The following is a 72089-nucleotide window of genomic DNA, read 5'->3' on the forward strand; positions in this document are numbered from 1 at the left end:
TCGTATAAAACGGATTGCAAATGGATTACCGGCCGTGATACTGCATTCTACAACAAAATGTTAATAGAAATCTTGCTATCTATAGCTATGGGTGGTGCTATGTCACAATTCTGTTGCTAGGGAATTTCTGTTCAAATCCATACGAAATAAGTTTCTGGAATGCACATTTTTTTTTTACTGTACAGGGTGTTTCAGCTAACTTGCGCATAGCATTAAAAAACAAACAGATGCACTGCGCGTGTGGAATAGAATCAGTATTGTTCTGAGCCGTATCCAGCTTGTCGGGATATTTTTTTCAAATCCACCGACTGAGGAACTAATAAAAACTGCCTAATAACTTTTTTCATTTTTACCTTTAGTGAAAAATCTTGAACGGAAAAGTTGTTGCACTTGTTCTGAGATGTAGGAATATCTTGTCCATGCTAAGATAACTACCTGTCCGATAAGCAGGCTAATTATCAAAGATTGCTTAACTGACATTCAATATTGAATTCTAACGGAAAATATTCAATAGAAAAATTCTGCAGTTTGTTTAGCAACTTCGGATTATTTCATCTGTGCTATTATGGCCCTGTTTATTTCTTCCGGCTTTTTTTTAGAGCGCGCGAAATTTTAAAAAAAGCGTACTTGGCGCAAAAAGAGAGAGAGAAAGAGCAGAGGAAGGCAGGGAGGTTAACCAGAAATTTGAATCCGGTATGCTACCCTGCACGGGGGTTGGGGAATAGGGGGTTGAAAGCGAAAGAGAGAAAAAAAGAAATTGGCCGCGTATTTGCGTGCTTCGCTGCAAATCTCGTCTAAAGACGATAGAAGAGGCGCTGCGTGAGATATGGACGCCGTCTGGCAATACGTCGGGAAATATGAGTGCTGTGTTGCCTTTCCAAAAAGCTACTGCCTAAGTACGAAGGCCCCTACCGCGTCTTACGTCAAGCATCCCCAGTTAACTATATTAATGAGCTTGTTCAAGCATCTACGGACCGCCGTCGTTGCGGCCGCGAGACTGTTCATGTCGATCGACTGAAGCCGCATTATGACCCACCAGTTGTACATGTTCCTTTGGTCGCCAGGATGGCTCCTTTTCCGCGGGGGAGTGATTTGTAACATGGTAGGGCGCAGACAAGAACGCCTGCGAAAGAAGAAGACGAAGACGGTTGTGGTTGGCGCTCGCGCTTGCTCGGCTTGGACCGCTGATCGCTTCAGCTGTGGCAATCTTTTAATAAACGCGTTACTGTCTCAACATTAAACGCATACCATGAAGGTCTTTAAAATTGCGTATCTATGTATTTTCTATTAAAGGAACACACCACCTAATACTTACCTAATGATGTTACGCCTCAGATATGCGTAATATTTACTTTTTGATTGACAACGTTCAAAAGTATGAACAGCCGTACCAGTTCAAGATGGGTGGGCGGTAAGCAAGTGGTTCAACTTTGGCCGGTTGGCTGAATCGGGTGACGTGCCGACAAACAGAAAGACAGAAAGACAGACCAAAATTTCTGCGTTTAAGTTCCCCAAGAAAGACTATCGTCTTTAAAAACTCACAGCCACACACACACACACACACACACACACACACACACACACACACACACACACACACACACACACACACACACACACACACACACACACACACACACACACACACACACACACACACACACACACACACACACACACACACACACACACACACACACACACACACACACACACACACACACACACACACACACACACCAGAGCGTTCCATTCATAGGTTTTCTGACAGGCCAGTAGAGTGCAGGAAGGCTAGTAGTGCTTGTAAAGCCTTCTTCTGCAACGGCGCAAGTTAGCCGAAACAGCTTGCATGTATATATCATGCTTATTAGGTATTTTATTCTCTCCCTTTTTGCTGGCATTTCAATGTTTTAAACTTTTATTCATGATAACATTATTGAACTCTGCCCTATGCGACACACCTTTGTAGCATAACACGTAAGGTGTCACGCTGCTAAGCTCGAGGGCACGGGCTCGATTCCCGGCATATACGGCGGCCCTGTTTCGATTGGGGCGAAGTGCAATAAATGCCCGTGTGCTTAGATTTATGTGTAATTTAAAGAACCCCAGGTGATCGAAGTTAATCGAGTCCATCACTGCAGCATCCCTCATAATCACGTCTTGGCTTTGGCACGTAGAACACGAGCACTTGTAGAGCTGTGTAGTGTCCTTATATGCCTTCCCGTGTCAGTGCGTCTTTTCGCGCAACATCGCACCTGTGTTTCGCATGTCATTCCAATAACGCCATGTTTACAAGCAATACTCATGAAATATACGATCGATATATGGAAACATAAGAAATCTAAATATTTCTTGCAATAATTGCGAACGAAAATCGTATAACATTTTCGGAATGGCATCAAAAACGTTTCAAATGCTATATATGCTGTTTTCTGTGTATGCTAAGTACAAATTCATGTGTATATATTGCCATATGTAAGTACTTGCTCCTAGTCATCCTATGCGCTTGCTCCCATTCGCCTGGAGCGTCCGTCAACTATCATATGAGAACTAAACGTGTGATTGATTGATTGATTGATTGATTGATTGATTGATTGATTGATTGATTGATTGATTGATTGATTGATTGATTGATTGATTGATTGATTGATTCATTCATTCATTGACTGATTCAAGTGTAGTAGACGAGACGTATATTTATATGCTTTTGCTGCGTATAATGGCAATATATTAATTTTATTCCTCCCATGTAAGTGAGCGCCGTTTGTAACGAGGCAACAAAATGCAACAGGTAAAAAGAATAGGGTGTTTCAGATAAAAAGCACCAAGTAATAAAAAGCTAAGCATAGGCGCTACGCGTCTCCACTTAGCGCAGCATTGTTTCGACCATATAGAGCACGTCAGAATATTTTTTTCCAGTCTGCAAAGCTCGGCAATTAACAAAGATTGCTTAATGAACTTTTAAAATATTAACTCTAGAGATAAATCCCCAGTACAAAAGTTGTAGTGGTTGTTCTCAAACATCAAACTTTTAAATCTATGGGACGATAACTCCCCTGCTTAATTTTTTTCCGGCCTTTTTTTAAAGCACGCGAATTAAAAAAAAAAACAGAAACATGTTTGACCGCTCCGTCATAGGAGTCGGTATAACACAAAAGTAAAACGTGTCCTTACAGAAGTAGTTGAATGTTTCCTGTACATTGATATAAGAGAGATTGCACAATATCTATTGGTGTTTGGCAGCTATAGCGCCGTTTAACGTGGATGCACCCACATTGACGCTTGGGGGCACATCTCCATCCCAACGACTAACGTTCATGATCAGTGATTAAACAAACCATTGTGGTAGCTGTAGTAGTTAACGGGGAGAGCGTAATCACATAAAGCACTGTGACAGCCAGAAGAGCATCATTGATTGGAATCAGAACATCACGGCCGGACAATAGGGAAACACAACGTGCGTCGTGTCGCCTCTCTAGCCCGGCAGCGATTTTTCTCGGGGCGAGCATAAGCCGGGAACGCGGTGTTACAGCCATAAGAGGCAGGCGCGCGTTGCAGAGCTATCTTTAATATGGATGGATGCCAGGAGCGAGGCCGAGGCGTGATGGCTAGCATAGCCGAGGCTTGGGATAAGGTCGACACCTCGCGATGTGTTGAGGCATTGACCAAATTGCACTTCTATTGAAAACGCGCCGAATGGGACGGACACGTAGTAATGACGCAGTGCAGGAACTATTGGCGGAAGCCACAGTCATAATGCATTACTTCACTTTACCGCTCCCAGACGCCCATGCCACCCTGTCTACGAAGAGCGTTGCGAGTGGAAAGTGTGAGATATAAAAGGCGCGCTGTAAAGCCTGGATACCTTGCCCGGTATATGTGGTTGCGGACCGAGAGGTCGTGGGTTCGACTCCCGCTGCCGGAACTTTGTTACTTCCGCTCGTCCTCCCTGCGTGCAAGGAGCCTCATCGCATCTGCAGGTATTCTGATAAAGTTGTTCTCTCTGAAGTTTTCCTTTGCCATCTGATTGTGTGTATTCTTTCTACGTCAATTCCGTGACGGAAACACGTCACTGAGGTCTTGGTGGACCACAGTATAAAATACTTTCGTGTTAAAGGAAAAGTTCAAACTGCGCGAAGAAGACGGGACGGTAAGAGGAACACACACAGAGACACGGGGGCAGAACTTCCAGAGTTGGAAGTTCTGCGCCCATGTGTGTGTATATGTTCCTCTTACCGTCCCGTATTGTTAGCGCAGTTTGAACTTTTACGATACCATGAACCTACTAGCCCAACAACACGTATTGCTTTCGTGTTAAAATACGTCGTGGCTGCCCCCAACGCGTGGCCCTTTTAGTGCCCTCAAATGTAAGTTGAACGAATGATCAAAGGCTGCTCCGCGCACAAAGATCGATTGAGCAGGTGATCGGTGACTGCGATTGACGATAAATGATGGTAAGGGCATACCGTCTGAAAAACATCTACCAAAGAGCGGCCGCAACGTGTGAGTGAATCTTTTATCTCGATCCTTCATCACGCTGTCACACTCACCCCTTCCAATGTGTTTTTTTTTTCATTGATGCGAAAAGAAAAGAAAACGATGCCTATGCTGCATCAAATGCTGCCTACGGTCTCATGTGGCATTTGCCACATGAGACCGTAGGCAGCATTTTCGTTGAATATTTCATAAAAAGTTTCGTTGAATATATATATATATATAGATATATATTTGAAACGGTATGCTCCTTTTGTCGCTTAACCTCCATCGCAGTCAACGATAGCTTGTTCAATCGATGTCTGTGCGCGAAGCAGCTTTTGATAATCCGTTTACCTTCCATTTCAGGGCACTAGATGGTCAGCGCGTTAGACGGCAGTCAGGTGGTACTTTTTAAAAATTCACGCGATTTAAGGAAAGGTCGGAAAAAATTGAGCAGGGAAGTATTCTTACCATAGACTGAAAAATTCGATGTTTCTGAACAAGCGCTACAATTTTTTGTTGAAGATTTTGCTCTAGAGATGCTATTTAAAGAGTTCGTTATGCAAACTTTGTAAATTGCCGAGCTTTGCGTATTACAAAACAAAAAAAAATGTTATAATGTGCTCTATATGGCTCAGAACAATACTGCGCTAATTGGAGACGCTTACCACCTATGTATAATTTTTTTTAATATATGGTGCTTTTTATCTGAAACAGCCTGTATATTAAATGCATTTTCCCCCTTCATTTTGTTGACCCAGTATGTTGCGACAGATTGACGAGAGCCGGGCCAATCTAGCCATGCGCCTCTTCGTTTAAGTGGTCATATATATTTTTGGCGTTTCTTTCCTGTCATATTCATTTCGAGAATTTGCAACTTTGTTTCGAATCAGCGCTCTGTATTCTATGCTTTCTCCACGATGCAACGAACATTTCGCAATTATAATTGCTCCATTTTCGCAGTTTTTTATCCAGGTCACCTTGCACCCCTGAAAGGAATTTGTTCTCTTTTATTTTGCAGGTGTTGATGCATAATTTTGAAACGACCTTCTCGCGTTCTGCGCGAATTTGTTATGACACTTTTCTAATTAAGTGTTGCGCAAACGATTGCGCAAAAGTTTCCACTCATCGCGCTGTAAGCAAAACGAGAGTGCACTGAAGAGTGCCTTAATAAGTACTCGTTTACCTTTTCCCAATATCAAAATTAAAAGTGTTTACGTGTTCGAAAATAGCAATTAGTGTCCCGTTAATACCTCTGTTTTCTCTCAAAGCTCGCTGGAGCCCCGAAGTGCTAGCCGGCTGTCGCTGCTTCAATAGAGAAGGGCCCACAAGAGCGTCGGGAGCTTTAGCTAGCTTTCACTAATTGCGACATGCCAGTGACCCCAACTCGATCAAACCAAAGTATATAAAAAAAGATGGAAGCGTGCTCTAAATATAATGGCGTCCTATCGCGTTGCAAATTGAACCTCGCAGCGGAGCATTCTGGGAAGGTTGTCGGCATCTGCCCCTTCAGTGCTGATTGAAAATGTGGCCGGGAGGGGACGTCCTTGTTACATTCGTAGTTCTTTCGAAAGGACGAGATTACACCGTGCTACACAGGTGCGATCGCGAGCAGCGTTGTCGACGGCGTAAGAAAAGTGAGGATCCTATGTGGAGTGCGATCGAGGAAATGACAGGTTTATAGACGCTGCAGAAACCAATCTCGCTGCACAGTTTCGCCACGTGCAAGGTGGTGTTGAGTGTCCGACGCTTAATTAATCCTACGCTGTCGCGCTTCAGACAAGCGCGTAATTAACGTTGCCGAGCCTTGCCTGTACTGGCGAAAGCGTGCTGCTGTGTTCTACGCTTCACGCCCGGTTCGCACTTCGCCGTAGAATGTCGTGGATGTTGCTGATGAGATGTTGGAAAAAATGTACCTCAAGTCTCTGAGTCGGTGGGTTGGCTTTCCTGCACAGTGGCGTAAATAAAGGGCTCTTTGTTCTTCCACTGCCGCCGCGCTGGTGCAGTGCTTACGGGGGTCGGCTCCTTGCCCGAAGGTAACGGGTTCGATTCCGGCGGCGGCGGTCCGCATTTGCGATGGGGGCCGAAATGCTGGTGGCCCGTGTACTTAGATCTATAAGTGCACGTTAAAGAATGCCAGGTGGTCCAATGTTCAAGATTCTTCCACTATGACGTGCCTCATAATGATATTGCAGTTTTGGCACGTGAAAGCTTAGCAACTGATTTATTCCACTGTTTCTTAGCTGATAAGGCTGCTTACGCAAGGCTACAGCTAATAAAATGCAACTCGACTGCACGTGGTGAAGAACGGCCCAGTGACACGTGCGCCACGGGGCCCGTGTTTCTTTCCCAGCGCAAAGGGAGATAGGGATAAAGAGAGTATGGCTGTGTACCCTTTACTTAACAAAAGAGGATAGGGGTATGCAAAAGTGAAAAAAAAAACAGTGTCTAAAAATTCTGGAAGTTTGCACTAAGTCGCGCAAAGCTTGGAAAGCGAAGCACAGGCCCGTCGCCTCTCGCTCAACAACCTATCCCTATTGCAAAAACCGGCGCCCTTCCAGCACTCCCAGCGTGCAAACTAATTTTTTTTTTCACTTGATAACACTGGAAACACCGATACGCGCTGGGATTCACTGGCATTTCGGTATGCACGCTGGTAAAGAGCTGGTCCGCACTGGTAGGGGCGCTGGCTTCGCTGCTGTGATGCTAGCGCGCACTGGGAAGCGGTGGAAACGCTGGAATTTTCGGCTCCAGTGCGCTGACGCATACTGGAGCCTGCACTGTTTCTGCCAGTGGCGCGCGCTCGGTTCTGTATGTTACGCGGCAGAATGTTTCGGTATCATTGAATATCGAATGTTTCATTTGATGGTACCGATTGGTGCTATCCTAACAGGTCCCAAACATGTGTGACAATTTCTAGCTTCGCAGCGAAAGAGGATGAGAGGCGCACGATATTCATGATGTATGCGATGTCTCTCGTTTTTAATGTTTCCCTTTCAAGTGTGGAGAAAAATATGTTAATAACACAAAGTAGCCAGCGCTGATAATTTTTCTTTCCAGTACGCTTTTTATTTATTTACGCAGTGTCAATAACGGCGTTAATTGTTGTGGAGCACGTATCGGCAATGAACGCACGTTTTGTGTATGCCCCGCACATTTATCAGTTTTGGATCGGTGATGTGTTGCTGTAATCATTCCATGTCGCAGTGTTTATGAGCCGGGAGTCGTCGGTTCTAACAGAAACAGCAAATAGTTACATCGCCGCGCAGTTGGCGACAAGTAACTGCGCTCTGGCTTCGCAACCGCTCCCAACGGAGGCCAGAAAAGCAGCCGTCGTTCGATATCGCCACACCGGAAATGCACCTCTGGCAATTCTTGGATTTCCGCTTACTTCAGCTACACTTAAGGTAACAGTTATAAAGGTTCCGAAGCTAAAATGCAGAAACTTCAACCATCGCAACTCACCTAGGCCAAGATCGGTCCTACCCAGTGCGATTCCCAGCGAACGTTAAGCGTAGCGTGCCCGCCGAGTCCGTCTATATGTCACCGGCGCTTCTTGCTTTAAGTACACGCAATTTCAACGTGCACGAATGACTGTAATGTACAGTTCGGACATTGGTTAACCTAAATATACCATTTTTTCTTGTGTACGGTGTCTGCACAAGGAGCGATGATCATCGATGCGATGCGCTTTCTGCAACGCATGCAGGCCTTCACCGAAACCTACCGACCGCACTCGCCGGTACTTCTGTGGCTTATATGTAAGAACACATACTTGTCAACAGGTACACCTTAGTGAACTAACTCACTGGAATATTCTTTCAGCGCGCTCTATTAGTTTTTCGCTGAGCAGTCCCTTGGTTGTAGGTATCGATATAACTGCCAATCAGATTGTACACTAGCACGCCCACTGTACTGGCATATCGTCGCTTGCGCGAGAAAGCAACTCAATATTTTTTCATGTTCGCGCGTATTTATCGAACGACATAAAACGCCTGTGCATGTTGACCAGTAGCATGAGCGAGAAACGGCTATTAAAAATCGACAGTAACGATCGGCAAACTGTGCCTGCTACTAGGTCCATTTGATATTTTTTGGAGTTAGGAAGTGAATTCTTAAAGGGGCCCTGCCACACTTTTCGAACATGCTCAAAAAGCGCTGCCGATCGGTAGTCGAGGCTCCCGAGAACACGCGAGCGAAATATTACAGCGATGCGCACGGCCTGGAACTTACCATAAATTCTCAAAGTCCGCTGAAAATCGCTCCCTCTTCTCTCGACAAATGATGTATTAGTCCGCAAAATATGACGCGATTGTCGGCAGTTCCACCATTGGCTGATGTTATAATCACGATAACACCCTCATTATTACTTTCGTTGTTAATATTGAGTTCAATAAGTAGATAATATGTATGTTTATATTCTGTTATCGCGTTAAAAACACCGAACAAACATTAATATTAGCACTTCCGGTCTCACCGACAGCTCGTCTGCTCGTAGTTGCGTGGTTCCGTTTTCTTCGCCATGCGCAGTGCCGAAAACGTGGATATTTCTGTGCTTTTGACCATCGCCGGTTGCCGTTGAGAGTGGCAGCCGTTCGCGTGTTGCCTCGTCAGCTGAGAACTGCATCGTCGGCACGTTCTCACGACCGACCGAGGCACGGGCGCAGCGTGTCTCCGATAACAATGCTGGCGTCCGGTAATGGCGGCGCTTCGGGGTCGTCTGCCAGTGCCGTCTTACGAGGCGGTGTATCGGAGTATGGGCCGAAACCGATCTCAGCTGTCATTCGTTCCAAACGAGCGCGCAGGTTTGCTTCCATGGTTGGCAGAGCGATGAAAACACTACGGCGTTCGAGGTGCACACCCAACATTACCAAACCGACGCGCAGTTTTCAAGCACGCGCGATATCGGCTCCGCTCGACGAGAACGACGCAAGCCGACCGGAAGTGGCGGCACAGACCACGTGGTTGCGCCTGGACGCCAGAGAGAAAGAAATGAAGAAAAAAACACCGCCGGCGCTCTTGGGCGGAGCCTCGCTCCTCTGCGCTGCCTCGCTCGACTCGCTGCCTAGCTTTCCGCGCGCGCTCGCGGCGTTGAGTTGAGGGAGAAAGCTGCGGAACGTGATCTCTATAATTTGGTAACACCACTTAGACTTGACGGATTCGAAAAATTTTTGCGGCATATGACTCATGAAGAGTCATACGTCAATAATGAGACTATTCCAATATAACTAAGAAAGGTGTTGCAGGGCCCCTTTAAAGACATTTAGCGCTCATGCAATTATCGGCATAGGCATGCGCACCGGGAAAGGAGGAAGGGGCACGGGCCCGGCTCCCACACCTCGTCATCTAAGGGGAGGGGGCAAAATCTGCCCCATACAATGACTCAGTAGGGGGTGGGGGGACTGTTATGAACTCCCCCCCCCCCACCACCTTTTATGGGGAACCTCGCGCACATCTCTGATTATCGGCATGTCATTCGGTGCCAGCAGCCGGTTGTTTGTGGCTAATAAAGATGCAAGTGTTATTTGAAAAAACGCCAGGCCTGCGCTGAAACCGCAGCACAGTCACAGCGAAAGCTGGAAGAGCGACGTTTCTAGAGCCCGTTAAGCTCTCTTGGGGCTACAATACAAGTACACTAGAAAGGTACCCACTACGCCATAAATCGCAATTTTTGTGAAGTTGGGAAGCACCTAATAAGCCATTATTCGTCATTCTGCGGAGAAGCAGGCACCAGCTACACGTCGTTAAGGCATTACGTGCACTTTGTTGACGCGACGACTGATGACGATGAAGAATTATGGCTCAGCCCTCTGTAATGGGTTGGGATCTTTAAACGGCCCACCAGCTATGTAATTTGCATTGGGTGACGCGTGGTCGCTACTTACCTCTCCCGTCATGCTGTATAACATACCAACGTGGGAGAGAGGCGGGGGGGGGGCGAAGAACTTTACTGAGACACCGAGGAAATGGATCATGCGCTTATGGGCTTCCTTGGCAACAAATACAAGTGCACTTGCGAGGAACCCACTACGCTATAGATCAGTGTAATTTTACTGAGACCCCGAAGAAGTGGATCATGCGCTTATGGCTTCCTTGGCAACCAATACAAGTGCACTTGTGAGGAAACCACTACGCTATAAATCATTGTAATTTTTGTGAAGTAGGGCAGCAGGCACTGTGCCATTTTTCGTCATTCTACGGAGAGCGTTTGTACCTGCTATACGCATGTAAGGCATTATGCGCACTTTGTTGATGCTGTGCCTGATGACGATGAAGAATTATGGCAGAGGCCTTTGTAATGGGTTGGAAGCATTCAACAACCTACTCGTTGCGCAATTCGCATTGTGTGACGCCTGGTTACAGAATTCGCGTTGTGCGACGCTTGGTGTTTATTTTACTCTTCTACCACGCTATATTGCATATGCTAATGTGGTTCCTTTCCGACATGAAGCCTGTATAGGACCTTTTTGCGAAGCAGTTTCAAGCACCGGCATGGCTCAGAGGTTGAATACTGGGCTCCCACGCAGAGGTCCTAGGTTCGAACCTCGTTCCATCCTGGAATTTTTTCTTATTTCGTTTTTTTTTCTTATTTAGAGCGATACTGGTTACGGACACCGGCGGCGGCGGCGGCGGCGGACAACTACGGCGCCAAAAACGGCCGGTGAAATGATCTCATAACAGCTTTCGCTGTAAAAGAAGAACGCGTCTTCCTTGATTGAGTATGCGACATCTAAAGATGAAGCCGAACGGCGTTTTCGCTCCTCAAATAGACATTTTATGGAGGGTCAGGAATTTTTCGGTGCGGCGCAGTGGTAGAGTACTCGATATAAGATAAAAAGGTGGCGACTTTGAATCCTCCTGGCGGGGACTTTTTTTTCATATGGCTTTTTCATTACTTTTCTTATTGCAATAATGCATTTTATATCACTTTCTTTGCTAATTTATTTATGGCAGTTGGGCACCGCCGTTTTAACGCTGTAGAGCCGTTTTTCGCTATAGAGTATGCCCATCGCCAGCCAGTAAAACGGCGCTCCTGCGATCCAGTATTCAGTCCGACACTGGGCCCATAATCAAGCATGGTTCTGGAGGCTGGTACCCAGTCGCACTGGGTATTGCAATAGGGATTCTTCTGTTTCTCTATGTTTCTCTATACAGCTGAGCGGCCTTCTCTGTTTCTCTTCAATTTTATATTTCTTTCTCTCTCCCTCTCTCTTTTTCTTTCTATTTCTTCCTCATTCTTTCTTCTTTTTCTCTTTGTTTTCTATCTTTGTCTCACTGTCTCTCTATTTCTCGCTTGCTTCCTCTTTATTTCTATCTTTTTATCTTTCTGTCTTTTCTCTCTCTAGGTTTGTTTCTTTCTCTTTCAGCATTTATTTCTCCCTGTTTCTCTCTTTCTCATTTCTTTATGCTACACTTTACTCTCTCTTCTCCCCCTTTCCCTCCTCCTGACCCTCACATCTCTCCCCCTTACCATTTCCTACATTTTCTACCCCCTTGCTGTACGATAGTATACAAGGCCACGCTATGTTCTGTCAGCGTGGCTAGATAGCCGAGTGCTTAAGGTGCTCGCCTTCGGACAGTGGGCACGCGGGTTTGAATCGCGACGCCTCATGAGCAATTGCTTTTCACAAAGAATTTATCTTCTCTTTGTCTTTCTTTCTTCCTGTCTCTCTGTTTCTTTCTTTCTTTATTTATTTCTTCGCCCTCTTCCTTACCCTCACATCTCTCCTTCGCTTTGTGCTCCCCCTTTGCTATACACCGGACAAACCGACGCACGCGTTCTAGGAGTGAAGCAGAAGATGAGGACGAAGAGTAAGAAGAGGATGAAGACAGCGCGTCCCGGTTATGATGAGGTAATCTGGGTCGCAACATTTTACGCCCAGCCAGAACAGCTTCGCTGTTAAAAACTGATGCATTTGCACTCAACATGTGAGCTGTAGGAATTGCGGAGTAGTGATTCCCCTGCACTTCAGCGACGCTCACGTTCACAGGCAAGCGCGTGCTGGCGTTCCGAACGTGAGGCCTCCTCGGCGTCCTTAGCGAGACGAAAGCTTCCTTAGTCATGCAGTGGTGCCCTGTCCCCCCTCCTTTCCTTCCTCCGCACCCTCACGTCTTTGCTTCTCACCCTCAATATCCCCTTTGCTAACCCTGCTATGCTATAATATACACGACCGTCCTATAAATTACCCTCCCACTCCTCCTTTCCATCCTCTTCACCTCACTTCCCTTTCCCATCCCGTGCTATACTGTGCATACTGTACTGTACGCGTCTATGCTATGCTTTACCCTCCTCTGCTCCTTTCATTCCTCCTCACCCTCACTTCCCTTTCCCACGCGCCCTCCCTAACTTCTTTTGGCCCAGTAACTGTAGCGCAGTATTTTAATCATACCACCCGTTGCTATGCTGTAGATACACTAGGGTACACTACACTTTACCCTACCCTCCTCCTTTCCTCCTTCCTCCTCACCCACACTTCTCCTTCCCATCCCTTTGCTATATTGTACTATGCGCGGCTATGCTATGCTATACCCTCCCCCTCGTCCTTTCCCTTCTCATGCTCACTGCTCATAACCACCCCTTGCTATACTATACAACACAAGGCTACGCTACATTAAACTGGCTTTGCAGTCGGTTTCACGTCACCGGTTGCCTTAGACGCTTCTACTCTACTTCCCGGACTCCTTGAGTAACGTGATGTATTGAGGCGAAAGCCTTAGTACCTCAGGAAACGAGAAAATGTACCACCGTCGGCGTCAACATGAGTGAGGCAGAAAATCATCACGTGATATCGGCATCATGAACTGACACGTCATCACACTTTGGGATGTCATTATGACATCACTGTGATGTCACCACATGACACCGTCGCTTGGTAAACGGTGGGCAGGTAACGGAGGCAGTGCAAAACCATATTACGGACAGAAAGCTTTCGGATAGTGGGGGCGGGGGAGGGGGGGGGGGGTTGGTCAATACATCGCTTCAGAAGAAAAAAAAATGGAAGGTGGATTTCGCCTTCGAGTCTTCTTAGGCGAATGTAAGAGATGACTCGTTTGTTCTTCCTGTTGCCAACAAATGAAGCGATGACAGCGGTCTCCAGTACGGTTGTCGTTGCGTAATTCTGCCTCCTAACGAGAGACCGCATTAGCTGTCGTGCTGCATTTTATGCAGGCATTATGAAAGTACGGCTGATAATGATGTAAAATCGATGAGCGCTGGCAAAGGACGTTTCCGTCGACTTTCTATCTACAAAGCTGAAAGATAGCCGCTTTTCGTGTGATACCGCCTAATGTGGCAACTAGTGCGTCCCTAAATAATGCACTGCACCTGAATGCTGCTTTATGGCGAATGTCGCGTCTACGTAATCTCTTTCTGCGTTAAAACTGTGTAAGAGACCAGCCTTGTGAAATATTACGCTTTCTTTTTCCTTTGGAAGCCAATGGCGAAATAAGCCGAACTACTTACAGCCTGCGTGTTTCGTTTATTTCTGCACCGCTATCGTTAAGTTGTGTAGCGTATGCATCGTTCACCGAAACGCAATACGAAACACTAATGTACGAAGCTGGCTTTCCCATTTTATCAAGTTGCATTGGGCAACTTTGTTCAAGCATTCGCAGCCGCTTTTCATTAATGTTTGATGCAGCAACGTCCAAACAACCTTCACGTATTCCCTTTACATCCCTGAAGCACCTTTCGGCGGCCGAACTGCATGAATCTTAGATGAGTTATTACGAAATATCCCACCTGACTTTCGCTTCTATTTCTCTTGTTTAACATTTGTTGAGACACGTGACATTTTTTACAACTTTCGATTTTTTTTTCCCTCGAGAGCACGACGACAATTTATGGAACCGAGCTGTTCTCTCTCGTTTATTTTCTCGATATAATTTCTTTTTTCCTTTCGGCAGACAGTACAGAAGTCTTTCATCATGACTATAGCAAGCACATTTCTACAAAAGCAACAGGCGCATTGGAGCGCATGCATTCCCGTAGGCAGCATGGATTGCTTAACGCAGTCATAACTGTGGTCATAAGAGCGGTTGCAGCTTTCCTACAAGCCACTGGACTGGATGCGCGGCTATAGCACTGCACCACCTAGACGGGACTGTACATACTCACCTCTCTTACTTACCATCGTCATCCATCATTCTTTTTTCTCCCCTTTCCCCACCCCCGGTGTAGAGTAGCAGGCTAGAGCATAATATAGCTCAGGCCGACCTCTCTGCCTTTCTGTAAATAAACCTCTCTCTCTCTCTCTTTAACACAGTGTATCAATTGCTCTGTACTGTTCACAAGTGGTCGAATTTTTAGAGCAACGTTTCTTTAGCGGATACTGAAAATATCTGACAAAAACGTGCAGGCTCCTTTGATTTCATTGCGTGCACCTCTGCCATGCATGGTGCCACAACTGTACACAGCAGCTAAGTCATCCTGCTTTAGGCAAAGTAGGGCCAATTTTTTAAAGAGAAGGGCTATCACGTGAAGCGTCCGTGATACTAATGATGCCGTATTATTACTGTACGGGTGCTCTGCACAGCTATAGCCATTGTAGAATTGTCTGGCCCATTTTATCGTAAAATTACACACTCGTTCTGATTCTCATATGTTGTGGATTTCCACTGGTGGGGGTTTCAATGTGATTCTTTTCCAAAATCCAATCACATAGAGGACATCCAAGTGCCGACCTGAGCTGCGTCAATATACTGCACACTATCGCAAACGGGTGCTAGTGTTACCGATGAGCATTCATTTAGTGTAGCTAGTAGCAGTTATGCTGTTACGAAAATGAAAGGTTTTGTGCTGACCCTGCACCTAACTTTCACGTCATCGATGAAAAAGCTGGTCATTGCATGTTGACATAACGTTTCTGGATCTGCTTAGACACGGCGAACTCTTCGAAACACGTTGCAAGTCGAGCGAGATGTTGAAGTACTCGGCGCTCTTGAGCGAGTTCCGGTGTTACTAGGTGCTTGGAAGTGTCCTATATTCTACAAAAGACATTAACCAACCCTTCCTTCCCGTAAACTAGGCCTCAGAGGCAGATCTTGTTCATCTTGGACGTTGCGCGAACATTCACTACATATGACAAGCAAAAGAAGAGCAATGCGAACGCAGTTGTTCCGCTTTCGCGTTGTTTCCTCATGAATGGCGCCGTCAGCCTCTTCATAAGTGAAAGACGACAACTGGAAGTCATCTGTCCTTCATTCTTGTCGACATCGCACGGAGTGGACACGACGATATGATTCGCCTGGAATGACAGGCAAACGCAAGGTGCACTTACGCGGCACTCCATAGAATGGAAGGAGCCATTAGGCATTACACGGTCTTTCTGACGAAGATTCGACATAAGGTACTGGAGGCTATATTAATGCCTTGTACGCAAGCACCTTCCTTCAGCTTCCAAGCAGTCGCATTCGCCCGATAGATTTTCGTAGCTGTCCTTTCTACACATATTTTTCTGCTATGCAGACTTTTATTTTTTAACAGGAAATAGAAAAGCACTCTGCTTGTCTTGTCAATATTTCTTAGCACTGCTTTTATGATAAAATGAAATACGAGGTGGGAGGTCCTTAAAAGATTCCAATAGTTTCTATTATTCCTTGACATACAACTACGCTTGAGCATGGCAATGTCGACTGCAACAAACCTGAACACATTTGGTGCCACGGTTACCGATATAATTTTCTGTTTGCTTTTATTTACGCACACATAGAGCCCAGTCTGTAAAATTTTGTAAGGAGTCACACTTTGCCGTTGTGTTCTTTTTGTTGCGTCATCAAAACAAGACATGCAGTGATCACAAGCGCAAAGAACCACGTTGCGAAGCCTGAAGGGAAAAACATTGGGAGCAGCAGGAAACTAAGAAAGCGAGAAAATAAAGCGCGTATTTGTCTTTCCGGTATGGTTAACGTAGCGTAGATGGATCTATTTGCTGGGATTGATCGATTCCTTGCCCAAGGGTCCGTTGACCGATCAGACACCGGCTCTTGCATTTCGTAGGAGCTCACGTCCTGCCGCGCATGTCTTTCGGCTACCTCTTTCTCTCTTCATGCTTCACACTTTTGTCTTGAAATATATCTACATAAGAGCTCCATGTATTGCGTTGACCTTGTACACAAAATAATGGTAGCAATAGCTCAAGTAGGTCAGTGAATGAATTGAAATTTTGGAAAAAATACCGCTTCACAGGCGCCCTATATTCATGCATTCATGACTCAATGCGTTGGCTTTTCTTTTTGATTATGTGACTATTGTTTTACCTTTTTTTGTATTCTTTAAAGGGCCCTTAAACAATATGTGGAAGTACAGAAAACGAGCGTGTTATTCTCTCCCGGCGTTTCTCGTCTTTCTGGCGCACTTCGTGACGCAAGAACAGCGATTCCGTGACGACATTACGGTACATACTCTCGACTGGTCCATATACGAGAAATATCGGTTGTGAATTGTCTCCTACACTGCTTTGCCGTGCAGCCGCCCACCCGTTCTTCCTTGTGTCGTATGACTATTTTGTGAGATCAACAGATTTCACTTGATTTTGTGCGCTTTCGACGGCGCAAGCGGAGGTAACAGCGTGTAGTCGACAAGCGCGCAGTCCTGATAGGCTCCACTCTTAGTGCTGGCATTATAGACGTGCTTTTAAGAAGTAAGTGGCGAGGAGGAGATATCGCCTCTCGGAAGGGTAATGAAGGCGAAGAAGAAACAACTCCCTCGTCTCTGAACTCGGAGTGGTTAGGAGCTCTTTAAGAACACGTTGTATTGTAATCTGAGGGCAACAGCTGACGATGGACAGCGGCACCTTGAAAAAAAATGTACTCAAAACATCAATATTGCTTAATGCCATTTGTACTTATAGCAGATTGCTCGGCTAGATTGAATACTGAACTTTGGTTTATTTCCATCGCTTTGGCGAGATAGGAAAAATAAAAAAAAACATGCAAACACGGACAGAAAAAGGGACACCAAAAACGCTGGATCTAGAGAAAGTTACTGGAGAACGCTGGAAAAAGGAACTGGAGAACGCACTACCCAAGCGTTCTTACTGACCCCTTTTTCTGTCCTTGTTAGCATGTTTTTGTTCTTCTATTTCGGCAAATGCTTGCAAACGAATCAAGATGCCCTTTGTCCGCACGCTGTTTTTCTTCTTGTGCTTTATTCACTGCAAAACCACTGCTTTCAGACATTTTACGTGACCAAAATCTTTCAAATTACAGTGCCGTCTGTCTCAATACACCAGCAAGACATCTTACTGGTTTTATACTCAAGCGTGTGCACAGGGAGAAAAGGGAAGCAGCGCCCCACTCCCCCCACTCACCCCCCCCCCCCCTAGTACCTCCTGTTAGCAGCGCGTTCTTATCGTAAGGGCGGTGCGCTACGGTGATGCTTCGCCCCTCCTAATCGAGAGCCCTGAGCAAGGCTATGCTTATACTGACAGATCTGTTCAGCATTCCCCCCCCCCCCTTTCTTCTTTGCTTCTCAGCAACACAAGATTACTAACGGTAATTTTACAAAGCTTTTCTTCGTTCGGTTGACGTCGGATGCGTTTGCGTAACAAAGGCACGCTACAATTTTGTTTTGATTTCTTTATACATCCTTAATCGCTGCGGCGTGCAATGGAAACGTAGTGTTCCGGGATAACGCCAACCATTAGCCAGCTGCTCCGAACGAGCATAACCGGTGGCTACCTTCGAGTGAAGCGGCTGTTAACTTTCCCTTGGCGATCATTAGCGCTTCCTCACTACCTCCCGCTCAACTGTGCTTCCCCACGAGGCAGCAGTCTCGCACAGGCTTGTACAGGGCTTCTTTGAACTACGGCTTAACCTCCGAACGATACCTGCTACCGGCATAGATTCGCACTAGTCTGTACTTTCTTCTCTGGCCTTTCTTGTGGCAAGTGTATTCAGTATCGGGTTTGTGATGGTGCAAAGTTCTTATCATATACAGGCAAAGGAAATTCTTTCCTCCCAATGGCTCATATAGGCTTCGATGTTTGTTTTTGAGACAGGGAAGCGAGTTCCTTCGAACCACTGGCTGGCTGCCATGGTTGTGGTTCTAACGTGGATCATTGTTTGCAACTTACACCAGCAATTTGCGATAGGTTGGTTCACATCGCACCTCATTTCTGGGTTCGCGTCTAACAAAATGCTCGTGTTCTCTGTTGTACTTCAAACCAGGGTAGACCTAGCAGCATAGCCCGACGCGGTATCTTCTGTTAAGACGAGAAGCCTTGTTTTAGGAAATACCTTGCAGGACCATCGTATTGTGCACAGTCTGAAGCGTATAGATCGTGCAATGAAAGCGGTTTGTGTGTGAGATGGCAATTAGGAACCGAGGCCGGTATCTCTAATTTTGAAAGACAGCCTTTTCATACTTCACGTACCACCGACGCTCTAATGGAATGAGATGGCATTTCGATGTGTAAAAGTCTATCCTATATCTGCCATCATTATTATCTGTGTTTATGAGTAAAGGGAGACTATAAAGTGAAACACCGAGTACGTTTACGCTGACGAATCATTCTTTGAGACACTTATTCTCGTTTATTTCGTCGTCACATGTTCATTGTCAAGATAGAGCACGATCGTCGGTCAAAGTTTCATTTTTAGTGGAATGAGCAGCGCTTCCTTCCGGATTTTCGAACACTCAAAAAATGTGCTTTAAAGAAGAATAGTGGCATGAAGTCGACGGCTGTGGTTCAAAGTTATATTGGATACATATGGTATGGGAGCATCAGTTTACTTAAGGCAAGGGCCAATTAATTATCACGAACATTCATGAAAATTAATTGAATGAGTTCATTGATAGAGCAGACGCTTTTCTTGCGAGCATGGGAGCGTTGCGGAACTTCGCGGCGCAGATCTAAACTACGCGTTTCTTTCTGCGTAGCCTCCGAGATCCGCTGCGGCAGCGTGCGAGACACAACGTTAACCCAAGGAGTATCCCAGGGCATAGAGTTTCCTAAAATTAACTAGAAGGAACTCTGGCGCTGTGATCGTTCAGCCACCATGGGAATGATGGGTAGTACACGGATTTGCCTAGTCGTTGTACTTGCGGGCTTCGAACGCACTTGTGGCTTTGTTTATTGCTGTGTTTGGTTTTCTTTCGGATAAAAGAATGGATCATTGTGAACTTCGTGACCAGATTTGAATTGCTGAGCCTAAAAAAGTTAAGTGGTGAAGTGGAACTGTTGAACGTTTGCTGAACTTCATCTTGCGACAAAGCGGATGCAGACGACGCCCAGCCAAACGGAGCCGAAAGGACGAAGTTTAGACAAATCCGCGTAATGCCCATCATTCCCATGCTGGCTGAAGCGCCATGCGTTGCAGCTCCCATAGACACTAGCGCCGGAGTTCCCTCTAGTAAGTATTGTAGGAAACTCTATGTCCCAGGGCACACGAATGCAGACGTTCGAGTGTCATCACCAGACACCTAAGGAAAGGATTAGCGTCGCCTTCAGACTTTAGTTATCCAGATTTTACAGTGAAGCTGTTCTTAGTCGAGGCTTTCATGACCGGGGTTATGGTAGCGTTGATCACGTGGCCTCGCAGTGTGGTAATAGTGAGGCTCGGTAGGAAGGGGAGGGCTGCGTGTTCTGCGAGAGGCGAGGGTGAGGGCGGAGGATGTCGAGGGGGTGAACCTTCGAGAAACGCGCCAAGATGGGGTGACGGTCAGGCGCAGTGGTGCGTGAAATAGCGTGTCGGTCTCAGTGTTCAGGAGTTTGCGCTTTCAAGATGGCGAACATTGCTCGTTCTCCCGATGAAGAAGCCGCCCTACGTGAGCGTCAGCAAAGAGCTGACGCGAGAACGGGAGTGCCGTCGCCGAGCCAGCCGCGACGTTCTCGCAAGAGAGGCCGAAGCTAAGCGCCAACGAACGGAAGACTTGAAAAACATAAAGTACGATGCAGCCTGATGAAGGACGGGCATATGCTTCGCTGTTTCGACAGTGTACGCGAAGTTGAGGTGGCTGGATTTCTTTTTTTTTTCAATTTTTAGCTGAAAATTTTGCACCTGAGCATAGGTGTCACGTAAGAACTTCCAAAGTTGTGTGCATTTTTTTTTTCGAGATTTGCCATCTCATGTCCCTGGTTCCCTAAGAACAAAATGTAGTTAATTTATGCCGATAAGTAGTTACGTAAGTTCCATGTAACAGACATCACCAGTTTCTGTGACGTCACGCCGATTTTTTTAGGAAAGCTCAAGGAGGTGTGGCCGCCAGTATGTCTTGCTTCGCGTTTTTCCACTTACCGCGTGTTTTCTCTCTGAAAGAGTACTACGTTACGTATGGTGGACGAGTAATTTAATAATACGACACATGCTGTGTTTCCTCTTCCCTTTATCTTCACTAATCTAACCACTTTTGCGCCACTGCACATGTCAGAACGCACGTCGTTTGGTTGTCGATCTAATGAGTAGCATTGAGACTGTTAATATCTATAAACACAAAGAAAAGAGAGAAAGAAGTTAATACTAACTTCTGGGCTTTGCCGTGCCAAAATCACAATATGAAGCACGCCTTGGTGGAGGGCTCCGGCATTTCCTAACCACCTGGGGTTCTTTAATGTGTGCCGAAGTATTACATGGGCCCGAGCATTTAGCCTCCATGGAAACGGGACCGCTGCGGCCGGGATCGAACCCGCAACGCTCAGGTCAGCAGCCGAGCGCCGTAGGCAATGTACCACTGCTGCGGACAAGAGAAAAGAAGTTGAGCAATAAAGCAGATGGCTTGTCAAGACGATAATTAACTTCGGTACTCCTGCTTTTCTGTTATGGCCCTGTTTTCTGTATACATGCTTGTACGCAAAGCATGTATACATTCTGTATACATGATTTGTCCCGCCACGGTGGTGTTGTGGCTATAGTGCTCGGCAGCTGACCCGCAGGTCACGGGATCGAATTCCGGCCACGGCGGTCGCAGGCGAAAGTGCTTGAGGCCCGTGTGCTTAGATTTAGGCGCACGTTAAAGAACCCCGGATGGTCGAAATTTCCGGAGCCCTCCACTACGGCATCTCTCATAATAATATCTTGGTTTTGGGACGTTAAACCCTGACACTTATTAGTTAAGCTTTACTCATAAACTGCCACATTGGTGTAGTGGTTATGGTGCTCGAATGCTGACCCGAAGGTAGGGTGGATCGAATCCCAGCCGCGGCGGCCGCATTTTCCATAAAGGCGAAAATACTTGAGGCCCGTGGACTAGAAGCTGCTTTGGAAAAACACATTATGCAGGCGTAATGTCAGTGCCACGTCTATTGTGGTTGTAGTGCTGGCTGTCTATATTTATAACAAAGCAATAAACACTACATATGTACTACTACGATACAGGCATCATGTCAGGCTAACGTCAGTTGTGGTTCCAGTGTTGGCTCCGCTTTTATGGCAGTTTTATTGACATTACATTTGTATTCGCATGATTAAGCAAGCTATATTCAAGCGTTGCTCGACCCCGGAGGAATATGATAGGAAAAGTTATGTATGACATTCACATCATCACACCGTAAAACTCACTTCGTTTCGATAACACCGACGTATGTGCTCTAACGTGAGCGCTGGCGTTACGTCAGATCATGAGTTACCCTTTAAACGCCAGTGTTATCGACGTGCCTGGTAAGCCTACCACGTGCTCACAACTACTAAACTTACAAAAACACGTCGATCAACCTCGTTACGCTTGGCTCAAAGCCAAAAAAATTCGGCAGATCCTACGTACCGTGGGAATCGATGTCATGCGAAGCATGCGCGTGATGGTGACTGGCGTAATTTTTCACATTGAGCGAAACGTTACGGAATGACTCTAGACAAATGTGGAAGTGGTATACGCACACTCATGCGTTGAAGAGTATGTGTATTACATAACCAGTTATTCACTGTTGCGTGACGATGCCAACATGAGTGTTACCAACACCGGACGCGGTAAGTTGATATGTAGTGGTTATAATCTTCAATACTAGATAGCGCGAATCCCAACAGGACAAAGAAGGAACAGAGATGCACAAGACAGCCGTTACTCACAACTAAGCTTCATTCAGGAATGTTTCCCTAGATATACACACAGCCGAGTGGCACGCGCAGGCGCACTGCACGTACGTTACAGTCGCAGTTACAGTTATGCTTATACTTGTCCGTTATGACGGACACGCACGCACGTTTCACGAACCCGTGTGTATGTGTAGAAGGGATTCTTGACAGTTCTTGAAGAAGGTCATTATCACCGTGATCAGTGAGCACCAGTAGCTGGACCGGACTTGTTAATCGGACCCGCTTGTGATCGCGGCTGCGATGGGTCTAAGTGTAGTGAAGTGCGAGGTATAGCAAAGCTGGTGGAAATTCTGGGTGCGTCTTAGGATGAAATGATCTATGATGCCTCCTGTCCTCGGGCGTGGCAGCGAGGTTTCTCGATGCCCTGTTCACGTTCATGCCGCCTTTCACGCAGTATAAAGACCAGGCGTTGTTGGGTCTTGATAAATCAATGTCTAATTCACTGGTAATGATAGAGGCCTGGTTCTCTCAGCAGATTTATTGTAGGAAGCATTGACCCCGCTTTTTGCGTAATCAACGGGGTTCACGTTGCGGACCACATGAACGAGTGCATGGTAGTTGAGCGTCTTCCAGGGGTGTTATGTCGTCAGCTTCCTCACTTTGCTTGCGTCCGCCGCGGTGGTGTAGCGGTTACGGTGCTCGGCTGCTAACCCGAAGGTCGTGGGTTCGATCCCGGCCGCGGTGGTCGCATTTCGATGGAGGCAAAATGCTAGATGCCCGTGTACTGTGCGATCTCGGTGCACGTTAAAGAATACCAGATAGTCAAAATTTCCGGAGCTCTTTGCTACGGCGTCTCTCATAATCATATCGTGGTTTTGGGATCCCAACAATTATTAATTTTATCACTTTCCTTGCGTATCAATGTGTGTGTTCGCGGTTACTGTGTTGGTTGAGACTTTGTATCACCTGTGGCACACACCCGCATAACATGAACTCTGGTATGCGGGTATGTGCCACACGTGACTGAGAGAAAGGGTTTCATGACGTATGCGACAGGTATTTTGCGTTATTCATGTCATGACCAGTGAATGGTGTTCGTCATACACTGATCCCCTGCTGTGCCAATTTTGGTATATTACAAGTTATGGAGACGACCAGGAGAGCGCCCAGACGTAGGCGGCTAGATAGATAGATAGATAGATAGATAGATAGATACGTAGATAGAAACGCCCAAAGTGCCTGAGGTTCGCTAAGAAATGCTGCGCATTTAAAAATGCAACATAGACCTACTCGCTGACTGCGTCGCATGACACCGATTCCCACAAGGTGTGGGATGTGCCGACTTTTTTCTGTGAGATCATTTCGAACACAGCACTCCTTCGGCAACGCAGTGCGTAAATAAAGGCGATATTTTGTTTTCACTTTGTTACGCTTATAATTATCTCGAGAGTGGGATAAAGTGCCGATTCTTGTTTAGTAATGTTCCTTACTCTGCGAGCTGTTCTCATTGTGTTCTGCAAGATATTCCCGCAACTGGTGCTGTATAACTGCGAATGCATGCAATGTGTGAGTGAACACATTTGAAGTGCACTCCTCATTGAGTTCTGCTCTAAGAATGGTGGTACATATCGACATTATTTTGGACCGAATCTTGAACTGTGTTCGGTAATATTGTGCCTTCACGTTGAATAGTCGTGGGATACGCCATTTTCGAAGCAGCACTGGGCGGCAATTTTCACGAATGAAGACCTTTTTGTGTTGATTCTGCGAAAGATTGGCAGGTAATATTTTCTTATAAATGTTGTGAATGAGAACCAGTCTGAATGGCAGTAATATTTACTATAGTATCTGGAGTTTTAAGTGACTGAAACCACGATATGGTTATGAGGCATGCCGTAGTGCAGGGCTCCGGAAATTTTGGCCACCTGGGGTTCTTTAACGTGCACCTAAACCTAACTATACGGGTCTGTAACATTTCGCCTCCATCGAAATGCGACAGCCGCGGCCGGGATCGAAACCGCGACTTTCGAGTCAGCAGCCGAGCACTATAATCACTGTGCCACCGCAGCGGCTACCAGTCTGAAGAGTATGCAGCCGTGACCGCCAGTGCTACGGCCTCTGGGAAATCGTGCGAGGTAGACAAACTTTTCTTGAAGTGAAACCCATGTCAAATATTTTTTCGTCGTTTCTATGAGAACGTGGCTGGAAACCTCAAATGGAAAAGGGCGAAGCATAATATTACGCCGCGGGACTCTAACAATCTACACAGTCAGTGAGAAGCGGCGTGCCGACAGCCACTGTGCATGTCGAATTCTGCGAAACGGTTTCACCACGTTCGCGCCCGAGCGCATTCGTAAGTCGAGTCGATACTTAAGAGCGTCGGCTGGTTCGCTAACAAGGAGAGAAATCAAGATTTCTTTGCCCTGTTTGTGACACGTGTCTTTACGCCGCTGTATACGCGCAAAAAAGATTGAAGCGAAGTTGCTGTTTTCCAACTGCTGCGCCGTGAGCTTGCCCAATTAGAATGTGTGTAGAGGAGCCTGCAGCCGCAGTCCTAATTGTACTTCGTAGAAATATTGACAAAGAAAGCTTTGCAGCTTCTTTGTCATTATTGCGATGCGAAGAAATGTTTTTGTGCCCCGTACGAACACTCACTTCACTATCCTGTCGCGCCTTTTTTAGGGCTTTCTTAGTTTCGGTGTTTTTAGACATTCACAGTTTCTGATACACTCTGCTACGATGCAAAAGTAACGGTTCAGCTTGAAGAGTCATAATTATGGTACTTTCTCCCACCTGGTATACGGAGTAGAACCAACCTAAAACACTCTAGATACGCACTATGCTCAAAGTACATATGCGCCCATATGTACCGCCAAGCTTTGCAGGACGACCTCAAAAACACGTTTTAGATGCGAAGTATCTTAAGGCGGAGCTCAATCCGGTGGTGGTGGTGTGCGGCGTGACCACCCTTACTGCGCATGGGCATACCCTCTCCACACACCTCCTCTCCACTCCCCCTCACCATTCCCCATGTCCTCTACCCCTTTCCCCTTCCCCTCTCACATCCCCCTCTCCACTTTCCCTCTCCCCTCCCCCTCTCCACTCTCCCTCTGAAACGCGGGCTAGACATGCCGAAATTCTCTCCTGCGCAACGCCGCGATGAGCTCGAGCGCATGCGCGTCCCCTCCGCTTCCGTCTCCTCTCCTACGCTGCCCCCCTCTCGCCCGCCTGTCGACCGCGTTCTCCGCTCGCCCTGTGAGAATTAACGGCCAGGCTAGATGGAAGATACGACGCGCGTAGCGTCCCTCTTCGCGTTCCACGACGCGAGGTCGATATCATGCCCAACGAACGCCAACAGAACGCGATCGTGCAAGTGCTCGGGCTTCGCATCGCCTCATGATCCCCTTTAGCGGGAGATGGTGTAGTTTTTCAAGAGCATTCTACTGCAGTTGATCACGCCGCTTCCAGAAGGCAACTTCAGTAAACGTAACGCTAAGGAGTTATTCGTACGTTACAATCAATTGCTTGTTTTTTCTATCCGATGTGATAAATGAGAAGTGCTTGCGTTGTAAAAAGCACAAACAACTTTCGCTTTTCTTTCGCTTTTCTCCAGAAAGCTTCCAGGACTGGGATGACCTGTTTTCGCCACGTCTTGCCTTTCTGGTAAGCTCTTTTTGTTGGACAAGTTCTGGTTACCCCACTTCAGTTCTTAGAATAACAGAGAGCTGAGCTAGTTGGTAAGTATTCATTCTAAAAAGACAGGGCGTGCCTGACTTCTTTCTTGTGTTCGTGTTTGCACGCCCTGTCTTTTTAGAATGACCACTTGAGTTCGGTTTGCAGCTGCTCTCGGGTTAAGGCAGAACATGAAAACACGTCTCTGCCGGCGCGAAATGCATGGCGCATAGTTCAGCTGTTGCTACACCTCCCGGAAAAACGGTTGTCTACTTTATCATCACTTTTGAGCACAAGCAAGCTGCGCTGCAAATCGCATTCCTAAGAAACTTATCGCTCGAAGAATGCAAAGTCGGAGAAACCGACTAGAAATTTTCTCCTTGCTTTTACTACTGATTTTCAGTATCTCCATGAAGACATTTCATATTTCAACAATACTTTTGCTTATCCTACTTACTGGCTCACGGGAATAGTAGGCGCAACTTGAGGCTTCGCTTCACGAAGTCAGAAGACATAAAAGGCATTGCAAACAATGCAAACGAAATGAGCTGCATAATTTTATCCACTGCGCTCATCCATCACCTCCTCACTACACTTCAGCAGCAGCGTAAATTTTGTGTTTTTATTACGCTGTAACTACATTCATGCACGAAAAATGTCCATCAAGGAAAACGGGCTGCACACCAGCATCGTAATCTTTCCGTGCTCCTGTTGTCATGGTTTTTTAAGCGCTTTTTCGTAGTCATCATTCTAAATCTGCCCTTGCGATTGCATGAGAGCTTTTAGCAAAAGAATTAACGCAGCTTGCACCGAGTCGCGCAAGGCTGGGTCACGGCATAGCATGTGATCACCTTGCTGGTCTTGGCTTGTCTAGGCTTTTACCCTCTCACCTCTCTCTTTCCCATCCCTTGCTATAATATATATACAATAAATCTATGCTTGCTCTCGCCAAGAAATTTTCTCGCGAAAAAATTGTTTTTCTCTATCTTTGTTTTTCTTTCTTTCTCTCTTTCGTTCTCTCTCTCTCTGTGCTCGCTCACTCGCACATCGCAGTTATTGCATCACATGCCAGCGAAATTGGCGCATGCAATCTGGGAGCGAAGCGGAAGACTATGAAGATGACAGCTCGTGCCGGTTCATGATTATGCTAATTTTCCATCTACGAAACACGGCCAACGAAGAGCATAACAGCTTTGCTGTAGAAACATTGAATATCAAAGCAGAAGGATAAGGAACTTCGGTTTGCTCTTCCATCGCTCGACCAAGGTTATAATAAACTATAGTGCGTGACGTATACCGCCGTGTCCGTGCTATCCAAGTCGGTTTAAGTGCACCTAAAACCGATCACCCGCGTCCTTCAGCTTTAAGATGCGGTGGTTATTTATGTTCGTCTACGTTTGTGCTGTTACCATCAGTTATTGTTTATGCATTGCGAAATTTCATCATCTTAGAAAGTGTGCTGGCCGAAGTATTATTCCAACCCCATGGGGCGATGCACGAATGAGAGATCAGTCACGGCCGCCATACTTGCCGGCGGATTTACTTTCAGTGTACATTTACTACAGAGACACACCCAGAGCAGAAAATTACCAAGACCAACAGCACAACTAAAGCGCTTACAGCTCTTAGAGCCTCACGAATATGAACGAGAACCCCGAAATATTCACTACACATCAAGTCGTCATGTGCGTACTACAGAACAGTCATCATTCACTCGTCACTTGGCTCAGTGAACTGGACGACGGTGAGAAAGCCGGTCCTAGTGGATTATGTGTGTACACTAAAGCTATGCAAGTCGACGACTGAAAGCTTTACTAATGTCTGCGCAAGTGAACCAAAGATTCACCATATGCAAGGGGCTAGCGCCATTAAAGACATTTAAATGTAGCATTAAGGTCCCGTTTAGCTTTTTTTTATTCAGCGCGAATAGAGTGTCACAGAAAATGAAGTCCTTAGTATGTGTTGTTTCAACTGAAACGTTACTGAGAAGGTGACTGCTCTACTATATTCTATTTGTCAGCGTAGTTGTGCTGCTTCTCATAGGCGTGCGCAGGGTTCCCCATAAGGGGCGGCAAAGTGTAGTCGGGGCTTCTGGGGGCATAAGGGGGCAATGCAACAGGGAGGCAAAGCCTGCCGCCCCCATCCCTCCACCCTCGTGCGCGCGGCTATGCTGGTCGGCATACAACGGCAAAATCGGGCATATGCTTTTTACGTGTTTTGCGAGTCATTTACAAACGAAGTGGCATCGTCACGGAATCAGTCTACTGTGCTCATCAGGGTTCCAGATACTACCTAGCTAACAAGCAAATATTCATCCCAAAAGAAGCCCAAAAAAGCCGCGCGACTTTCGCGAAGAAGCCCAAAAAACGTGGAAATTTATTGAATATTGACATTCTTCAAAATATATTTAAATATTACAAAAACGTCACTTAAATACAAAGTGGAGCCGAAAAAATCACTTTAATTATTTAGTGCAGCAAAAATATGCGCCACTGTGGACGAAAGCACATATTCACTTTTAACATTGTTTCCAGGGTAGTCTCCACACGACTGAATGCACGCTTGCCAGTGCATGGTTGAGGTCACTTTTTGATTCTCCCAACGTATGTTTGACTTGAGCACTCAACTTTGAAAATTCATCGACAAAAGCGCTATTAGTGAGACACAGACGTGCTATTGTTGAACGTGAAGATTACTAAAATATCTATATTTGCTGGAAAAATGCAAATAAGCAAAAAAAACGCGATAAGCGACATGAAAATTCTACAAACGACTCGGTGAAAAAAGAGGCCCAAATGCACTTATTATAAGCGGAACTGGCAACACTGGTGTTCAATATGAAGACTATTGCAATATTATGAATAAACTAAAGTTTGGCAGGCTTTGCAGAACACGCAACTTCACACTTTTTCGCACTTATAACCGCGACACAGGCCGTGGGTGTAGCGCGGCAAACATAAAGGTTGTGTCGCCTCAGGCGCAGCATCTCATCGGCTGCGTTACAATCACATGGCTGAATAACAACCTCCTCCTTGTTACCTTCCCTGCCTGTTTTGGAATCTAAATTCTTCCTCACAAACTGTGTCTCATTATCAGACACTTATCCTTCAAAGCAGTTTTCCAATCCATGACCGCTTTCGCAGGTCGGTCGCTTTCTCTAAAACAGATGTGTCGCTGAATGTTTGCGTTGAATAGTTAAAACGACCCAAGGCTAGGAAACCTTGTCGCCCACAGGTGAGCGAAACTATACAATCTGCATTGTGCCCTGAGGCTCAATTGCCCTTTTTGTTCAGGCGAGGTAAACCGTTACGAGCTTCACTAAAACTAGTCTCGAAACTCTCTTAATCGGACCTTGCCTTTTCTACGGTAAAAAAACAGGCAACGGCCAAGCTCCATGAGTTGCAGATCATGTGCGCACCTTCTATTTTGAGAAGGTACGCATGGCAACACTGTTTGAGTGTCGATGCTATAGAGAAAGCGGCAGTCAACTTGTCCAGAGAAAGCCACTCGAGGCAGTTGCCACCTTTGGAGACGAAATGGGCTCAGATTCTTTACACCTGGCGGGCCTCTTTCTGACTCGCTTACTACTCTGTCATGCAGAGGATGCCAGAGAGCGGGAACAGAAGGAGTTTAGCAGCACGAACACCTTGTTGCTTTTGTCGTGACAGAAGTAACACTTTAGCGGCCTCAGGGTGTTTATTGTGTGCGACATCGTCGCACCTTCTCTGTTGGTGACAGTTGCCTTGAGGCGGAACGAGATCTGACAGTGCTAGTGTCATTTTCTGCTTTACGAAAGTGCCGCTTAATAAAGCCTCTCGGCAAGCTGGTGTGCTGTACTAAGGATGTTCGTTTTGGGGGCACTTCTGAGAGAGACAGACAGAAGTACACGCACTCAAAAAGACGCTGTGTGTGTGTGTGTGTGTGTGTGTGTGTGTGTGTGTGTGTGTGTGTGTGTGTGTGTGTGTGTGTGTGTGTGTGTGTGTGTGTGTGTGTGTGTGTGTGTGCGTGCGTGCGTGCGTGCGTGCGTGCGTGCGTGCGCGCGCGTGTGTGTTCGCTAATACAACTCGAAGACGAAAGCTGTTCCCATCCGATTGTATAACCACCTCCCCCCGAAAGCTTTCTGCACCCAACGTGGTTTTGCACTGCGTCCGGGATTGGAGGCTTTCTACCCTCACGTGGTATAGCAGTCCCCCCGGGATCGGGCTACCTTTGACTAAGCGGTGGTGTTATGTGATGATGAGGTCATGTGACGTCATATTGACATGAAAAAATTTGGTAACCTGAGGCGTCATGATGACGTAAATAAGATGACATGATGATATGACATTTTTGCATCGCTCCTATTGACGGCGATGGTCACTTTTCGCGTTTGACCACGCATCTAAGGCTTTCGCCTTTTCATGTGCACATGACTAGTGGTGCGAGGTGCGTATGTGAACGAGCGGTGACAACGGTGTCGCAATCCCGGACGACAATAGCTTAAGGAAACACAAGAACATTTACATCACCTGCAACTATAGTGTAATGTTTGTTGCACAGAGAAGATAAAAGGATACGGCAAACGTATTCAGAGAAACACATGGCTCTCCTGGTATTCTAATTCTCTATTCATAAACCGGAAGAAGAATCGTCCCAGTACAGAGCAGCACTTTCATTTGTCTTGCAAATGCGACCACAAAACTTCTTAGAGAAACCCCAAAAGTATCATCCTTTTGTTCTAACCATTGCAAGATCTGTCACTCGAGAAAAAAACTCTTTTTTTTTTTTGTTTTTGCTGTCTTGAAATTGTAAAGCGCTTCGTCTTCGCACATTTCAGAGCCGTGCTTCCGAAAAATACCCAGGGAACCAACTTGATAGAATACACGAACGGTCTTTCACGCCTGAAAGTACTGAGGTTTAAAATTGCGCATGTCTTCACAGCGGGATCAGACAATGGTTTCTTCAGATGTGGAGATCCCTATTCATATGCTAAGATATGCAAAACGCGAACGCAACAGCTACATAACTGCAGATCGCCAAGCTGCCCAACCAGTTTTCTTGCTTCTGAAAACGATGGAACAGCTGCATATACATTAATCACAGTGATCTTTCGTTTTTAATATCCTGTCAGATTTGTTTCTTAAAAGATTTTTATGCTGCTATTCAAGGAATATAGAGATAAATACATAATATAACATTTCACTTTAATATTGGATATTTCAGGAGTTTCTGCAGTCTAAAGCAAAAAGTGTGGTCACGAGCTCGTCATCAATCGAACATTGCAATTTTCATGATTGGTGAATACGTGAGATTGGCTCGGCTATTGTGACCGAAATAATGTCAGGGCTTCAAAATGTTCAGATTGCTTGATATATTTCGATGCACACCGTTCAGGCAACATGCGATGCTGAGACAGAACACAACAAATTAGAACACGTTTCTTGATAGGTGACTATCGTTAACTTGCTTCATCGTGGGGTCTATGTCACCTTCTTTTCTATCATTCTCGAGAGTGATATGTAGTCGTTCGTTTCTCTGACATGTGAAATACGTTAACGCGCTTTAGTGAGCATGACGACGCTGCTAATAGTATTCGGACGAGAACCAGCATATTCAGTATATGGTATGACTAATGGTACTCGAAAAGCATTCATTGCACTTACCAACGCTATATGTTATACTTTCAGTTAGCTAATAGTATTCGGACGAGAACCAGCATATTCAGTATATGGTATGACTAATGGTACTCGAAAAGCATTCATTGCACTTACCAACGCTATATGTTATACTTTCAGTTAGCGATTGCTATATAGCTGAACAAGTATATAACCAATGTTTGCAAACATGACATCAGAATATTATTGCAGGTACCTCATGAGAAGTTGGGCTATCGGTGACAGCATAAACGCACTTTCATATTACATAATTCGTGCAACGCGTAAGTCATCAAATAAGGCATAAATCACGTAAGGCGCAAGTCATGATGTAAACGTAAGCCTTAGAATACGAGATACGCAATTCAACACCGAATAAGAAAGTCATGTAATACCTAAGTTATCAATTAAACACTTCATTAATAAAAGAAACAAAAGCAGGAATGTTGAGTTCAACGAATTTTTTCTTTGCTTTTTTTTGCGCGGGAATGCGCAAATACATTAAGAAGCATTGATATTGAAGAGATGGCGACGTTTGCCCTGATAGCGTTCGCAACAAACGATGCTTCGTAGAAAGTAGTAAGAGTAATTGTTGGGGTTTAACGTCCTAAACCACGATATGATAATGAGGGACGACGTAGTGCAGGGCTCCGGAAATTTCGACCACCTAGGGTTATTTAACGCGCACCTGAATCTAAGTCACCGGGCCTCGAGCATTTCGCCTCCATGAAAATGCGGCCGCCGCGGTCGGGATTCGATCCCGCGACCTTCGGGTCAGCAGTCGAGAACCACAACCACTAGACCACCGTGGCGGGTTCTTCGTAGAAATTAAAAAAAAAACATGACAGCCTCCGAGTTTTCAAGAATATTGACTCATATCTTTTGTCCTACCTTTATTCTAGCCTTTGATTGGTAACTTCGGAAAACCAAACAATAGAGGTTTTATAGGAGTTTAAAGAAAAAGCAGAAAAAGGAAGAGGGGGAGAGATGGGGGTGTGGAGGCAAGGGAAACAAGTTTAACCGGGTTACGAAAAACTTCCATAAACTTGGAAATGAACTCGAAACAGTGGATATAATCACTGTTCTATCACGCATAGAAACAATGAGCAGAGAGAAAGAGAAAAAAAAAAAACATCTCCCACTTAAGGGAACCATGTGGAGATGCGAAGCAGCGCATGGGTCGACTTAACGTTCCGTTCATCACGGGCAGCTTGCCCGATGTTAACGCGTCCTTGCAAGTGGAGCACACCATGAATTAACTGTAGTTGCAGTTGCTGTTCGCCATCACGTGATTGCTGAGAGAGTGTAAGGGGGCGAAGCCTCGGCCTCTTACCCAGCCCCTTACAAAGGCCCGAACGCGCAAGCGCCTGCCAGCACACATGGTTCCCGAGAGTGTAAGGGGGAGAGGCCACAGTGTCTTACACAGCCCTTAAAACAGGCCCGAACACGCTAGCGCGTGCCAAGACACACGGTTCCCGAGCGGACGGTCGCCGATGGAAGGACGGACACAGCCCCGAGCAAAAGATGCTTCGCATCTAAAATTTTTCAAGATTCTATAACGCGTACGACAGGGCCTGAAACCCTCACCGATCGTTTTTCAGGCTCTCTCTTCATGGAATCGCTATAGATTTTGTATTGTTCGGGCTAGCTTGTTCTTTGTGATAAGATAAAGTACGTGTGCGTATTTGTGCTAAATAAAGACCGTACATCCAAGTGCCCTCAGACTGTCAGTTTTCGTTGCGCTGTGTACTGCATATTTTTAAAACGTTAATTTCATAATTCTCTGTTATCAGAGGGGCTAGGCTGTTTGTAGATAACTTATCAGCTGCAGAAGCGACAACGGGCTTTTTCGTGAATTTGTGAACGGCATTTTTGTCAACCATTCAAAAAATCAGAGACGCAAAATTAGAAAATTGTGAACGGCATTTTTGTCAACCATTCAAAAAATCAGAGACGCAAAATTAGAAAAAAAAGTGGCTTCAGGGAAACCGCTCTTTCATGACAATAGCTAATGCGCACGATAGCACTTTTCATTCAATATACATATTTGACGATGTGGAGAAATGTTGCGTGAGGATTAATTTTAATGTAATCGAACTATTGGTGAACTTCGGCCACTCTAATGGCATCCCGTTTCGGAACGCAGTGCGGCAAAAATTAGAACCTGGAAGCACAAGATTCGTTAGGGTTGCATAGAACATGTGCGCGCCATTTTTATAGTGCTTTCGAATGGCCATCTCGGAGTGCCCCGGCTGTGCTCCAAAGTTTAAGTGTAAGAGCGACGAAGAGCTACACCTGCGGTATCCACACGACAATAGGGAAAATGGATAAGACTGCTCTCGTAAAAGCACGTTTTTTACCAACTATTAAGTAAGAGAAGAGAAGCCGGAGCCATATTTATATAGGCACCAACATCTCTTTCTTTATTGAAGTAAAAAGTAAAGGTGTTGTCACCGTTCTTTGGGGACGGCCACCTTTTTGCACTTGGTTGTCGGCAGGGCTGGGCAGAGATACTCGGAAAAGTATTCCGGAATACAGATACTGAGATACATTTGCCTTTAGCGTAACGGGATATTTCGGAGATACTTTCGCAATAGGACGAAAAAAGTATTCCGGAATACAGATACAGCAATAGAGATACTGGAATACTTCTTTTTTATTTCAAGGATGCTCATACTCCTCAAAGATATCTATAAGTGCACCATAATATTGTTAGTAAAGTCGCAGCGCATTGATACTTTCAGTTTATTTATTTATTTATTTATTTATTTATTTATTTATTTATTTATTTATTTATTTATTTATTTATTACAGTACCTTGAGCGCCAATGAGACATTGCAGAGGGAGGGAGTTACAAAGTACATAATTAGTAATAATGACATAGTTACACGTATCAATTGCAATAAAAAAGTACGCTATTTCACAGCAAGAGTAACAAGCATTGGACACCGAAATCGACATACTTGGTGACAACAAAATGAGCTATGCTAGAAATAGCACAGTCTAAGCAAATCACTCACTTCGCTAATGAACACCAGTGAACTGAGAAAAAGTACACATTTATTTTGCACATAAGATCTGCTTTGCTGAGAAGGTTGTTGTGTGGGCTTCTCAAATAGGCTGTCTTCTAGACAGCGTCGGTTCGACTTCAGCACAAGACTCGGGAAAGAATAAAAGTCTCTCTGCCGCTGCAGACGAGCACAAATTCGTATTATGAAGAATAAATGCCGCCTTCATAGCCGGATAGCCCTGCAGCGTGGCGATATCTCTTCTCGGGTCATCTGGATACCGAAACACTTCCGCCCTCACGTGGGTTGTTCTGTCTGTTCAGAAGCTGAAGTCGGTCTCTATCCTCGGATCCTCAGCCGTCTGGTCCGGTCAGCGCCAGGTCAGACGGCTGAGGATTCCGCTGCCCATATAGGCTGGCCATAATTACCTACGCGCAATGGAACCCAGTACGTCAAAACTGCACAATTCATACGTTGGCTTCCTAAAATCACGTTGTTTGGGGGTGAGAGGGTTTAACCCTTTGCGGTCCGTTGTCGGGCAGCGCCCGACAACGCAACACGGCCGTAGCGGTCCGCTGTCGGGCCCCGCCCGACAAGGGTGTTCGTGGTTTAAATTTTGCTGTTTTCTCACCGCGAGTCGCGCGCATTTTTTGTATACATGAAGGGCCATCTCTTGAGGAATAAGTGAGCTTTGTTTGTTGAGGTTTTACTTTTTTGACACTAGGGTGCAACACTATGATCAGCACGGTGCCTAGAGCGTACCCACTCGCGCGCGCGGTTCGCTGAGAAGCATGGCCACGTTTTCACCGCGTGCGTTTTACGGCGGTGCTTTTAGCGAAAGCGAGGATGACTTTAGTGAGGAAGAGAATTACGTGCCTCCACCAGACAGTGATGACAGTGATTCGACAGAAGTGAGTGACGAAGACGACGACGGCGGCGGTGGAAACCTGCAGTAATAACCCTGGCCTGCACACAGGGGAATGCTTTGAGCGGTATCATACGTTGCCCAAATATCACTAAAAGAGTTGCCTGCAGAATGCAGGAGCAAAAATAAATATCCTGTGCGTTTCTCTTCCACAGCTTGTGTTTTTATTCGCGGCGCCAGAAACTGGCGAAATAGTTTCGGACCGCTAGAGCCGGAAAGTGGGTAAAGGATTTGGACCGCAAAGGGTTAAAGGCCAACTCCGGCGATTTTTTGGCCATGCCAAAGTAATGGTGCTTTTATGTTCCTGAGACGCTCCTGTTACGGGCCCGATAGCAGAAATACTCGGCAAATTGGAGAATAATTTTAAATAAGCAAAAAAGCGCAACACCGAAACCGAAACCCAACCGAGTGTACTGTCTACGTATGACGTACACGTTGTTACGAACGAACCGGAAGTCGGGCAAGGCATGCCGGTCACGCCGGCGCGGAGTATGAAAACTGTGACAGCCGGGACGACCAGCGAAGCGCCGGTCAAACCAACGCTGTCTGTCGCCTTGTGCACAGCAGACGCTCGCTGTAGCGGCCGAAGCGCTGAAGTTAGCGGTGCCCTCAGCTGCGTCACTTCCGCCGCCTTCCCAAGATTGACGTCACAGACGCAATGTTGCCAATAATTGTGGGAAGCCAGGAGGGCGTTTGCAGGCAATCTTTAAAATTCATTTGCAAACAATCTGTGCATGTCTCAATCCTGTAATTTGGCATAAATGACGGAAACGTGCAAAGAAACGTACCCAGCGAATTTCATTGAGATCCATCGACCTCGAAAAATCGCCGGAGTTGGCCTTTAAGCCCTCCCAAGTCGCTCCTGCCAGCTTTTTAAAAAGACGTGAAAACAGGGACTGCTGCTCAGAGCGCCCCATCAGAAACTACAGCAAGCACTCATCGCCTGGGCCGAAAGGGTCACTCTTCAAAAAAGCTATCACCACCACCGACGCTACCAGCACCCATTTCAGCAAGCCGCCATAGGCGAAGTCGGCTCCGACGGTGGGGGAGCCTGGTACCACAAAAGACAGTTTCACGCTTGTGATCAATTAGGAACGCACCCCGACACGCTGGAGAGGTGGCTGAAAGCGCGACAAAGATAGCCATCGTCTAGTCACTTCCGCCGCGACTACGGGAACGGCTTTTCGAAGTGCCGCCGCTTTGATAACTGAACGCACGCGAAGCATTGCAAAGCCTCGGTTGCAAGGCGGTATCCGCGCGGGAGGGTCACGAAGTAATGGCTTGCCACCCGAAAAAAATTAGGCGTGCTGCACTGGCCTTGAGAGACAGCGACTTTTGTCGGCAGAGGCCGACAACACTGCCTCCGCGATTCTGCCGTCTGTGGCGTCGCGCGCTTTACCACATGGGCCATTCTGCGCATGGGGGGAAACCATCGCCGCGCTTTCTGTCGGCGACCGCCAGCGGGCCTTTGCTTGTCTTGGCACAAAAAAACAAAACAAAAGAAACGTCATTCCCCCCTTGGAAATACCCCTCAACTCATTCCCGACAAAACAAAATGTAACAGAATAACCGTGTCCTGCGTTGTATCACGATACAAACGATGCATTGTAAATGTATTTCACTACTGAGATACAAATACATTTTTCAAATGTATCTCGATACAGAAATACAGATACTCAAATGTATCTCTGAAATACTATCGCAATACTCTTGTATCGCGATACTGCCCAGGCCTGGTTGTCGGGATATAAAACGAAATAAGACACAAAAATAACATATATAGCTACATCAACCTCTGCCTAAACGCAGTTAATAATAATAATAATAATAATAATAATAATAATAATAATAATAATAATAATAATAATAATAATATTATTATTATTATTATTATTATTATTATTATTATAAACAGCTTTGAAGACACATCGAATAGTTCTGGCGCCTCACTATCACTTGCAAAATTAAACCGCGGGCGTAAACGCACTGCTCGCTTCATTGATGTGGCGGCGCTTGGGGCCTTGTGAAACGCGAAACACAATAAAACGGCATTTATTAGCCTGTTGAGTGACGTTATGAAACGATGAGAGAACTGATGAGACCAGCTTGCCCAGTTTGCAGCACCCTTGACGAGTTACGGGTGAGTGACCGGGGCGTCGCTGGCAAACAGTGATGAAGCCTCGGCTGCGCATCTGCATGTGGATTCGAGTCCGTATTTGCGTTGGAATGGATCGTTTTCTCTGCAAAGTTCGAGCAAACAACTGCAAGGCTATGTTTACTTGACCGCCTGCGAAAGCACAGGAGGGAGAGCGTGCAGTGACGTCAAAAGAGTGGTTCGCTGGTGGTTTGCGGCACCCCTATATTTAGATAGGATGGCGTCAATTTTATAACAACATGATCGCTGATTTTGAGTGTTTGTCGAGGATGTTCGCAACACGCAAAAAATAAAAACAGCTGACAGAACCATTATGAAAAATGAAGGGGTCATCGAACGATATGCACGGCTTCAATTCGAAATCAGTCTTGGCGTCAGAGACGTCCACGTTGTGTCATTGCCGTTCAACAGCTATACTTTTGAAGGTAACCTTTAGATGAAAGAAAACTTTATTCACCGTTGTTGGAAAGGTTGCGGCTGCCCTTTTGCTTTTTTTTTTTGTAAAACAATGTTCGAAGAAGCGTAACTGGCTAATCATAGAGATACTGAAAAAAAAAGCGATTGCGAGGTGTATGAAAGTTTGCAAAAACCATCAATCATACAGTAAAAAAAAAAAACGCCGTATTTTCCGGAAACGTAGCGCGTGTATATGTGAGAGTACCTTGACAAATGTCTACTGGAATGACCGAGAACGCTCTTTCCGACGAATGTGGTAGCGATGAGACCTTACGTCGCATTTTCTGCGATGGTCCTCGCCACAATGAGCAGAGACGATCACTCGCAATTCGCTCTAGCTTTCTTTGATCGCCGATAGATGTCGGCAGGTACCAGTCAGGGATAGTGTACAAAACGCGCAACAAAACGCGCATCAAGGCACCCAAGTCAGGGATGTCGTCCTGAAAAGGCATCGCAAATGAAGGCGATGAAGACATTGTAAAAGTTTCTTTAAAGACAATAGATTTGTACAAGCTGTTGTAGGCTGATAGTGATATCGCATACCGCAGCGAATTGACTGTGACGTTGTGTGCGCATGTGTACGCCCGCGCTCTCTCCCTTTTGTTTTACGCCCTTAACTCTCTGACTCCTCCAAAGATCTTCATATTTTAAGGTAGCATATCGATTGGTCTGAGCTGGTTAACCTCCGCGCCTTTCCCCTCTCTCCTGTGTCCTTTCTTCAAGCAAAATTTACTGGACTGAAGAGTCAGGTGGAATTCGGAGCTACATATGCCACCACCACTCTTCTTGTTAGTGATGGTATGCAGGCTTGTTGCTATGATTTCATTGAAGAACCTTGTAGCGCGAGCGCGCGCACACACACACGCACACACACACACACACACGCACGCACACACACGCACACACACGCACACACACACACGCACACACACACGCGCGCGCACACACACACGCACATACGCACACGCACACACACACGCGCACACACACACACACGCACACACACGCACACACACACACACACGCACGCACGCACGCACACGCACACCACACACGCACATCCACGTACACACACACGCACATCCACGTACACACACACGCACATCCACGTACACACACACACGTGCACACACACACGCACGCACACGTACACACATACACACACACACCTAAACACAAACGCACACGCACACAAGCACGCACACACACACACACATGCACACACGCAAGCACACACACACACACGCACACACACACGCAGACGCACACACGCACACATATCCACGTACTGTCCACACACGCACACACGTACGTACACGTACACACACGTACACGCACACACACACACGTACACACACACGCACACACACGTACACACATACACACGCACACACATGCACATACACACACGCACGTACACACACGCACACACTCATACACACACACGCACGCACACGGACAGGCACACACACAAATGGCGGTATGCGAAAAGGGGCTTTTATGTCGCACCCCGAGTGTGCGTATGCTGCTTGTGTTCCTATTTGTATGCGCTACAATATTGCTCTTCACATTGTTTACCATGCCTTACGTACACGAAAACTTGTCTGCTGCATACTGTTCGCTTCTTCAACTTTCTGCATCATAATACCATAATATGCAAGCCCTCTGTATAAACACTCATTTTGTGCGCATCAAGCATCGACCAAAGCTAGTGAGTTTTCCTGTTTTCTTGGTGTTTGAGTCTGCCTCTAGCGCCCACGTATTGTGAGAGCATACATGCGTGTAAACTAGCAAGTCTGTTGTTCTGTAACGTGTGCTGCATAAGCAGCTGCTGTCGGAAACCATACGAAGCACACTGTCCGCATTCTAAATGAGCAACGCTGTATGGTTAGGAAAAGTTGTTCCCACAAGCATCAAATAAACAGAACACTACCAAAGAAAACTACGATAACTTTGAACAAGAGAGTTTGACTGTAGACTAGATGCTTCGTTTCTCGGCAGTCGAGTGCAACCAGTTTTTTCTATGGCGTACTGTTATTGCCTATAACACTTTCACGTACTTCAAGTTCGAGCGGCAATGTTCTTGCTTGTTCTAACCACTTGACGGCAGACCCAAACATTTCGATGGTCTAACGCATTCATCGTCCAGGAACACTAAACATGTGATGTTGGAGCCGTGCTGGGGCTCATTCTTCTCACAGCGCGTGCTCCATGCTGACAAAAAAAGAAAACGTCATTATCTTAAAGCCTTCAATGCCTGTACGTAAAACTTGTTCAGAGATCTCTAGCCAAATGCGGGTCGTCCAGCAGGTGCGCGAAGCGCCGACTAGGCAAGGCCTGAACATCTGGACGTGGGATACCTGAGCCAGGGTCATCAAACCGCAGGACACTCAATCGAAGTCGTTGAGATGCTTTTGCAATAAATAAAATAAAGACGAAGCGAAAAAAGGGTATCCATGTGCCGATAGAACGCAGATATCGAAATACATAGCAAAAATAAATGCACAAAGAAATGAACAAATGAATGCGAGGATAAGTTCATTGTCTATACGCAGCACTGGTAGCTATCAGAAGTAACTGAGAATTTCCGCACCCACGCGCAACTGTGGCACAGAGTGCGCTTCCTCATTGCTGTAATTCGTATTAACTTGCAGCATTCCTTAATGTGCGGTAAGGAAGACTAGACTGTCGAGTCAACTTTACTTTAGAACGAAATCTCTACTACGCCATATATCCCGAGATCAATCATCGCGCCGCAAGGACATTGAGCTGCCGGAGCGTACGTGATCTGCGGTGACACCACGTGACCAGGCGATGGTTTAAGAAAACACTTTGTGCATAGCCTTTGCGAAACCAAGCCAAACTTATATTTCGCTTGTGATAACTAGGTTTACTAGAGTTAAACCTGAGTCATTTTTTAAACAAAACGTGCCAAAATCACGGTATTATTACGTTGAACCGTTGCTGGGAGGCACCTGATTAATCATGACCGCCTGCGAGCTCATAGTGTGCACCTAAATTTAAGTACGTACACGGGTGTTCATGCATTTCGCCCAATTTCAAACGCAGCAGCTGTGGCCACGAATCGAACCCCGTCATCGAGGATAGCATCGAGAATTTTAGTACTATGAATGAAATTCAGCAATAAGGTGAATAACAAGATCGGTCTAAACGAAAGTTAAACAAAGCGTGCCATCTGAAAGTATTGAAAAGGAATACGTGAGCCCATTTTATAGATATCAAACAGAATCAAAGACAAATATTCATGTCATGAAGTTACGTTTATATCACCACAAAAATCCGAACTACGTTAGTTCCAATTAGGAATGATCTGTTTAAGAAATAAAGGGGAACGGCTTGCGTAGAGTTCATTCTAAAAAGGCAGGGCGTGTAAACACGGACACAAGAAAGAAGTCAGGACACCACAAACGCCGTCACACTCTAATTAGAGTACTGCATGCACTTTATGGGAGGAGAGTTAGCGGTCCCTGTGGTCTCAAGAGCACTGTTTTGAACAAAAGGAAAACAATTTAGAGTTCTATATATACTCTGCCATGGGAGAGCAGAAATCTCGCCGGGTTAAGACGACTCGAAGGTGAAAGCCATCTTCATTTTCTCCTCTGTCGGGGGTATTAATCGGTCGATCGGTCTGCACTCGTTCTCTTGCCCATCAGTGTCTTTGCATCCCACACCGCGCAAATCGGCGCACGTGTTCTGGGAGCAAAGCAGAGGATGAAAAAAAGGTCGAAGAGAGCGCGTGCCAGTTCATGAGGGTGATAGTATTCAGGTCACGCCACGAGGCATAACGTAAAAAAATTACAGCCTATCCACGGGTGAATGATGAAGAGCTTGGGCGAAGCTCCTGAAGCAATCATGGTCTCGGGATCCGCTTCACGTTGGGCCCGTTTCGCAGCGGCGTTCTTGGCGCGCACCGTCGCGGGATCCGCCTGGCTGCCGCCAAGCGAGCGCCAAGCAAGCGAGCCTCTCGGGATCGAGAGGCTGCTGCCAAGCGAGCGCGGAGCCAGGCGGATCTCGAGGCGATGTGCGCCCGCGAAACCGCCGCCAAGCGCGCGCGGCGCCAGGCGGCAGCCTCTCGAGCTCGCACCTTGGGATCCTGCCGACGAGCACGAGACGCACGGCCTTCCGCACCCGGCGCTCCTCCTCGTCCATGGTCCGCCAAGCAGCACGATCCGGCAAGCGCACTCCTCCACGTACGACGACGATGAAGGAGAATGAAAGATAACGGGCGCAGCAGCCAATCTGAGAGGATGGATGGATGGATGCTATGAGCGTCCCCTTTATAACGGGGCGGTGACATGTCTGCCACCAGGCTCGAAGGATAAAAAAAGAAAAAAAAACTTCCTTGTTTCACGTTGTCCTAATGCCTTATCTACATTGATTAAATGTATGTTATTATAACAAAAAATATAAATTCACATTCCATCTCTCTGCCTCTTAAGGCAGAATAACCTTTTTTCCCCCAATTATTTATTTTTGTACTTTATCTCTACTTTTCTGCCACCAATACTCTAACCGTCTCTTACTTATTTCTATCGCGGGCGTGTTCAGCTTTCCATTGTTGTCCCTAAAACCCAAGGCTTCATGTAGATTCGTGCCCACACGTATACCTGGGTGAATATCGCCACATTCAATCAGTACATGTTCCATCGTTTCCTTAGTTCCCCCGCAGCATGTACATAGTTCTTCTTCGTTACTGAATCTCGCTTTATAACTACGCGTTCTCAGGCAGCCCGACCTTGCTTCAAACAGTAAAGCGCTTCCCCTTGAATTATCATAAAACCTTTCCCTCCTTATTTCGTTTTTTCCTTTTCGGTAGTTACTCAGAGCCGGCTTCTTTTCCATCGCTGTCATCCAATAAGTCTTCTCCGCCTCTCTGACCTTCCGCTTAATGCTCCTTGTTGCCATATCGCCCGCACTGCCAGCCGTATATTTACTGGTGAGCCTCCTAGTTCTTTTTCTCCACTGCGTGTCAACGCTTTTTCTATACAAATACCTGAAAACCTTCTCTGCCCATCTACTCTTCTTCATTTTCCTCAGCCTCTCTTCGAATCTCATTTTGCTCTGCGCTTCCCTCACTTCAAAGCCTGTCCATCCCATATCACCCTTCACCGCCTCATTTGTCGTCTTCCCGTGAGCGCCCAAGGCGAGGCGGCCCACCGTCCTTTGATTTACATCCATTCCTGATTGCACCTCTGACTTCATGCACACCACTGAGTTCCCAAATGTAAGCCCCGGAACCATCACACCCTTCCACAGCCCTCGAAGCACCTCGTACCTATTGTATCCCCATAAAGCTCTGTGCTTCATAAGTGCTGCATTCCTCTTTCCCTTTGCTACCGATGCTTTCTCTTGTACCTCCATATATCTATCCCCCTCATTTACCCATACTCCGAGGTACTTGTACTCGCTTACCCTCGGTATTTTTTGGCCCTGTATTAAGACCGTATGGTCTCCGTGATCATTGAATATCATCAATCCACATTTTGTTGCACTAAATCCTAGTCCTAGGGCCTCACACTCCCTTCCGCATATATCTGCCAGTCGCTGTATATCATCTTGACTGTCCGCAAATAAGACAATATCATCAGCATAAAATAGACCTGGAAGCTTCTGCTCAACCATCGCTCCGACCTGTTTGTGTGACAAATTAAATCCAATGTTGCTACCTTCTAGCGCTTTTTCCATCCTCGCCATGTACAGCATGAATAACAGCGGGGACAAAGGGCATCCTTGTCTCAGCCCCTTGCTAATTTCAACGCTGTCCTTGCTACTTATTCCTTCCCATTCTATACAAACTGTATTTTCTCGGTATATTTCTCTCAAAAGCTGTACACAGTCGTCACCTATGCCCACTTCCTTCAATATATCCCACAAAATTTCCTGATTAACGTTGTCGTACGCCCCGGTGATATCTAGATAAGCTACGTATAAGGGCCTGTTTTCTATTTTAGATATTTCTATACACTGGGTAAGAACAAACAGATTATCGTCTAACCGCCTGTCGATTCGAAATCCATTCTGAAGTTATCCCAAAATATCATTTTGTTCTACCCACGCTTCTATTTTTAATTTTACTGCCTGCATCGCCAACCTGTATAGCACCGATGTAATTGTTAGGGGTCTATACGAGCGAATGTTATCTTTTTCTCCCTTGCCTTTATAGATTAAGTTCATTCTACTTTTTCGCCAACTGTCTGGTATTTCCCTCTCCTGTAAGCACTTTTCTACGGCTTTCAGCAGTGCTTCTTTAGTGTTATGTCCGAGTTCGTTAATGAGGCTGACGGGAACCCCATCTAAGCCCGGAGTAGTGCGCTTAGGAACTTTTCCTTCGGCCTTCTTCCAATTGAAATTCTCTAGTACTACATCTTCGTCGGTTGCTCTCCTTTGCGTACTTTTACTCACCGGAGGAATCCCCTGGGGGACCTTTTTAAACGAATCGGCTGTTATCTTTCGAATGTAACCTAGCGCTTCATATCCTTCGAATTTATTTCCTCCTTCATCTACCATATGTTGTTGCATTGTGACAGACTTCCTACCCAGCGCTTTTAGGTGGCTCCAAAATATCCTAGGCGCGGCCTTCTTCTTTTCGCGAATCTCTGTCATCCAGCGTTCACTTTCACCTTTAATTTTTGCCTCGACTAATTTCTGCACAATGGATTTTTGCTCTAAATATATTTCCCATATTTGGTTAACTTCGTCCTGTGGCCGCTTCTCCTTTTTTGCCTGTCTGTGCTCCCGTGATGCCTGACGTCGCATCTCGATCGCTTCCCGGATTTCTTTGTTCCACCAACTTTTTGGCTTTTTCTTTCCCTTCCAACAAATAGTTTTCTTCTCTATTTCCATTTCTGTCGTGATTACATGTAGCAGCTCACTATACTTCCAGTCTTTGCCTGGTAGTTCGTCTACTTTTTCCTCGACTCTTGCGGCTATATTTGTTATTTGTTTGTCATTTAGATACGAGCTGCCAAACTTTGATTCTATGTTCTTATTTTCAGTTTTATATCCCATTTGTAATGTTATGCGTTTATGATCACTACCCAAGCTGTTAATGCCTTCTTCGTCTATTCTCATCTCTCTAAGTTTGTCATATATTCCTTCTGTCATGAGACAGTAATCAATGCTCGATTGCCTGTTTCCGACTTCCCACGTGATCTGCCCCTCACACTTAGGCCCCATGTTAACTATCTCAAGACTATGTTGCTCGCAGAGATCTAGCAATAACTTGCCATTGGTGTCTGAATATCCGTCAAGGTCATGAATGTGAGCGTTCATGTCCCCTAGAAGGATTATTTCGGCATCATGACCAAATTCTTTAATATCGGTGCTTATGCATTTCACTATCTCCAGATTCTTTTCTCTGCAGTTATTCCCCGTCCACAAGTAAGCTACACCTAGCCACGTTTTCTTTCCACCTACTGTGCCCGAAACCCATATGTGCTCTGAACACGTTTGTTTCACTCTCTCCCATTTTGTTCTGCTATGAATTAGCATTCCAACCCCCCCACCTCTCCTTTCTGATGTGATCCTGTTACATCCTTCCCAAACATAATTTTCAATATGTGGTGGCTCTTCCAAGTCTCTAAGGTGTGTTTCTGTAACCGCATAAACACCTATCTGTTCCTTGTTTAACTCGGTTAGCAGCGGCACCTATAACGCCATCTAGCGTGCATTCACCCAACCGCAATATTGCACACATTTCTATGGGGCAGCGTCATCTATTGTATCGTCACCCAACTGCAGTTTGCATGGATCTCTATGGGACAGCGTCATCTATTGAATGATACAGGAGACGCGACGGCGGGGGAACGCCGGACGGTGCGACGACCGACCAGGTGATGCTATAAGGAGCTTCGCCCCTAAAATTCACAGTCCCACTGTACTAATATCACCAAGGTGTTTTACGCGCCAAAACGACAATATGACTATGAGGCACGCCATAGTAGAGGGATCCAGAAATCTTGACAATGTGGTTCACTGCCATCGCACAGTACACGGGCCTCAAGCATTTTTCCTCCATTGAAATGGGACCGCTACAGCCGAGACAAAGCCCACGATCTTCGGTTCAGAGGCCGAGCACTCACCCAACGAAAGCTTTACAGTGACCGCCCATGAGTAGAGTACTTTTCGCTCTTGTGACATATATTATACCGATGTCTTTTTACCTTGAAAATTTGTGAGAAAATTGATAGTTGCCTTCAGCGTTGCTTGACAGGAGACGCCAGAAAGTGTTAATTTCTTATATTCTCCATCTGTCAACGTAAATGCCGCATGTAGAGCGGTTGCAATAAATGCATTAGAATAGAGGCTTACTGCGTCACACTGTGTTGCCGGTCATGGCAAAGCTTCAGATGACGCTCTAATTAGACCCTCGGGCACTCGGAACACGAGATTCAGGAGCAAGGCTGTACTAAGCTGCAGGCAAGCTTAATCCGCGTAGAGAAGGGAACGACCAAGGAGCGCCGGTTTCTAATTAGCCGGATGACTTAGCCGAAACTGCAATCCGTGGCACACAATACGTGGTTCTTGGGCAAGTCGCTTTCTTCTTCGTGTTTTTACGCTACGGTGTACAGAAAGGCTTTGACTGAGAAAGTCTGTGTTGTCTAAGACCTTGCCATAGGGCAAACGTGAAGTTACAACGCTAGAAGTGCATCAACCATAATATTTCGTAAGGTTAGAAGTGCGGCGCTTCGCTGTTGCTTTGCACAGCGTAGCCAACCGACGAACAGTAGATGTCCGCGTAGTGCGACACGCTTTTGATGAGCACATATCTTTCATACACTCTAACGCGGGCGCAAATAATAATTCATCGCTTTTGTTCATTTCTTTCAACAGAACACTGGACCGCATTCACAAAAAGCTCTTACGCTGTATAGAATCACTTGCAGAGGCAAAGTACAGCAGTGGATACTATTCATGGGCATATCATTAGAGAAGGCTACAAGCCATTCGCGAAAAGCCCTCGAGAATGAAAAGAAGTCGTGAATTCTGTTCCTCTATCGCAGCAGTTCCGGCGCGCCAAAGTGAATGTATTCTAGGCAAAATAAGCACAGCTTCGCAGCGAAAGGGGTACACTCTAAGAAAAAGAAGTCCTTTGACTCTTTTAGTGTCCTGTCTTGCCACGTAAATGGCTTTCTTTAAAGAGGCACGTCAACTGTGTCTGGGGGTCAATATACTCTCTTCTGAGAGTCGTGTGATCCACAAAAGAGTTAAAGTGCCTCTTCAAAGAGAGTCATATACGTGGCAAGTTAGACTGCCCGAATAGAGTAACACATACTCTCTTCCTTTTTTTTTTTTTTTAGAGTGGAGAAGGTGATTGCCGTAGTCACCGTCCCTAAGCCTCACCACAGCGTCCCCTCCACTACCCCATCAGTCGAGTGTGAGTGAAATCAAGCTTCGCAATAGATTCATAAATAACAATGAAGCAATGACGTGCTTCTCACAACGGCTTGTTCATGCTCGCCGGTTTTCAGGGGTAAATATATTAGGTGAACAGTTCTTCGAATGCAACATCAGTGGTCTTCGGCCGCTGTTATGGTCAAAAACCTGCGTAGGCATAACCCTCCATCTTAAAACAGTGACGGGACAAATCCGACTGAGTAAAGGCATGGGCCGGGTTTGGCCACCCCTCCCTCCCCCGTGTAGGGTGGCTAACCGGGTGCAACCTGGTTGACCTCCCTCCCTTTCCATTGCCTTTATCTATCCCTCTTGGCGCCCCCCCCCCTTAGATCATAAGCGGGGGGGGGGGGGGCGGCTGCTCCCACTGCACCTCCTGTGCATATATTACCAGCGACTGCAAATCAGTTTTGTGGAATCCCGCAAGGTGGCGGAAGGGTTAAGAAAGGGAAAATAGACAACCACCCATTTGTAGCACGAAGCCACAAGAAAATCCATACGGATTTCTCAGAAATAAAGCCTCTTAGTTGCCGAAAAATTTGTCCTGGTCCGGGGATCGCACCCGGGACCAACGCCTTTCCGGGGCGGTCGCTCTACCAATTTCTTAACCCTTCCGCCACCTTGCGGGATTCCGCAAAACTGATTTGCAATATGTGTCCAGTTGCTTCGAGTTGTCGATGAATTCGCCCTCGCGCTGCCGATGGCTAGCTTCTTGGTTAGCTCAATTGGTAGAGCGACCGCCCCGGAAAGGCGTTGGTCCCGTGTTCGATCGCCGGACCAGGACGAATTTTTCGGCAACTAAAAGGCTTTATTTATGAGAAATCCGTATGGATTTTCTTGTGGCTTTGTGCTAAAAATGGGTGGTTGTCTATATTCCCTTTATTTACAGCGACTCGACGAAACACAGTCAGCATTGTGAAAACGTGCCAAGCTTCCTAACTCATGCGCTTGCAAGCGCGGCGATCTCATACGCCCGTCTTTTTCCGCATGATGAGACGCACACCTGTGACATTGTGGTTAGAGCATCGTGGCAGCGCATCACATCACATTGTGGCAGAGCATCACAAGATGAAGACGTACCAACTAGCCCCTGTTGCAGCCTTATTAGCACTGTTAGACACACTTCGCGTGTTCGTCTGCCAGCTGAAATCACCATACGCTCAGGCCGTACAATATGCACTGGATGTTTTATGTCCAGTACTTGAAAACCTTCAGTAGGCACCATGACTCGAATATCTACAGCGGAAAACGAGATACGCACGAGATCCTGCGTCCAGGGCTATGGAAAGCAGCAGTGTTGTTTAACCTCATGTCTATTTCCTGTATGCTCACTTCTTTCTATCTCCCTATATTTTCATCCCTTACTCCCCTTCTCTCAGCGTAGGATAGCAAACCGGACGCGCGTCTGGTTGACTTTCCTGCATTTCCGGCCTCATTCGCCTCCTCCTTAGTAATTCATCAGTTAATGTTGAAAAGCCACAATTAGTAAGTGCAGTTCCTTATATATTTTTGACATAAGTAATAGCAATTGGAAAGACAGCAACGTATAACTAATCGATTACTTTTTAGTAATTAATCAGTTACTTTAGCGAAACAGTATTCGGTAAGTGTGATGAATTATATTTTTGACTGAAGTAATTGTAATTACTTACTTTCTCTAACGTGTACAAGTCTGCTTTTGATTATCTATTTCCGGCCTGCCTCAACGCGCTGAGTTATAATGACGATACATGATGGTGGTAGTCGCGATACTACGTGTAAACTGTAACCATTAGTCCACAATTCCACATTGCTCTGTCAAAAAGTTTCATTGTGCCGACAAATATACTATCAGTCATGAGATAAAGCTTCCTCGCGGTTCGGGCCACTGATTTTTTGTCGGCAGTGACATAAAGACTATTGACTTCCCCGGATGAAAGAGGAAGCGTCGGTAACAGTGCTATTGACAGCGAGAAATGTGAGCGCAGTGATCCGTATCACACACGTTTCCGCCCACGCAACTCCGCTGGCCCGAAAAACGTGACCAAAGTTCGCGGAAAAAGGATAGGGTTTGCGGAAGCGCTTCCCTAAAAGTTTCCGGACCACTGGCGCCCGAACTATAGTCAGACTGAGAGAAAAAAATAATGTCCTTTTAAAATGAACGGCTATGTGGCTGTTCTAGGAGCTAGCCGCAGTCACGACCCGATGGAAAGACGCAAGAAACATGTATAAACGCGGGACAGCGCCATGGAAACGCCGGCACAGTATTTCTTGGTTTACTGTTGTGTGCGTCTCTTTTATGTGACTATGATGAACTCGGCATCCATGGAATGGCTATGCGGCTGTGAAATTGTTACTTGATCGACATTTGATCTGCGGCATATTTAGACAAAACACGCGTATCACGTTCCGCAGCTGCGGCCTGTCGCTTTGCTGCTGCCATCGATTTGTTCTCAGCCACATACCAAAATATCCGCAGTCAGTAGTATTGCTCAATGCGCAAACATATGTTACCCTAAGTTGGATTTTGTTACGGGGAATGTCCGCACGCATGTAAAATTGTTATTTTATCGGTCTTTGATCGCGAATGTATTTATGGGAGACATGAGTATCGCGTTTCGAAACTGAACCGTCTCGCTCCGCTTCTGCCATTGATTTCTTTTCAGTCAGTCATTAAAACGTCAGCTTTGAGCAGTACTGTCTAATTAACAAGCACTGGTTACTCTCGACGGACGCACGAACTGGTGGACTTATGAATTTAAACTGCTTTGTCCTAGCCAAATAACTTCCAAAAGCCACGGCAGCACAGTCCATAAAGGATAGAACATTACGTATATTATGCACGGTTCCAGCCCTCTCCCTTTTTCCCGGCGTGACATTTAGCTGCCATGAAATCGTGGTAATGGACGTCGCAGAGGTGTAGGCAGTAATTTTTTTCGTAGGATGGGGGGACGCGCGTTTGATCTAACATGGGGTGCGGGCAGGTAAGTGTGGTTAAGTCTCACTTTGTGCTCTGTATCCCATGGTAGAAAAAAAATTCGAGGGGGGGGGGGGGGCGGCATGGGCCTGGCGTGCCACCCCCTGGCTGCCACTGGGACGCTGTAAAGAAAAGGTTGATTTCGCAATAGAATTAAAGCAGTAAAAGTGAAGCCATTATTATGGGAGCCGCCACCTTGTGATACGGTTGTCGCCCCCAAGATTAGAACGACCACGTAGCGCTCGGTAACATAGCTGTAATTTCGTAAACACTCAGCTGTTTCTTCGGAGGGTGTGTACACTTTAGCGAGAGTTCGTGCGAACTCGGTCTGTTTACGGACGAGGCGGCGCATTCGGACGACGGGCGCGAATGCGCTTGGCGATGAAAAACGCTGTAATTACTCGTGTGCACTCTGTGCAGACCTGCATCGACTCCATAAGCGTTAACGGCACTATCAAGCGTTTAGAGCGCCGCTCATTACAGCGATTATTGTACATGACAGGCCACATTTAATGACCTCTATGCTTCGGGCAGAAACGCTTGCGCAGTATATGTAGACATGCTCATGAGAAGTGATTCCATGGAATGCTTTCGCCTGCGGTAATTTTCTTATTGGATTTCGTCGCACTTATTTTCGCTTAAGGTGACATGCTGTAGACTTTTGAGTGCGATGGGTACGTAGGGTTCAGTTGGGTTTCCGGAGTGTTACTTCAAGGAAAGCATCCCACCCACTTCGTATGACAGTTGAGCTCTTATCTATTCATAAGGACTACAGGAATGGGAGAGTTGGCGCAAGTTGATGTCTGCAACTGCGCAATTTGATGTGGAGTAAAAAAATAACGAAAAATAAAGGAATCATTTCTGTAAGCTGAGGGGTTAAGACCACGCGACTGGTGTTCATTATAAACTGCTTGGTTTCCTGCAAGGAACTCCGTTTAAAACTCAGCGCTGCGTGTTGTTGCATCTTATTTTATCTCCTTATTCCCTGCCGAGTAACATTGTTGCGGCCATGAATCTTATCTCTTTCCGAGAAATAATTGTGCGGTGGTTTCAAAAGCGTGGTGGTGAAACTGATTTTCACTACAAGAGTTTTCTGAGACCCATTAAGTATAGCGCGGCTACCGAGTTTGCACGCGCGCTATAGAATGCCTGAACGTGGTCCGCCGGTCATGTGGCACTTCATGTATGTCGTTAGCAGTGCCAGGTAACTGCTATACAATCGCCAAAGAAAGAACCTGCGCGAAGAAGGCCCTTCTGCCCGCTAACAAGGGTGGCATTACCGCGCCATCGCCAAGGCCTGAAGCAGAGAGTCAGCTTCGTCTGACTGCTCCTGGCAGCATTTTACAAAGTCTGAATTCACGAGATTGTGGCAACTTGAAAATGTGCTCCCTTGAGCTTTCATTACGCCGTTATCTAACTTTAAGTCTACCTTGACACGACACAACTCTGCCGTGTCGCTTACAATCTTGGGCATCGTTTTAATGCTACGGAGCGCAAGAGCATCACTCCACTTTTTAATGACGACCGACATGTGTGGCTGCCCTTAATTGTAGGGTGACCACCCCTAATTTCAAGTTTTTCTTTTTGGCCATTATGCCTTGCTACACTGTAGCATGGCCAAGTACGTCTCCCCCAGTGAACCTGACCCACCCTGCAGTAGTCTTTTACAGCGTCATGACGCACACGTTCTCTAAGAAATCTCGTTTCGTCGTTTTGCAGACCAGGCAGCTGCATGAAATGACGTTTCAGCCGCAGAAATTACGTTTTACTGATACCAGTTAGCCACAACCCTTAATTTTTATGCCATCAATATGGCCGGATGTCACATTCTCTCAATCAATCAATCAATCAATCAATCAATCAATCAATCAATCAATCAATCAATCAATCAATCAATCAATCAATCAATCAATCAAAATCTTTTATTTTTACCATTTCATACATAAGGTGAAAAAGGGAGGACCGGAGAAAAAGCCGAAAGTTCTTCGGCTTGACAAAGCTCCAGTCCCCCAGGCAGACAGTGGTGATGTTGGTTTCAAAACAATAGAAGAAAGCATGTTACAAAGTATCTGATTACTTCTTCCTTGCAAATATTGAGAATCACATGCGCTGCAGAAGCAGGCTGAAGAGCGAACCTCCAACTTTTCGTTTCGAGAAACCCTGCCTTCGTTAAATTAATGTATTTGCTGGAGATGTCGGCATAATGACTGGTGTCCGATGCGTTTATTGTTTTTTAGCGGGACTGTATACAACAGATATGGGTCGGTCCTCACCGAAACGGTGCTTTAACGCAACCAGACAATTATCTGAAAATCCCGTCGACAAGTATGTTACTAGTAGGCCGCAGTAGAACGTACCAGCTAAGGCTTCTATTAACTGGGCGGATATTTTCAAATATTTTTCGGCAATACTTCACACTGAGCTAATGATTAGCTTAACGTGTTGCGGTGACGTTCCGCAAGTGTAGAAAAGGGCGCGCCCAAATTTCCTCGACATGGCTCCACAACCTTTAATATTGTATGCCGTGAATACTAATGACTGACCGACCGACCGATCCTATTGCCCAGATGCAAAGTACTGTTCATGGCAACATGTCTTTTGATTATTTTGGTCCACTGCAGCCCTATTACCACAAAGCCAAAACTGATCGAAAGAAGGATATTTCTTTTTCCCAATGCCAAAGCATGCCACATGAGCTTCTTCCCTTTCCAACTTTCCAGGATACTGCAACCAAGGAAGTCAGTCCATTCACGTCGTTCTGGACTGGCATCACGCTTTATACACTGGGCCGCTGCAGCAAGTTTCTCGCTGCTAACGGCGTTCATTGTATGTCTTCAACCATTTTCTTAAAGAGCACGGAAAAATTGTTATGTGATCGGGCAGATATACGACGCCTTGCTGCTGCATACTGAAGGTGGCGCTATCAGGCCAAACCTGACTTAACCCAACCGTATTCGTCTCCACAACCCAACTTTGCGGGACGTGTTCGAGACGATAAATTGCGCTCGCTAGGCATCCATCACTTCCGCGTAATCGCTCTCGCTGTCAGGGGCCATTATGGATTTCTGTCGCGTGCTCTTTCTTCCATCAGACTTCTTCCATTGTTCTCTGGTCGACGCGTCACATCTAGGGCACATGCTTCCCTCAATGCATAGCCGAAAATCATATAACGGGGCATCTTTTGTGGGCGACGGTTCGATCAGGGCCTTTTGTTGAGAATATCGCTCCTTTCTTCGGCACAAAACCCGCATTACAAGCGGCAAGAAGTTCTGTTTATTACCAAAAAAAGAAAAAAAAGTAATAAAAAGCCTTGCGCGTGATCAGAAAGACGTCTATACATTTCAGATATCAAGACATGTGTGTATGCAAAACGAAATCTATAACCTAATATGACATTATTAAAAAAACGAATTCATGGCGTATTATTTTTCAAAGGATATAACAGACGTTTGCTGCGCGCGAAGTTTCACTTGTGCATTTTTCCTCCTACACTACTTTTCATCTGAAAGGGGGTGTGTGTGCGACATTTCTAACTTGTTGCGCGAGTCAGTGACTGCATTGCCTGCTATATTATTATGGTGCGGGCCGAGGTTTTTTTTTTCATACCTCACAATAAAGAAAGTCGGTGACTGCAGAGAAATTAATTTCTAATTTGACGTAACCGCAGCAAACACAGAGCTATAGTTTCATGAAGGTTTTGTTTGCTAATATGCGCGGCGTATACCATGCAGGAACCTTGAGCTGTCGCTTGTTGCACCTTCTTCACGTGCGTGTATATGTTGTTCGCGTGTTGTTCGCAAAGCCTTGAACGATTTTCTCATTGCGTTTTCCCAGCATGCTGGTGGTTTGCAGTCAAATACCTCATGGGGGCTATATAAGTGGGCAGTGAATTTTTTTTCTCGGGGGTTTGAAGTGTAACCACGACTATTACAGATTGGTGAATCTATGTTGTAGCAGCGTGACCACCTCCGGGCCGAAGATAGATGGTTCTATTTTGGTGAACGAGAAAATGACGGTATCGGTGTCGGTGGTGATGACATTGGTTTAGGCGGGCTTACCCTCTAGTTGGAAACCGACACGCCAATATTCAATTGCTTCCTTAATGCTCTTGAAAAGGTTGTAAAAGACCAAACATCAAAGAAGAGCGCTGGTTATTTCTTGAAACGACCGCCACGCCAAGTAGGGAGTCGTACGTTTACACTTTGTTACGTCACCATAAATGGCGTAGGAGCTGGGCGCGAAAAAGCTAAAAGCTTTCTTACTGTTCACTTACTGTGGTAGTTGTACATCCGCTTAAACTACTACGGATTCCGGGTTTCTGTTCCTTTAACGAGGCCTCGTAGCTTGCACTTCCACGAATTGTCATCGTGTTCTTGCTACTTCAGCACAAATTTCGCGCAAAATCTATTGGTTATTCCTGCTCATGATAAAGTGCAGTGGTCTCCGACAAACAGCGTAACAGTGTCTCTTGTAAATAGAGTTTATTGTGAAAGAAGAATACATTTGATTCACAGCTTCAGTACAATATAATAATATACTTTATTCGTCAGAAAATGCGTTATTGTCTTCATAAACTGTTCATGTTTCTGCTAGTGTGGTGCTTCATGAGCTGCTGACGAAGTGAAGACGGCATGCAAGGCGCTGTCATCTTCACTTTGTCCTGTCCCATGTGCTGTTTTGTTTCCTTCCTGAATACTTCATATCACAGCAGGCTTACCACTGAGTAAACAAAAGCCCAGGAAGATGCTACGTTATATCTAGAACATCACTTACTGATTAACCCTCATACGGGACATCTTCATATTCTTCGCGCGCTCAGGCAAGACTACGCCCATGTCATGCAGGCAGCAATCTTTCCTCCTACGGAACACCTGCGACCATGCACTCCCTATTGGTCCTCACTACATGTATTTCCATATGTGTTGCTGTTGATAGGGGAACAGGTGATCGTAAGTAATACGAGAAGCCGCCACACAGATCCACGCGGCATTAACGAAACATGAGCAGAACGCGCAAACGGACATCCTGGCAACCTGACAGATTGCAAGTGTCTGCTCGTTTCACTAGGCTAGACGTCCGTGGTTCCGTCATGCTGCGTTTTTCTTCCTTGCGTTATTATTTCATCTTGTATACGTTCGGACGCAATGACCGCAAAAGTGGGTCTGTCAGTCGCACTAGCAGTGTCCCTGGAACGATTAGTATGCAAATGCTATTGCCGTACTTGGTACGGATATCAGTCTCACGGCTCGATCTCGGCTCTGCTTCAGGAGAACTGGAACGCATAAATAAGCACCACTTGTTTGGCCGAGGTATCTTTTACATAGCCGATAAAAAAAAAACACTACGATTTCCTTAACTACCTTAGATAAACTCTTAATGACCATAAGTTTATCATCAGAGTTTGCAGTACAATACACACGACTGAGAAACATGTGGGAGTGTTTAGTGAAAGTCTGATTAATTTCTAAAGCCTAAAGATAAGGCAAAAGCTCGCCTCATCCTTTGGCGCGGCAATTTATGATAAGCGTAGTATATATGTTTGATGCAATAAAGTTGTACATTTAGCTTAAACTTTTCAAGACAATTGTTACCAAACATAAGGGAACAGGAATATGCGATAGATGGTTTACAACGCCAGTTCACCATTTCTGAGATAAGCATGCACATGCGATGTGGGGGACTGCTGGCATCCCGTTATCAACGGAGCCTCTGTTAAAGCCTCATTAGCTGGACGAAAGTGACCTTTCCTAATAATCAGTAATACAGTAAAACCTCGGTGATACGAATCTCGCGGGGTTACCAAAAATATTCGTATCATCCGAAATTCGCATAACCAGCAAACATGGAAAATTAGTATGCGACAAAAGAAAGTTAGCATACGTTTTGATTCAGTGTTTCCCAGGGCCGCAGCGACGTCATGAACAGCTCTGAATGATTGCCAGTAGAGTTTTTAGACGTGAACGATCATACGTGTACTCGTAAATGTACGGTGCATGCGCGCGTGTGTAATTAATGAACCAGACCAGATGTGTTAATTGGGCCCCGTGACCGCTAGTAGCCCCTTCCTAATCTTACAACGCTTTTCCGCATGACAGCAAAGTACTGCGCCGAAAGTGACTTAAGAAACGCTCTGCACAGACAGATAGAGGCCAAGCTCCTTCGCCCAGGCCGTCCGCTTCGTCTCTTGGGGTCTCCGTCCACCTTCAATGAGACTTCATGACGGACCCGCAGCCTAAGTTTCAGTCTTGTTTCATATAGAACGTCTGATTCCGAGGACATGGCTTGCATCGACGTGGCAGGCACGTGTTACTGCTGCCTCGAGCATAGGAGCACCCGTCAACGCGTCGGAAAGAAAAAAAAAAAACGCGACGTCAACGTCGTCTGTAATCTAAGCGCGAAGGCGCCTAAAGGCCTATAAGTTTCACGCTCACTATCTGGGAGGCAACGAGGCACCGTTGATGGTCGCGCAGCGCGCATACCCGCGCCCGCTCGTGACTGCCGCGTCTTCCGCGACAGCGCGGGCAGCACCTGTTCGTACCTGTGCGCTAGTGTACGTTCGTATCAAACGTCGCGGGGTGCAAATCGGTTCGCAACAACCGTACTCCAATACATTGCAGACCAACGGGCCTCGGCCGGGACCACAGATAAATTCGTAAGACCCCGAAATTCGTACGAGCCGTGATCGTATCACCGAGGTTTTGCTGTAATTGTTGGGCTTTAACGTCCCGAAGCCACTATACGATTATGAGGGACGCCTTAATGGAGGGCTCCGGAAAATATTGAGCACCTGCGGTTCTTTGGCGTGCACGTAAATCTACGTACATGGGCCTCAAGCATTTTCGAGGCCATCGAAGATCCGGCCGCGGCGGCCGGTATTCGATCCAGCGACCTTCGGCTCAGCAGTCGAGCACCATAACCACTAGACCAAGAGTCAACTTTCCTGATTGTAAGCACGTGTAATGCAACCACTCCGCGTTATTATCGGTATAGCAGTGCCCTGCACCAAAATGACCTGGTTGTGAGAAACCATATGTGGCTTCAAGCGCAACTTTCGAATCATCCCACTGAACTCATTAAATGAATAATACACAGCGGAAACCCTAAAGTGAAGGTCTTGCTTACAAAATGCTCGAGACCATTAGATCGCAGTGAACTCAGGGAATAGTGCCGGTTTTTCTAACTCATCTTGGCATATTATTTAATGTGAGAAGTAACCCGTACCTCTCTGTTCACCCCGACGGATTTCAAAAGAAGCTTCGGTGCCTACTTGAGAACACCTTTTAAGGATTCATCACTGTAAGTCTCTACACCCGAACATTCTTGTTCAGGCGACAGCTTCATAGCATGATTTCAATCTATGAAAACCACACTTGAATGAGCAATAGCATGCCACTATGTGCTTCAGAAAACATAGCGCAACAAACGAACAATACACAAGATGAAGACAGGACCGGCCTTCATCTTGTCTCTTGTTCGTTTATTGCGTTATGGTTTCTGTAGTACGATGAACCATTACGTCCATGAAAGAGCGTAAGCTTGGGCATGTTCGTAATGCATGTTTCACTTTTTTGAGCACACAAATGGACAAGGACGCAAAGCGACGCGGACACAGCGCTGTGTCCGCGTCGCGTTCCGTCCTTGTTCATTTGTGCGTTCAAAAAAGTGAGACTTTACGCTTAAACTTCCTCGCTTCCTCAACTATGTGCGTCGGCAGTATTTACATGTACAGGTGTACGACGTTGTACCATACAAGAGTGTAAAGCCGCGTGCAACGCGCTTCAATTATTCTGAGTCAACTTGCTACATTACGTGTAATGGTCGGACTTGTCGAAGCAGGCTGCTAAAATAATGCGTCAGGTTCTTGCCATGACGGCCATTTGGTTCTTACGAAACAGGATTAAGAATACGTGACGAAAAAAATTTTGATGCTGTTGAGAACATACAACACTCCGGTGTTGTGCCTATCTTATAAAAAGGTATAGTTTTTAACTGTTCCCTACGAAGCAGAAAATGTTTGATTTCATGAAAGATATCTTGTGAGGAGGAAACTTAAATCATTATTTTTACTTTTACAGGATAAACCCAGCAAGCCAATTGGCTGTGGTGGTTTTTGGCAGCCTGCTCCGAGAGAGCACCTTCGCGTAAACGTAAGTGATGGTCACTTGCGCGAGAACAGATTTTCTTCGTCTAATGACACCAAAAAGTGATCAAAAATGAAGTACACGCCTGCAGATGACACGCATCGTGTCGCTTTTATTTATTTATTTATTTATTTATTTATTTATTTATTTATTTATTTATTTATTTATTTATTTATTTATTTGCAATGCCTCAAACGCCCCAGACCGGGGGTTTCATTTGAGGGGTGGGCAATTACTCTGTGTAAAATGTGTAGACGTTCGATCACTGCTTTGAAGTTTATGAGATTGGAGTGGTATTATAACGTTCTGACTCCTGTGAACACGCAGAGACGAAAACTGCTCGCAACCGCCGGTTTACTGCGCAGGAATTGAAGTCTTAAAAAGGAACATTGCCTTTACTACTACTCCGAGAGAAAAAAAAAAATGGCAGATCCCACGCCTTTCTGGAATCGGTTTCATGCGAAGCAGTCAGCGAGTAGTTCTATGCTGCATTTTTTGGCTTTGAGCCAAGCGTTACGAGGTGGATTTGTCGGGTCAACGCTGAAGGTGTCCGTTTTTCTCAACGCTCTCGCATTTTAATTGATAGTGAGAGAGAGAGAGATAAAAGCGAAGGAAAAACACAGAGGCTGACCAGGTTGTACCCAGTTTGCTACCCTACACGAGGGGAGGGGGAAGGGGAGAAAAAAGAATAGAGAGAGCGAGGAGGAAAGAGGGAACAACTAATACGCGCACACAAACAGACAGTCACAACCGAGAAATATTTGACATCGGCTCCTCTGCGAGATGTTAAAAAAGGCTTGCAACGACTGGCTCCAAGGAATCCAGAACTTGCAGAGCGTATTGAGCTGACCGAGTTGTCATTCCGTTGAAGAGAGTGCGCATCGTGGTCATGAGAGACCTCAACACAGCGAGGACTTGTATGCTTTTGTCATGGCAATCATCTGTGGACGATGAAGCACATTGCGGAGCATTCCGCATCGGCTCTTTATGAGTGCGCAGTGGTTGCAGTGAGGGCCACGCGACATCAGCTGCCGCTTTGAAAGCCTCTGCGTCTTTTCGGCTCTCCCATTGTGATGCATTGGGCGGTGGTGGTGGCGGCAGTGGTGGTAGCTGTCGCTTAAGAGAAGTCTTACGGTCTGTCGGAGTAGGAGATCGCGGTGTCCGTTCAGATTGGGCAGCAGTAGTCTTAGCACTTCGTCGCCGACGCGAGCGTCATTGTCTATTTCTCACCACATCAGCAGCCTCTTTGTGCGTTCAGCCATCCCGTACCGTCTGTTTCATGACGCTCCATTTATTTTTCACTAATGGACAGTCCCTTGATGAGGCTTCGTGTGATCCACGGCAGTTGGTACATTTCAGGGCAGTTGCTCTGCAGGATTCCGCACTGTCTGGCTCTGCACAGCGGGCGCAAATCGCCACGTTCCTGCAGACTCCGCTCACATGACCCATTCTTTTTTACATTTACGGCACTGGAGTGGTCTTAGTGTAAATGGACAAACCACGTGACGAAAGTGTCCCACCTTCACATGTGAATGCAATATGTCACTTTTGAATACAATCTTTACACTACGCGAGTTGCCCAGACCTGAGACTTGGACGATGTTGTTATAGTCACTAACTTCCTTGATGAACATTGGAAGGTCACCACAAGGAATGGAGTTGTCGATATCGTATGTTACACCTACCACCATGTCCTTCTTAAGTGAAAGGTGAGCTTGAACCTTGATATCGTCGAAGTCTGTGACCCTGGTCAGAGCAAGCAGAGATGCCTTGTGTATAACGTCGATGGCCAAGACATTCTTGCGGGGGTTGACTCGAACACCCTTGATTTCATTTGGAGCCAGAGACTTGAGTTTCCTCGAGTTGTCAGCCGATTAAGGTGTGTCAGATTGTCCGATGGCGTGACAGACACAAATAAGACTGTGTTGTTTGTTGAAGCCACCTTGGGCTTCACAGTAGATGCGGTTGAAGCTGGTGAAGCACCCATAGATGATGATGAAAGGAACTTTATTTGGTCCAGGAGAACCTGTGGCTCATACCCGTACACCGCGGCCCATGCTAAACGGGTATGTGCCACACGTGTCTGGAGGGAAGGATTTGACGACGTACGTGGCAGGATTTTCGTTATTCATGTCATGACCAGACAGTCATATTCGTCAAATCCTCTTACCCTCCCGTACGGATATTCGTCTACACCAAGTCAAGGGGGCGATCATGAGAGCACCCAGACGTAGGCGGCTACAAAGATAGATAGATAGATAGATAGATAGATAGATAGATAGATAGATAGATAGATAGATAGATAGATAGATAGATAGATAGATAGATAGATAGATAGATAGATAGATAGATAGATAGATAGATAGATAGATAGATAGATAGATAGATAGATAGATAGATAGATAGATAGATAGATAGATAGATAGATAGATAGATAGATAGATAGATAGATAGATAGATAGATCCAAGGGCTTCTATAAGAAATACGTAGGCTTTAAAAGTAAAGCAATTCTGAGATCCAACAGACAATCAGTTATAAGGAAGAAAAGAAACAAAAACACACGAATGATCTCAGCCAGAACAAAACATTCTTGACAGTGAACGAGTGATTCAAGTTGTGATTGCGAATTGTGTGTTACAGTTGTGCTGTAGCCTTTCTGCTGTAGCTCGTTCCGATAGCCTCATATTCGTAAATAAGCGTGCGCGCCCATTGGAACGCAATTTCTGCCACAAGGCGCAGGAATGAAAGACTGCTTTCGCAGTATGGGCTTGTTTGGATGATGATGAACTCAAACAGTTGAAAAGGAAGCGAAACTATGGAGGCAATACTTAAGTAACTCAGGCTGTTTCAGACAATGCGTTTCAGTACCGCCAAATGAATAGTGTCATGTGGCTGGACTCTGTTTCGTACGTGTTGTTTCTGGTGTCTCTAAGTGAATGGACTTTGTGCTTATGTGCGTGTTATTTTGATGACTTGTCTAACTTACGTGATCTGTCCGTAGGTGTTTTTTTTTCTGTGATTTCCTTTTTCATCTCATCAATTCTCTTCTCTGTGAAAAAGAGCAGCATTCGCTATTAAAAACTCCAGCATCTCTTAGATAACATATAATTAAAAAAATCATAAGCCATCTCGAACAGAGCGCTTAGAACAAGCCAAAACGAACTCTCAATCGATAAACTCTTGCGCACATTTCTAAAGAAGGGAGTGCGCTACATGGCAGCCAGGCGTTGACGAAAAAATTCGGCAGATCCCACGTACCGTGGGAGTCGATGTTATGCGACGCATGCGGCGGGTAGGTGACTGTGGCGTAACTTTTTTTTACTGGGCGACGCGTTACAAAATGACGCTAAAGAGTTGTATATATTTTATACGCACACATCTATATGTTGAAGAACCACATATGTTATATAAGCAGTTGTTTACGGTAGGGTAACGCTGCCACTGACAACATGGGTATTACCAACACCAGAAGCGGTAAGCTGATATGTAGTGCTTATACGTGTCCCGAGAACGCACGCGCGTTTCACGAACCCGTGTGTATGTGTGCAAGAAGTTCTTGACAGTTCTTGAACAAAGGCATCATCACCGTGGTCAGTGAGTACCAGCAGCTGGTCATGACTTGTTATAGGATCCGGTCGTGATTGTGGTGAAGAAGGGTCCATGTGTATTGAAGTATGTGGTATAGTAGAGCTGTCGGAATTCGTGGATGCCTCGGTCATTTCGTCGACAAATTGTCTGCCGACAGAGCCGGTGACATGTCGGAACCTGAAGCCACCCTTCGCGCTGGTGGGGTATAGGCCGTCGAGGCTGGTAGGCCTGGATAGTGCTACGTAGACCAACATCAGTGGATGGTGTTTGTCGTATTCGTAGACTACCTGGGCGTATGTGGCCTATGTAGCCTAGTCTACAAAGCGGCTGTCAGTCAATTTGACATCATCCTCGGTCAGCATGAGGCCATCGCCGAGCCTCTTAAGAAATGAATACATGTCATATGTAACTTTCGTTAATGTATTCCTCTGGGGTCGAGCAATGCTTCAATATAGCTTGCTGAATCATAGGAATGCAAATGTTATGTTTAATAGACTGCTATAAAAGCGGAGCCAACACTGGAACTACAGACGTCAATCTGATATGACGCCCGTATCGTAGGAGTACGCATCGTAGGAGTATCGTGTAGTGTTTATTGCTTTCATGTAAAATTAGATAGCCAGCACACCAGCCACAATTCACGTTGCACCGATATTACGCCTGCGTAGGCTGTTTTTCCAAACCAATTTATAGACCTGGCGTGGCTCCGTGATAGAATACCTGACTGCCACGCAGAATGCTTGGGTTCGATTCCTGCTGGAATCCTAATTTTCATTATTTCCGTTCGTTGAGTCAACGCTGCCGATGTTGGTTTTACTTAACTGTCTAGCATTTAAGTTACCAATGTCTGTTCTCGCCGTTCCTGGGTAGACATAAACTGTCAATCACCTGTGGCGCATACCCGTACACCGCGGCCCGTGGTAAACGGGTATGTGCCACACGTGTCTAGTGGAAAGTGTTTGACGACGTACGCGACAGGATTTTAACGTTATTTATGTCATGACCCGGCAGTCATATTTGTGAAATCCTCTTACCCTCCCAATGAAATTTTGGTCTACACCAAGTTAAGGAGGCGATCATGAGAGCGCCCAGTCGTAGGCGGCTAGATAGATAGATAGATAGATAGATACTAGATAGAAACGCTCAAAGTGCCAGAGGTTCGCTAAAAAATGCTTCGCATTTAAAAAGGTTAGCGTAGACTTTTCGCAATATTGGATTCGCCAGCCTGAACGCAGGTCAGCTAGCAGAGGTTAGCCACGTGCCGTGCTGGCTCCTTTCGCTCAGCTAGCTTGCTCTTACGCAATAAGGATTGTTTGCCGCGAGCGGACCCCAGGGCATAAGTCTTAGGCTTACGTCGGGCGTGCTATCGCTCCGGTTTATTAGGACTCCGCGTAAGGGACTGCGACATCCACGATGAGCGTTCTCACAAAGCTTTTGAATACGCCCGAAGGCTTGTACGATGCGTCATTGTCTGATTCGAACTTTTTTTTAGTAGTAGAATGTAGCAAGGATGACCAAATATAGTATCTGACGGTAGATTTATCTTCATGAGACAATTTCAAGATTCTCATGTTCCTGCTTCAGCCGCTTTGAATGAAAAGAAAGAAGTAAATGAAAAGAGAAGGAAAGAATGTAGGAAGTGATGAAGGAGGAAGGAAGGAAGGAAGAGGGAAGGAAAGAGTAATTATATACTATCTAGAGTTTTACGCACTAAAAGCTCGATATGATTATGAGGCACGCCGTAGAGGAAGGCTTTGGAAGTTTTGACTAGCTGGGGCTCCTTGCGGCGCACTAATGTCAAAGAACACGGCCTCTAGCAATTGGAATCCATGTGCGAGCACCGCAGCTCGCTTCGAACCCCCGTCTTTCGGGTCAGCAACCGAGCACCGCAACTACAGGGCCACCATGGGGACGCAACAAGGTAAGGGAGCGAGGGAACGAAGGATGTAAGAACTGAAGAAAGCAAGCAAGGAAGAAAGGAAGGAATGAAGCAAGGAAGGAGGAGACAAAGATAGTAGTAAGGAGCAAATTAGGAGGGTAGAAGAGAGGGAGGGACACAAGGAAGTATAAAGGGAAGGAAGGAGGAATGGAATTAAGGAGCAAAGGTCGTAAGAAAGAAGGACAGGAATGAGGGAGGGTAGGAAGAAGAGAAGGAGGGAATGATGCAAGTAAGGAACAACGAAAAAATGAAGCTGGAAAGGGAGAACGAAGGAAGTAAAGAAGTAGGGCAGGGAGAAAGGGCGAAGGAAGTATGGAAGAAAGGAAGCAATTAAGAAAAAGGGTATGAAGGAGGAAGGGAACGAGGAAAGCAAGGAATTAAGAAAAAGAAGGAGGGATGAAAGGAAGGAAGAAGGGAACGAAGGAATTACGGAAGAAGGGTAGGAAGTGAAAAATAAGGATAAAAGGAAGTAAGCAAGACGTGAAGGAAGGAAGAGTGGAATGAAGGAACTATGGAAGAAGGGTAGGAAGGAGGAAAATAAGGATGAAAGGAAGTAAAAAAGAAGTGAAGGAAGGAAGAAGGGCGCGAAGGAAGTAAGGAAAAAGGGCAGGAACGAGGGATGGAAGGAATGAACGAAGAAGGGAACGAAGGAATGAAGGTGGTCAACAGAGCTAAACGCTACGTTAGTTGGTGACTCATTATCATATCGTATGGTGTGGTAGCGCACTTTTGACGAGGACAAAGGGGACAAGCGAGCGTCACGTCTTTCTTGTCCCCTTTCTCCTCTTCTAAAGTGTGCTACTTCACCATACGGTATCATAATGAAGTAAGGAAAGAAAAGTGAGGAAGGAGGAAGGAAGAAGGGAACGATGGAAGTAAGAAAGAAGGGCATGAAGGAGGAATGGAATGAGAGAAGCAAGGTAGTAAGGAAGAAGGAATGAAAATAATGAGGGAAAGAAGGAACGAAAGATGCAAGCAGCAGTAGAAGTAAGGAACGAGGCATGGAAGAAGGAAAGGAAGGAGCGAGGGAAGAGAGAAAGGAATGAAGGAAGAACAGAGGTTACGAAGGAAACAAGGAAGAAGAGAAATAAGAAGGAAATGAAGGAAATAAGAACAATGGTTAGGAAGGAAACAAGGAAGAAAAGAAGGAAGAAGGGATGGAAGGAAGGAACGATTGAGGGAACGAAGGACGCAAGGTGTAAAAAGAGGAAGGTGGAAGGCAAGGAGGGAACGACGGATATAAGAAAGAAGGGCAGGAAGAAGATAGGGAAGGCAGAAAATAAGGAAGAAAGGTAGTAAGAAAGAAGTGAAGGAAGGAAGTAAGGAAGAAGAGCAGAAAGGAGGGACGGAGGGAAAAAGGGAAGAAGGGAAAATTTGTCAATCAAGGTTCAAAGTTACGCATGTCTGCCAACCTGCATTTCACTTTGATGCCTAATAATTATTCGTACAGCAAATTATTTTTTTTCTTTCTTTTGTGTAGAAGTTGCGGATTTGTTGGTGAACACCTAGGTAAAATAATTGAAGCATACATGTGGCACGTATGAGTACAAAATGAACGGAGACGACATTTCTCTCAGATAAATTGGAGGCTGTCCAAAGAAAAGAAACTACACAATGAACATTAACATTTCCTGCGTTCTTTTTCATTGGGAAATGTCCACGAAGAACTGGTATTGTGTGATGCGTATGCATAGAAAACCTTGACATGTAGCACAAAGTAGTTCTTCATCGCAGGAAGCATCTATAATAGAAATGTAAACGATGTATATTATTTGATGGTGGCATATGCCACCGCCGAAACATCAAGAAATTGCGGTGAGGGATAGTAGCATACAAGGAGAAAAGACTGCCGGATTTTCTTTTTTTTATGAATTCGCGCTTGAAAACTCTCATGGTAGCAATTTTTAGCAGAGCCCCGTTACTAAAATGCAGGAATAAAATTCGAGAATATTGCCTTCGCTGCGGCGACGTTCAGCTCTTCCACACGACACACACTTTTTCTTTACAAAGGAGATTGCCTCCTCGCCCCAAACAAGCGCTCACTGCGAAAAATAGCAGACGATACAGCCTAAGGCATAATAGTGCATTAAACGTAGTCAGCTATTGAGGCGCGGCTTTAAGTCATAACTAAAGCTGTTATATTTATTATCCGTCACTACTTCCCTGATGGTGCTTTCCGCCAACACTCACTCCAACTTTTTAGCGACGTTCTCAGGAGGTTCACGAGTGGCCCATCGCATCGAAGTTCTTCGGCATCGCATCCCTGTATAGGCCTGTAAAGTTTCGTAAAGACATACGGAATTAATACTCCAAGCCAGGGTACATTGAGAAGGGGAGAAGTGACTTACGAAGAGAGAAAGCTTCAGATCGCAGAGCCGGGACTTTGCTCTTTTCGACAAACTAGCCAAACGTGCCCGCTGAAAATAGATTCTGTCTCCTCTCCAATGGAGGCGGGTACGGTAACATGTGAATGCTCTAACGTGCTAATGCCCCTTGCTACTATGGCAAATGCGATACGCCACCGTTGCATTCATGCAAATTAGGATTACACAAAATATTTCGAGAACCACTCCGTCAGGCCATTGGATACGCGATAATCTTGCGATAGCAGCAAATGTGGCTGTTAGTGAACAAAAAAAGCATATTCTTAAAACAAAATTAAAGTCTGCTCGAATGATTGAATGTATGAACACACTACCTATGCAGTGCATTTCGCTCATTTTGAAAAGCTGTCCAGACGGTCATTGAATCTAGGCACATGCATGGGGACGCTTTTGCCGTCAAAGCTAAAAGAGAACGTTCTTCTTTGGCGTTAGCTAGAAACAGATACTGTAAAAGTATTGTTTTTCCTACTTCATAACCTTTACTAAATACCAAATACGTCAGTGCAGTAGAGAGATGTGCTCCTACCATATGACCATATATGGCCACTGATATCGATTCTGTGTCGCTAGGGCAAAATTTCGGTCTTTCAAAATACCGTCATTTGATCTCTAGGCACTTCGATAGATTCCTGTTTCATTATCGGAACTGAAGGATAACATGCTTCTTCAGAGTTAGCTAGAAACAGGCACTCCAAAAGAATCTCTCTTTGTATATCGCTATCTGCACAAAAATGTGGTCTGGACTAGCACTTCAATGTAGTAGGCAGCTATCTTCGTTCCATGCTGTCACATATAGACACTGATATCGATTCTCTAGCGCTACGCCAAAGATTTGGCCGTTGGAGATATACCATAAAATTATCTCCTATCTTGCTTTGAAATTATTACTAAAAAATTCACCGACGCTTAAGATACTGCTTAACGCAAATTCTTAGTGCAACTGTTTAGGTGCTTTGACTTTGCGTTAAGTTGAGGCGCGACTGCTTCACTAACCCGGGGACCACGGAAGGCAGCGCGTGGGCGCGTTCCACAACAACCGCCGCAGACAGTCCTCCGTTCATGCAGTGCTTCATTTCCATATATGGTATTGGTGGACGCCCTCACAGCATACCTTAGTGATGATGACATCGTCAACAGCCCGAATGCGAGCACTACTGTGGCGCCGCGGATGGCCGCCTCGAAACCAGTCGTCTCGCCGCCGTCGTTCCCTCCTCTTCGCGCTCTTCCCGCTATTGCCGTCTTTCATCCTCCGCTGCGCTCCGCGTTCGCTCTCTTCCGTCCGCGTTCGCTCTGCCGGTTACGACGATGCCGACGCCGCTTCACGCAGAAACTGGCACCTAAGAGCTACGCTCTAAATGTTGTTTATTATGGGTGAACTTGTGCCCGGAAAACTAGGTGCAAAAAATTGGGGGACCCTTAAGGTTCGCCTTTAAGAGTTGAACGCAATAGCGAAATCCGGCCCCTAGTGCGCACTTCAACCACTAAGTGCATACTTATTCATGTGTATTGTTACACACACACGCACACAGACACACACGCGCGCGCGCGCGCGAATGGTACATACAAGTTTTTGATCTGAAGCAAGTGTCGCATGACCTCCAAGATACACGTCGCACGCTCGCCATCTCGAAGGCCATGACGAGTCTCTCAATGCCTCACAGATGGCAGCACATTATCAAGCGTTTGCTGTTTGCTTGATCAACGTCTCCTCTGGAAAGCCGGCGTTGGCTTGATATGTTTTCCGCTAGATGGACATAGTTGTCCATTTTGAGAGCTGTTTGAAAGTTCGTGTGTTTTTAGCGGCGATGGCTGCACTATCCCGGCCTTTTTCGACGTAGTTTGATGGCCTCCCAAATGCGCCTACAAATCGCCGAATGGGCTCGTTTTCGTCGTGACAGCTGTCGAACAAAATGCGTTAAGGAGACTCCTTCCACTACATGGCATTTATGTAGTGTTTTTTCCCGAAGCAGCTGCAAGTAACATCGTGGCTTTGTGGTAGGACACCTGCTTCCCACGCGAACGGCCCGGGTTCGATCCTCAATGGGACCGAAAATTTTATTCTTTATTTTATTTGCATCTTTCTCGATTTTTCGCTCACGGACGATTTTTCGCTCACAACCAACGGTGCCGACACCGACGGCGGAATCTCTGCGATACGAGCTCTCTAACGCTATCGCGTTAAAACCTAAGAGCCCGCTAGAGCGTTCCACACACAGTGTCACTTCGACCAAGGCGTTGCTTCGGCCAACACATGTCTTCTTTTTCTTCCAAACCTCGCAGGTCAACCCTCTTTCTCGTGCCTGCGCACAAAAGGCATGCGTTGCGCTGTGATAAGAGGGGCGAGCAGCCACGAGTCATTGCTGAGGCTAACACAGCGTCTCGCTGCGCTCCGCATTCGCTCTCTTCGTCCTCGTTCGCTCTATCGGTTACACCGACGACAGCGACACCGCTGAACGCAGCAACGGGCGCCTAAGAGCTGCGCTCTAAAGCCTGCGTCTACACTAGCGCTCAAGTCTAATTGACAGCTCCCCTTTTTGCTGTCACAAAGAGCGGCTCACACTGATGAAATTATTCTTTGGCAAACTTTCGTCCGCTGAATATACGTGAAGGCAACTTTCGTTGAGCAGGTTTTTCAGAAGTGTTAGCTCCCAATTGCATCGTCCATCAACGAAGGACGAAGTGTACGATTCTTTTTTGTAATATTATTTCTGGCTCATTTTGTCGTAAGCTGGTCAACGGCGCTCTCCGGCCAGGAACAGAAAATTGAAAATATTTAACTGTGGGTATGTCTGCCCTACGTTAGTTTCTTTACTAACGGTTTATTTCCTTCGAACACTTGAAATATGTTTCGTAGTCTTCGTCGAATTTTGAATGCTTTGTATGAATTGGTTCGCAGTTAACGGGGATTGTCGCTGTTAACCTAGACTTTAAAATACTTTCAGGTTTACAACTGAGGGCAACGAAATATCGATTCAGTTTTGTATAGACAGATGAAAAGCACATACGACAATGAGAGTTTCCCCGCCAAATGGAACGATGTGCCTCATAAGGCAATCTACGCGCTTTTTCTTTCTTACACAGTATCAGCATATCTACCGAGACATAGCTGAGTAGTTGAGAGCTGATGAGTTAACTTTTTAAGCTATATTTGAGTATTGTTGTTGTTTGCGGTGCTGAGTGGCACAGACTATCCAGAGGGTTTCAGATGAATTAAAGGCATCTAGTCGATCCCAAGACAAGCCATAAACGTATGCGACAATTGGAACGGCAAGATGGGTTCACATTCCGGTTGACGTGAAATTGCGTGCAGCGCCATGCACTTCGAACGATACTAATGTCGCTGAACGCTGATAATGGTTCTTGGTTAACCATTGGTACAACTTCGCAATGACTATTTCTCTATTTTTCTTATCTTTAGGCTTAGATCTCGCTTGACAATTTTCTCTATAGAACCCTCTGGTCATTACGCTTCTATTCCAGAGCTTCGCTGCGTGGGTCAGTTGCCAGTTGCTTCTGCGTGGGTCAGAGGTCGAGCTCATTGTACGCGCTATCCTTCCGGTGCGGTGCCTCGACATCACGCTCTAGTTATTTGCTTATCCAATAAAGCTGGAGCCTCATCTTCGTTATATGAGAAAATTCACTTAAAAGAGGCTTTCTTGTATGTTTTTCGTGTCGTTCTGAGAACTCAAACACCCGCCCTCGCGCAGCGAGCGAGGAAAGACACATTTTTTTCCACTAATTACTGAGCGAGCATTGAGAGCGCCTACGCCGAAGACAATCAATGTTTCGGTTCGCTTTCAGGACGCCTTTAGCATATCCAGCACGTGCAGTTACAGCAACACAGGGCGTAATTTCAACCACAAAAGAGCATCGCCGCTTGCAGCAGACTCCTTCAGTTTTTTTTTTCCTTCAAGCCTAATTTGCATAAAGGGTCAGATGGCTTAGTGACATCTTTTAGCCGCTAAAGAGCACATACACAAAGCAAAGAAACACATAACGACAGGAAGGGTGGCACTTCCAACTGTGTTGAGTTGGAAGTGCCGCCCGTCCTGTCGTTGTGTGTTTCTTTGCTTTGTGTATGTGCTCTTTCGCGGCTAAAAGATGTCACTAAGCAAGTACCAACTATGCCAACAAACAGTCTTGTTAAAACATATAGTCAGATGGCTAATTCAGAACACGAAGCGTAATGAAATGCTGATGAGATTCTGCTGTTCTAGTCTTGCACCGTTCCCACAGCACACGTTTCTCACCTCGCCAGTGATCCGCAGGAAGTCGCATGCGCTCTTGTCTGAACTGATCATTTTAAATACTTTCATTCTATCTATCTATCTATCTATCTATCTATCTATCTATCTATCTATCTATCTATCTATCTATCTATCTATCTATCTATCTATCTATCTATCTATCTATCTATCTATCTATCTATCTATCTATCTATCTAGCCGCCTTCGTCTGGGTGCTCTCATGATCGGCTCCTTTACTTCATGTAGACCAAAATTGGCATGGGAGGGTGACAGCATTTGACGAATATGGCTGTCGGGTCATAACATGAATAACGTGAAAATCCTGTCGCGTACGTCGTCAAACCCTGTTCCTCCAGACCCGTGTAGGTACGTACCCGTTTACGACGGGTCGCGGTGTAGGGGTATGCGCCACAGGTGATTGCCAGTTTATATCTACCCAGGAACAGAGAGAACAGACATTGGTAACTTAGATGCGAGAGCGTTAAGAAAAACACACATCGGCAGCCTTGACCCGACGAATTTAAAGAATGAAAATTAGGATCTCAGCAGGAATCGAAACCAAGCATTCTGCGTGGCAATCAGGCATTCTACCATAGAGTCACGCCAAGTCTATAAACTGGTTTCGAAAAACAGCCTACGCAGGCGTAATGTCGGTGCGACGTCACGTGTGGTTGCGTTGCTGGCTATCAAATTTTGCAAGAAAGGAATAAACACTACGTATTTACTCCTACGATAACGGCGTCACATCAGATTAACGTCTGTGGCTCAAGTGTTGGCTCCGCTTTTATAGCAGTCTAATAAACAATACATTAATATTGCTATGATTCAGCAAGCTACATTGAAGACTGATCGACCCCGGAGAAATACATCAACGATAGTTGCGTATGATATTCACATCATCGCACTGTAAAGCGCATTTAGTCCTCCAGAACGACGCAGTGTCATCTTCATTTCTTACGAGGCTGGGCGATGGACTCTTGCTGCCCGAGGATGATGCCAGATTGACTGACAGCCGCTTTGTAGACTAGGCTACGTAGGCCACATGCGCCCAGATAGTCTACGAATACAACAAGCGCCATCGACTGATGTTGGTCTATTTAGCACTATCCAGGCCTACCAGCCT

The sequence above is a fragment of the Rhipicephalus sanguineus genome, chromosome 9 (assembly GCF_013339695.2).
Source record: "Rhipicephalus sanguineus isolate Rsan-2018 chromosome 9, BIME_Rsan_1.4, whole genome shotgun sequence".
NCBI lineage: Eukaryota > Metazoa > Arthropoda > Arachnida > Ixodida > Ixodidae > Rhipicephalus > Rhipicephalus sanguineus.